The sequence below is a fragment of the Scyliorhinus canicula genome, chromosome 12, assembly GCF_902713615.1.
Source record: "Scyliorhinus canicula chromosome 12, sScyCan1.1, whole genome shotgun sequence".
Taxonomy (NCBI): domain Eukaryota; kingdom Metazoa; phylum Chordata; class Chondrichthyes; order Carcharhiniformes; family Scyliorhinidae; genus Scyliorhinus; species Scyliorhinus canicula.
The window spans coordinates 158,493,627-158,565,715 of NC_052157.1; the positions used below are offsets into that span (position 1 = coordinate 158,493,627).

General features: G+C 45.0%; 1 protein-coding gene across 2 annotated transcripts; it reads right to left on the bottom strand.

The window, feature by feature from the left end:
• Nucleotides 1–35,021: 35,021 nt before the first annotated feature.
• Nucleotides 35,022–48,429, bottom strand: tbx2b (T-box transcription factor 2b). 2 transcript variants are annotated; one of them, XM_038814682.1, is made up of 7 exons: nucleotides 47,761–48,429; nucleotides 46,474–46,753; nucleotides 43,912–44,058; nucleotides 41,978–42,054; nucleotides 41,377–41,546; nucleotides 39,401–40,026; nucleotides 35,022–36,779 (listed from the first exon to the last, which is right to left on the bottom strand). In XM_038814682.1, exons 1-7 carry the CDS (start codon nucleotides 48,132–48,134, stop codon nucleotides 36,318–36,320), a joined length of 2,136 nt encoding a protein of 711 aa, XP_038670610.1. In that variant the 5' UTR covers nucleotides 48,135–48,429; the 3' UTR covers nucleotides 35,022–36,317. The 2 variants fall into 2 exon arrangements, with proteins under 2 accessions (XP_038670610.1, XP_038670611.1); XM_038814683.1 differs by having other exon boundaries at nucleotides 46,486–46,753; nucleotides 47,761–48,134.
• Between the last annotated feature and the right edge of the window lie 23,660 nt (nucleotides 48,430–72,089).

Here is a 72,089-nt window from a genome sequence, read left to right on the forward strand (position 1 = left end):
CACCGCCAATGGCATCAAGCCCCACCCCCAATGATCTCACTCAGGTGGCCAAGCTTCTCAGGTTTCAACCTTCTAGGACCTCACAAGCTCCTGGCTGCTGCTATTGGCCATCTGGCTTGGCCTCTACTCTCCCACTCTCGCTGCCCATTCCGGTTGCTGCCCAGCCCAGTCCCCTCACTCTCAGTCCAGCTGCCTGGTTGGCCTCTGGCTCTGTGCGAGTCGCCCCCCCCCCCCCCACACCCCCCCACACCCCCCCCTCCCCCCCCTCCCCTCGCTGGCCACTGCTCCTTGATTCCCCGAGACACAAAACCGACCTTCTTCACACCTCCCAACTGCTGCGCTGCTCACCGCTCTGCTCAATGGCCGCAAGTGCTCCTGGCTGGCTGCCTGGCTGCTGCTGGCTATCTAGCCTGGCTGCTGCTCTCTCTCGCCCTCACTACCCGGTCCTTTTGCTGCCCAGCACAGCCCTCACAGTCTCAGCCCTGCCTGGCTGGCCTCTTGCTCTGTTTGAGTCATAGAATCATAGAATTTACAGTGCAGAAGGAGGCCATTTGGCCCATCGAGTATACACCGGCCCTTGGAAAGAGCACCCTACCTAAGCCCACCCCTCCACCCTATCCCAGTAACCCAACCTAACCTTTTTGGACATAAAGGGCAATTTATCATGGCCAATCTACCAAACCACATCTTTGGACTGTGGGAGGAAACCGGAGCACCCGGAGGAAACCCACGCACACACGGGGAGGATGTGCAGACTCCGCACAGACAGTCACCCAAGCGGGAATTGAACCTGGGACCCTGGAGCTGTGAAGCAAATGTGCTAACCACTGTGCTACCATGTTGCCCTGCTCCCACTAGCCACTGCTCCCTGATTACCCGAGACACAACACCAGTGCCTGCCTGGCCTTCTTCGTACCTCCCGACTGCTGCTCCTCTCAGCTCCTGGCTCTCACTCAAGTGTAGGTTAGGTGGGGTTACGGGGCGAGGGCATAGGAGTGGGCCGAAGTAGGATACTCTTTGAGGGTTGATGCAGACTTGATGGGCCAAATGGTCTTTTTCTGCGCTATAGGAATTCTATGGTTCTATGGTCAGGCTTGGGCCTTGGCGACCTCGTGTGCTCCTGGCTGGCTGCTGCCTTTCCGATTGGGTGGCCTATGTTCTGGTTGGTTGGTTGCCTCCCTCCTCAGTCCTGCCCTGGAGGTCGAGAGTCACCCCGCTGCCAGTGCTTCCTCCTTGCTTCACTGAAGGCTTGACAGGCTCCGATGTTAGTTCAGTCACCTCACTGCTGCCTCAGGCTGCCCCCCCCCCCCTCCCCCCCCGACACAATGCACGAAACCTGGCTGCTGTGTTTTTTTTTAATTTAGAGTATCCAATTCTTTTTTTTTCCAATTAAGGGGCAATTTAGCGTGGCCAGTCCACCTAACCTGCACATCTTTGGGTTGTGGGGGTGAGACTCCGCACGGACCGTGACCCAGGGCCGGGATCGAACCTGGGACCTCGGCACCGTGAGGCAGCAGTGCTAACCACTGTGCCACCGTGCTGCCCTTCCTGTCTGCTGTGTTGACACCACTGTGCGGGAACCACAGGTTTAAGCCGGGGAAATGTATGGGATGTTTGGGAAGTGGAGGGAGACGGGACTGGTGAGGGTGAGGGATTTGTATCTGAAAGGGCCGTTTGCAGGTCTGGATGAGTTGTGGGAGAGGTTTGAGTTGCCGAGGGGGAGCGAATTCAGATACATGCAGACAAGGGACTTTGCACGAAAGGAGTGCGGGCGTTTCCCAAGTTGCTGGGGTATACCCTATTGGAGCAACTGCTGCTCCCGGATGAGTCGGGACAGGGTAGGATTGGGGCTATATACGAATGGTTTGGGGAGTGGGGGGGTGGGGTCCAAGTGGTGAGCATGAAGAACAAATGGGAGAAGTTGGGTAAAATAGGCTGGGGACTGTGGTGCGAGGCGATGCGTAGAGTGAATTCAACTCCCTCCTGCACGAGGCTGAGCTTGGTTCAGTTCAAGGTGGTGCACAGGGTGCACATGACCCGGGCGAGGATGAGTGAGTTCTTCCAGGGGGTTGCTGCTGAGTGTGAGAAGTGTGGGTGAGGGTCGACGAATCATGCACACATTCTGGGGTTGAGAGAAGCTGGAGAGTTACTGGTGTTCGGGACGTTATCTAAAATTGCGAGGTTGGCAGTCAGGGCGGGTCCAATGGTGGCGATCTTTGGGGTACCAGAAATGCCGAAGCTGTTGTTCAGGAAGTGGGCTGATGTGATGGCCTTCAGTGACCTTGTGTATAAAATGTGGACAGTGAGGTTGTGGAGTGTGTTGTTGTATATCTTACTGTTTTTCTTACACATGCTTGGAATAAAATATATTTAAGAAAGAAAGGAAAACTGTCTGCTGCTTTGCACTTTTAGTCAATGAAAGTTTAGATCACAGTGATTCGGGAGCTCCGTGTCTGAACTGCTCGAAGTTCCCACCACCGCTCAGCGCCATTTTTGAGCCTGTCAGCAAGTTTAGAGCTGCCAAGGCTCTGATTGGTGGTCCCACCACGACAGTCACCTCTCCGTATGGGCCCCCCCAAACATTGGCCAGGGCCCCGCACTGCAGCGCTGTGTGTTTCACAGAAAGTCTGTCTCTGCCGCGGGCCCAGGAGGGGACTGTCTCTTTCCACAGAGCTTCATCGAAAATGTAACTTTTTCAGGAAGTATTTGAAAGCCATCGTGGAACCTGAAAGAAAGACTTGCACCTTTAGAGCACCATTCATGACCACGGGAAGTCTCAAAGGGTTTTACAGCCAATGAGGTTTATTCATGCAGGAATGACAATTGATCTGGTAGGAGGTGGAATTGGTGACAAACTTGTCTGGATATTTTGGGCGGTGTCTTGAGGAAAATGGCTTCAGTCTTCCCAATGTTAGGGGTCATAGCTGGGGGGTGATGGCCGGGTCAGGGTATTTAAATTTATGATCAGCCATGACCATAATGAATGACGGAGCAGCTAGAAGGGCTGAATGGCCTCCTCCTGCTTCTATTTTCTATGTTTCTATGATCCAAAATGCACACAGCAAGATCCCAAAAATCACGAGTGATAATGACCTGATGATCTGTTTTTAGTGATGTTTTAGGCTGGAATCGAACCCGGGTCCCTGGCACTGTGAGGCAGCAGTGCTACCACTGTGCCACCGTGCCTGTTTTCTCTTTTCAAATTCCCTTGTGAGGGATACATGTTGGACTAGACACCAGGGCAATTCCCCCCTTACTCTTCTACCAAATAGTGAAATCAGATTGAGAGGGCAGATAGGACCTTGCTTTACTGTCACATTCATCTCTCCCTCAGTGCTGCCCTGTGTGTGTCAGCTTCAATGTTTGTGCTCAAATCCAGGAGTCAATAGTCCACATTACAGAGGGAGGGCAGTGAGTGCCTGGAAAGCGTTGCCATGGGAGGCTGTGGAAGCAGATACATTAACAGCGTTCAAAAGGCATCTTGACAAATACATGGATAGGATGGGTATAGAGGGATACGGCACAAGGAAGTGCTGATGGATTTGACCAAGGGTGGTATCATGACCGGTACAGGCTTGATGGGCCGAAGGGCCTGTTCCTGTGCTGTATTGTTCTTTATTCTTTGAGGCCATTTGGCCCATTGTGACTGTCCATACTCTTTAAAAGAGTTTTCAATTAGGCCACCTTACTCCGACCGTGCTTTCTTTTTGGCATGACATGGAATCCTAAAACCCTCTACAGTGCCGAGTGAGGCCATTTGGCCCATCGAGTCAGCACAGACCCTCCCAAAGAGCTTCTCGCCCAATCCCCATAACCCCACCTAACCTTTTGGAGACTAAAGGGCACATTAGCATGGCCAAACTAATTAAACCTGCACATCTTTGGACTGTGGGAGGAAACTGGAGCACCCGGAGGAAACCCACGCAGACACGGGGAGAACGTGCAGACTCCGCACAGACAGTGACCCGAGACCAGCATCGAACCCGGGTCCCTGGCACTGTGAGCTAGCAGTGCTAACCACTGTGCCTGTTTTCTCTTTTCAAATATATATCCAATTCCCTTTTAAAAATTGAATTTTGAAAGGGCTAGATGGTCAAGTTTACAAAACTCCCCAAGAGTCAAAACCGGAGCGCAGTTGAAGCTGTGAGCTTTCAGCTTAACTGGGAATTATTCTGGACAAATCCAATTCCGCAGAATAAACAACAAAATATCTAACCACATTTATAACGATTGGTTTCTAAACTGACAGTAACCACAAAATCGTATCTTTGTCACCCTCCTGTCCCACGTGTCCCTTCGCCCCCCCCCCCAGCACCACCTCCCCCCCCCCCCCCCCCCCCCCCACACTTCCCCACCCCCAAAGCCCGGTCCTTGATCTATAGATACATACATGTGGGTAGCATATGACACACAAATCAGTTACTGGAATTTACAGTCGGCCTCTTTGTGATTGTAAACAACTCTGTTGCTAAGGTTTGTGGTGGAAATCTCACTTAATCAGCCAGTTCATCTCTATCCATGGGTGCTGCAATCAGACTTTGTAGTTAATTAAAAATCTGTTCCTCCATTTCACTGTTAACTCCCCATTGTTTGGGTTAGTGTGTCACAAGGAGCAGATATTCCTGCATTTAATCCCTTTGCTATCTGTGACCTTCCCTCTTCCTACCTCTGTGTATTCCTTCAGCCCTAAAATCCGATGAGATTGAGGATTCTGGACTCAGACCTCACTTTATTTTAATCTCGTCATTATTGGCAGCCACACTTTCAGTTTGCCAAACCCTATGTTTTGGAATTTCCTCCCTAAACCTCTCTGCCTCTGTCTCACATGTCCCGATATCTCGTATGGAGCTGGGACTCAAATTCTGCTCTATAGTTCTCCTGCAAAATCCTTTGGGACATTGTATTGTGCTAAAGGTGCTATATAAATGCAAGTTGTTCCTGTGTGCTGTTCACAAGCAGATGACAAACTAACATTGTGATAAGCAAGGCTTTTCCATCTCCTGACTATTTTATACTGTGACTTCTGCTGTAAACTGCATAGTATCAGAATTAGATTGTTCTGTGCCCTTCACAGTCCATTAGCCTGCTGACATTCAATGTCCAGATTCACACATGGTAATCTTTATTATTGTCACAAGTAGTCTTACATTAACATTGCAATGAAGTTACTGTGAAAATCCCCTAGTCGCCACATTCCGGCACCTGTTTGGGTACACAGAGGGAGAGGGGTTACGGGGATAGGGTGGAAGTGAGGGCTTAAGTGGGTCGGTGCAGACTCGATGGGCCAAATGGTCTCCTTCTGCACTGTATGTTCTATGAAACTGGAGCACCCGGAGGAAACCCACGCAGACACGGGGAGAATGTGCAGATTCCGCACAGACAGTGACCCAAGCCGGGAATTGAACCTGGGACCCTGGCGCTGTGAGGCAATAGTGCTAACCACTGTGCTACTGTGTCGCCCATTGAGGAATGATTCTTTTTCATACCCCAGCATGAGACAATGCCTCCACATGAAGGGGTGAAACTGATCAAATGTTTGGCAGGAATGGATATAGCTAACTCACCCAATACTTACCTTGCAGCCGACACCACTTAAACAAATTATCTGGGCGTTATCTCATTGTTGATTCTGGGTCTTGATATAGTGACAGTCAGGACATTGAAATATGCATGAAGGTACTGTGTAAATGCAATTTCTCGCCTTCATTTCTTTCAATACCCAGTAAGTGGAGCTAAAGGGGCACCTTGATCACAAGAGGCTCCAATTAACAAGGGTACAAATGACAAAAAAAACCCAACTGATACATTACTGCCTTTTGGGACTGTCCTCGATGTGACTCCAGTCCCACACTAACTATAGAATTCTCGGGCCTGATATTCTGTGCAAGTGAATGGGTTTTGTGTAAGTTAAAGTCTCCACCCCAGGTTCAGAGAAGGAGGCCATTCAGTCCATCAAACCTGCACCAGGTCCTTGAAAGAGCCCCACTACCTGACCCTGTCGCTGTAGTCCTGTAAAGAGTGTCCCATTCTGGCATTTAAATCTGGTTGAATCACTGAAGTGACATAGACAGGCACTCTTGTAGTAGGCATGGGAAAGAAATGTTAGCGTTGCCAACAGCCTCCACATCCCAAGAATATAGTTTTTCGAAAGCTTAGCAGCGAGACACTGGGGGACACGGGAGGAAATGAGATATGGTGACAGAAAAACTGATGTTTCAAAGGGGAAGCATTGAGCTGGAAAAAGAAACACTGAGCAAACATGCACTGAGCATTTTAAGACAATAAATTGGATTTATTTTATCACCACTTTGCCTAGAAAGTCTCTCTCTGCTGCTGCAGGATAAGATGCCAGCAAATGCCTTCTTTTATCTCGCGCCACGTCAAGCATGAACTACCGCCATTGGGCTGCTTTCTAAGTACCTCCTAGCATCGCTTTCACATTGGCCTGCATAATAGCAATTCACTCTAGCTTGCAGTTAGGTGCCTTGCTGCCTCTCGTGTGGACTGAAAGATATTATTATGGAGGCCACTTTACAGATCTTTGCGGCATCTTCATTTATTGTTGACCTCTTGCAAATACTCTCCTTGTTTGTGATATTGGAAACAATGACTTGGTTTCTTGTCCAGTAGCAGAAATTTCCTTCATCTTCAGATCCAAAAACAAAGTAAAAACCCAGAGAACCCTGAAGGCAGCAGGACAGGGAGAAATGGTGGTTCAGAAGGTGTACGGGATATATTCCTTCATTAGCAAGGTATATAAGAGCAGGGACATTATGCTGGAACAAAATGAAACAATATTTTGTCCACAGCTAGCGTCCTGCATACAGTACTGGTCAGCGTGTTACAGGAAGGATGTGACTGCACCTGAGAAGGTAGAAAAGAGGTTTACCACGGTGTTGCCATGACGGAGAGATTTAGCGATGTGGAAATGTTGGATAGGCTGGGATTGCTTTCTTTTGAGTTGGGAAGAGATATAACGGGCGTACGAAATTATGAGGGACCTCGAAAGAGTGGATGGAAGAACGTTCGTCCCTTAGCAAAGTGGTCATTAAACCCAGGGACACAGGTTTAAAATAAGTGACAGAAGGACTGAAGGGGAGTTGAGGAGAAATCTTTTCGCCAAGAGTCTGGTGAGGATTTAGTACTCACTCCCTGATAAGGTGGCAGAGTCAGAAATCCTCATCGCATTTGAAAAATACTTGGAATAATAATTGCTTATTGTCACAAGTCGGCTTCAATGAAGTTACTGTGAAAAGCCCCTAGTCGCCACATTCGGCGCCTGTTCGGGGAGGCTGGTACAGGAATTGAACCCGCGCTGCTGGCATTCTTCTGCATTGCAAGCCAGCTATTTAGCCCACTGTACTAAACCAGCCCCTTGCCCTTGAAATGCAGTAACCAACAAGACCTAGAACTGGAAGGTGGAATACGGCTGGATAACTCCTTCAGCCAACACAGACATGATCGGCCAAACAGTCTACCATATATTTTCCATGCTTCTATGTTTCTCTGTTGGATCGAGTCTGAACTAAAATAAAGCCTGTGTTGCTTTAACAGCTGCAGCCAAAGCAGTCACATTTTATTACATTTAAGCAGAGGGCATTACTTCTGTCTGATACCTGAGGACTGTTGTGGAGACACCAAATATTCCTTGCTTGCGTGCAACATGCAGAATACACAGGACATGAAACCTGATTGGAAAGTTGGGTGTGGGGCAATGGTGTAGGGACATTATTCTTAGACATCAAATTTCCTGGTTCCCTCATACATACACAGAAACATAGAAAGTAAAAGCAGGAGGAATCCATTCAGCCCTTCGAGCGTGCTCTATCATTCATTATGATCATAGCTGATCATCAAGTTCAATACCCTGATCCCACCCCCTCCCCCCATATCCCTTGAACCCCAAGAGCTGTATCTAATCCCTTCTTGAAATTACACAACGTTTTGACCTCAACTACTTTCTGCGGATTCCACAGATTCACCACTCTCTGGGTGAAGAAATTTCCCCTCACCTCAGTCCTGAAAGGTTTATCCCTCATCATCAAACTATGACCCTTAGTTCTGGACTCCACCACCACCTGGAACATTCTTTCTGAATCTTTCTGAATCTACCCTGTCTAATCCTGTTAGAATGTTATAAGTTTCTATGAAATCCCCTCTCGCTCTTCTAAACTCCAATGAATATAATCCTAACCAATTTAGTTTCTCCTCATCTGACAGTCCTGCCATCCCAGGAATCAGCCTGGTAAACCTTTGCTGCACTCCCTCCATAGCAAGAACATCCTTCCTCAGATAAGGACACCAAAACTGCTCACAATACTCCAGGTGTGGCCTGACCAATGCCCTATACAATTGCAGTAAAACATCCCTGTACATATATTCAAATCCTCTAGCTAAGAAGGCCAACATACCATTTGCCTTCTTTACTGCCTGCTTTACCTGCGCGCTTACTTTAAGCAACTGGTGCACCAGGACACCAAGGTCTCGCTGAGTATCCACCTCTCTCATTTACACCCATTCAAATAATAATCTGCCTTCCTATTTTGCTACCAAAGTGGATAACCTCACATTTACCCACACTATACTGCATCTCACTGAAGCATTTCTGCATCCTCCTCACAGCTCACCCTCCCACCCAACTTTGTATCATCTGCAAATCTGGAGATAATATATTTAGTTCCCTCGTCCAAATCACTAATATATAATGTGAACAGTTGGGGTTCCAGCACAGATCCCTGCGGTACCCCACTAGTCATTACCTGCCAATTGGAAAAAGATCCATTTATTCCAACTCTTTGCTTCCTGTCTTCTAACCAGCTTTCTGTTCAGCTCAAGACACTACCCGGAATCCCATATGCTTTAACCTTACACAGTAATCTGCTCTGTGAGACCTTGTCGAAAGCCTTCCAAAAGTCTAAATAAACCACATCCACCGGTTCTCCCTGGTCAACTCTAATAGTTACATCTTCAAAGAATTCAAGTAGATTTATCAAACATGATTTCCCTTTCGTAAATTCATGCTGACTTTGTCTGATTAGGCCACTGCTTTCCAAATGCTGTGCTATGAAATCCTTGATAATGGGCTCTAGCAACTTCCCTTCCACCAATGTTAGGCTCACCGGTCTATAGTTCCCTGTTTTCTCTCTATCTCTCTTTTTGAATAGCGTGGTTATATTAGCTACCCTCCAATCTGTAGGAACCATTCCAGGGTCCAAAGAATTCTGGAATTCTTGCCCAAATTTGTCACTGAAAATGATCTTACCCAGTTACAAATCTTCTTCCTGTCTGAGGAGGCACAGGAGAAGTAAGGAAGCAACTTTGGATGGGAACAACAAATACCCCATGAGCTGAGAGAACCCTTCCAAAATGACAGAATGCCTTCACCAGCTCAATGGTGAGACAAACCTTCCAGATAAAGCTCCCTTGCAGAAAAACTAAAGATGGAGCTGCTAGAGGAAGATTCAGGGGGGATTTATGAGGATGACACCACAGGTATAGGACCTCAGTTCTCTGAGGAACCTACAGAAGCCGGGATTGTTATCCCGAGTGCAGAGGAGATTTCCGGAGATTTAATAGAGCTGCTTTAAAATGATGAGAGGCTTTGGTAGAGTAAATCAGGAATAATTTCTTCCACTGTCTCTAAACTACCATGAGTGAGGGGTAATCTCCAATTTAGTGTGAATGTGTGAAGGTGATCTCCAAACTAATGCGAGTGGTTAGGTGATTGGGGAAAGGGGAATTTCTTGACTAAACTGTGTGGTTGAGAGTCACCTCCTGATTAGTGATTGAGAAGGACAGGTTGATCTGTGGATAAATGTAAGTATTAATCAGCTGATGATATTTGCACGAGGCTCTCTATGCAAACATTGCCATTTTGGTTTCTTCCCCCCCCCCCCCCCCCCCCCCCCCCCGACAAAAAGTTGTCTCCTACTATTTTGTAGCAGCTTGTAGTGAGAGAACGTGAAATGTTCATGAAAATGAAAATCGCTTATTGGCACGAGTAGGCTTCAATTAAGTTACTGTGAAAAGCCCCTAGTCATCACATTCCGGCGCCTGTCCGGGGAGGCTGGTACGGGAATCGAACCGTGCTGCTGGCCTGCTTGGTCTGCTTTAAAAGCCAGCGATTTAGCTGAGTGAGCTAAACAAGCCATATCACGAGGATATAGGAGATTAAAAGTCATTTTTTTTCTCGGGAAGGAAGGGGCTGAATATAAATTTAGCCCAAGTGTGTAAATGCTTAACTTCTATTATTGATTTCATGCCAGTGATTGTTAATATACTGCTGTTGCCAAGAGGCTGAGAGTTTAGTACTTAATGTTATTTATTCTATAAGAGGCAGAATGTCATACACCAACACTAATCCTGGGTGACACGGCGTCAGTGTGGCTACACACCTTCAGTTGTTTGTACCCACTTGGGACACATGTCTGGGAACATGGCCTAGTGTGACAGTAACAAGGATAACTTGCAGTAAAGATAAAATCTGATTAGTCACTAGACACTAAATGGCAGCCATTTCCATTTGCTGTGTTCAAATCCAGCACATTCTGTTCATTTTCAATATTAATGGAGCAGGATTGCCAATCTGCAGTCGCCCACTCTTCCAAAGTTTTGAATTCAATTTAGTCGCAGGTTTTAATGATCTCAGGGATTCTATAAGGAAACATTTTTAATCCTTGTGTTATCTCACATTAGGTGCTCATCTGGTTAACCCAGGAACTAATGTTTTTTTGTTTTATAAATTTTGAGTATCCAATTTGTTTTTTCCAATTAAGGGATAATTTAGCATGGCCAATCCACCTACCCTACACATCTTTTTGGGTTGTGGGGGTGAGACCCATGCAGACACGGGGAGAATGTGACCCGGGGCCGGGATTGAACCTGGGACCTCATCGCCATGGATGCTAACCACTGCGCCACCGTGTCGCCCTCCCCAGGAACTAATTCAATATATTTTTTAATAGAATCAAAGAGCGCAGAAGGCTCTTTGTCCTGCTGTACCCATGCTGGCTTTTTGAAAAGCTATAGAATGAATCCCACTTCTCCATAACATTACACTTTTTTCCTTTCAATTATATATCCAATTGCATTTTGCTATTTAATCAGCTTCCAGGATTCTGAAGTGATACTGTATCTCTTTTGCATCTGTTTATCTGGAAGCATATTACTACTGGATTTATTGATTTGAACAGAGCCCTGTAAAATATACAGCAGATACATTAAGTATTTTTATTGTAATTATTATAAACTGTCGGTCAGAACATACAGTTTTAATCTCAGTTTGATAAATTTCACTTACCTAGAATATGTTATGATTTTGCTCCTGAAATATATTCCACGTGAAAGAGGATTATATTTGGAAAAACAATTACTTTGTTACACAGACTAAGGTGTGATACCTAGAGAACAATGATAGTATTGCACGGGGTAAGGCACTGTACGTGGAATGACAGTTATTGCATATTGCAAGATCCTAACAATTAACGGCTACTTTTAGTAATCTGTTTAATTGGATTAAATGCAGTTTGCACTTGACTGATCACTTTTTCATAAATGTCACTGAGTTTACACAGAGGTATCTGCGGTATTTATTTTCAATTTAGAAATGTTAAAGAAAAGGGTGGCACGATGGTTGGCGCAGCTGCCTCACGGTGCCGAGGACCCAGGTGCGATCTCCGGTCACTGTCCGTGTGGAGTTTGCACATTCTCCCGTGCCTACATGGGTCTCACCCCACAACTCAAAAGATGTGCAGAGTAGGTAGATTGGACATGCTAAATTGCCCCTTAATTGGGAAAAAAGATTGGGCGATTTAACAAAAAAAGAAATACAAAGGAATTCAGCAAATGTCACGCTATGTATATTAAATACAAATACTTTCAGCTTCTCCCATTTTACTTGGGGTCACAATGCTGGTTCATCACCCACCTCCATCAATTATAAATTTGTAACGCATTGGCTATCTATTTTGTAATAAATGTCTTTGAATTAACAAACTATGACTCTCATTTATCCTCTCAGTCTTCATATTACGATCTCAATTAAATTGAACGTTAGCCTCATTTTACAGGGTCCTCCTCTCTGACTAAATCTTAGAATTCCCAATAAACTGCTGAACTGGAATTTTTAGCCAATTCTGCCTATCGAGGTGTCAGGCGTCAGCCCGGAAACTCTCAGACATTCCTCACTTTTGCTGCCTGTTACCGCCCTTCCCTCACCTTCACATGGTCCATCTCTGACACTGCCCTTCCTTGACATCTCTGTCTCCACTTCTGGGGATAGAATGGCTAACATTACTTATTAAAAGCCCACCAACTCTCACAGCTACCTCGTCTACAGCTCCTCATAGACTGGTTCCTGTAAGGTTTCTATTTCATTCTCACAGTTTCTCCCCCTCTGTCACAATAGCTCTCATGATGCTACCTTCCACAACAGTGCCCTTTGGTTTCCCTCTATAAGACCATAAGACACAGGAGCAGAATTAGGCCACTCGGCTCCGCCATTCAATCATGGCTGATACATTTCTCATCCCCATTCTCCTGCCTTCTCCCCATAACCCCTGATCCCCTTATTAATCAAGAACCTATCTATCTCTGTCTTAAAGACACTCAGTGATTTGGCCTCCACTGCCTTCTGCGGCAAGGGTTCCACAGATTCACCACCCTCTGGCTGAAGAAATTCCTCCTCATCTCTGTTTTAAAGGATCGTCCCTTTAGTCTGAGATGGTGTCCTCTGGTTCTAGTTTTCCTACAAGTGGAAGCATCCTCTCCACGTCCACTCTATCCAGGCCTCACAGTTTCCTGTAAGTTACAATATGATCCCCCCTCATCCTTCTAAACTCCAACGAGTTCACACCCAGAGTCCTCAACCGCTCCTCATATGACAAGCTCTTCATTCCAGGGATCATTCTTGTGAACCTCCTCTGGACCCTTTCCAAGGCCAGCACATCCTTAGATATGGAGCCCAAAACTGCTCACAATACTCCAAATGGGGTCTGACCAGAGCCTTATATAGACTCAGATTCCCTACCGAGGATTCCCCCTCACTGCAATTTGCAGAGTTCTCAACCCCTGTCTGAATCATTTCCACCCTCACCCCTTCCCCTTCTGTATCCACCCGGGTTGGCCACTTCCTGATTCCAAAATGGATGCCCGCAAAGAATACAGGGAAAATTGGCCAGCCACAGGAAAACAAGCAGGTGCAAGGTTTCCTGTGTATTAAGATTTGCAGAACCCAGACAGAACCGAAACCAATAGCCATCTACATACTAATGAGCGATCCCCTGGAACAATTAGAAACATTGAATCAATCGGGACCAAGATAGACTCCCCGGCGCCAGTGGGAGCAACACTTCCTGCAGAAGTAGGAGGGCTTTGCTTGTCGTCACCTTCCACTTCACCAGCCTTTGCATTCAAAGGATCATCTTCCACCAACTCCAGCATGATGCCACCAACAAACACATCTTTCCCTCCCCTGTCGTGTCAGCATTCCAAAGGGACCGTTCCCTCCGCGACACCCTGGTCCATTCCTCCAGCACCCTCAAACATCTCATCCCCTTCCCACAGCACATTCCCATGTAATCCTTCCTCTACACCTTCTCCTTCCTCGGTGTCCAAGGTGACAAACGCTCCATCCAGATGAAGCGCTAATTTATTTGTACTTCTTTCACTTTAGTCTATGGTATTTGCTACTCACAATACAATCTCCTCTACAGTGGGGTGACCAAATGCAGACTGAGTGACCCCTTTGCAGAAGACCTCAGTTCCATCTGGTATTGGGACCCTCACCTTCCGGGTTGCTTGCCACTCACTATCTTACTCTCCCACTCAGGCTGCTCTCAGCCTGTAACCACGTTCCAGTGAAGCCCAACACCAGCTTGAAGAACGGCACCTCATCTTCCGATTCGGCACTTTACAGCCTTCTGGACACAACAGTGAGTTTAAAAACTCTATTTTGTACCGTTTTCCCCTCGTGCCAATCTGCATCTTGTTCTCATGTTTTTTCTTTCAGACAGTGCTGACTTTTATTCTGCTATTAACACCTCCTCTGTCCCAATGCATTGTTCCTTTACCTCTATTGCCACTCCCTTTGCCTTTTGTTCCAATACATTTTTGTCATTTAATCTTCCCCTCCCACTCCTCAACCTATTACTGATCTTGCTTTTTGCTCCACCTGTCCCTCCTTTTTCAACAGCATGAAACCCATCACATTTCTACCTTTTATATAAAAGCAAAATACTGCGGATGCTGGGATCGGAAACCATCTGCTTCCCGTTTCCCTCTTGGTTTTTCCAACATTTCGACCTTTCTTCAGCTCTGAGGGAGAATCATACTGGACAGAAATGTTAGCTGTTTCTCTCTCCACACTGCTGAGATTTTCCAACACTTTCTGTTTTTAGTTCAGATCTCCAGCATGCGCAGTATTTTGCTTATTTCACTCAAACATTTGTTTCCTGGCAAGACTGAATAATGACTCATGCTACACAATTCGCATATATGAGATTGCTTTTTGCAGGCTTGCAGGCGCGTTTGCCGGCAAACAGACAGTGCCTAATGATATTAGACTTCACAAATACAAATAGCTTCCAACCACATTCAATTAGAACATATACAGAGAGCCATTGTAAAGAAAGGCATTGAATTAATACAGCATCTTTCACATCCTGAATACAACCCCAATATGTTTCACAATTAATTACTTCTGAAGTGTCATCACTATTAGGGAAACATAACAGTAAATTTGTACACAGCAAGGCTCCATAAACAGAATAAAATAAATAACTGGAACATTTGTTTGAGCAGCTTTGTTTGAAGAATGAATACTGGCCAGGATATTGGTTGAAAATTCTGAAATTCCCTCCCGAATACCATTGTGGGTGCACCAACATCAGAAGACAACTCAACATCACCTTTTGAAAGGCAATTAGGGATTACCAATCAATGTTGATATAATAATGATCTTTAATAGTGCAACACGTAGGCTTACATTAACACTGCAATTACGTTACTGTGAAAATCCCACAGTTGCCACTCCGGCGCCTGTTTGGGTACACAGAGGGAGAATTCAGAATGTCCAATTCACCTAACAGCACGTCTTTCGGGACTTGTGGGAGGAAACTGGAGCACCCGGAGGAAACCCACGCAGACATGGGGAGAACGTGCAGACTCCGCCGGGAATCAAACCCGGGCCCCTGGGGCTGTGAAGCAACAGTGCTAACCACTGTGCTACCGTGCTGTATGTATTGCCAGTGCTGTCCATATCTCACAAATACATTTTAAAATGGCACCAGCGAGAACTCCCTCGCTTGGCTTCAAGTGCTGCCTCTGTTCACATTGACTAGAGGAGGCAGGCAGTGTCCAATTTTAATGTCTTACTTGAAGAAGGCACCTCTGGTCTGACAATCAAACACTTCTCATAGTCCTGCATTGAGGTCTCGGCCTAGATAGTGTTACATGGAGTGACATGATCTTCTTACTCCGAGACAAGAGAGGTTTCACTGTTTAGGGGCTAACACAGTATAGACGACAATAAAGAACATTCTTATCTACACCACGTTAGTTCATAGAATCACAGAATATTTACAGCGCAGAAGGAGGTCATTTGGGTCATTGGGTCTGAGCCAGCTCTCCAAAAGAACACCGTGACTTAGTGCTAGTCCCCTGCCTTTCCCCAAATCCCTGAACATATTTCATCTGCAATCTGCCTGGCAAGGAGCGTTCATTCAAGAAACAACAAATTCTATTTCACTAGGAACTCATTAGCAATTTAAAATAATTTGTATTTTAAATTGAATGATATTTTAAACTAGCATATTTGTTACGCAGAGCTAAGGAGGAACTATTTCATTAGAATAACAATCACCATGATATACACCTTTTTAAAGTATTTTTATTCAACAGAATTTCAACATTTTCATAATACAAAACGCAAACAAGCCCAAACAAACAACCCCCCCCCCCCCCCCCCCCCCGCCTCCGTATGCCGCAAACCCCTGAAAGTTTTTGATGAACAAATTCCAACTATTGTAGAACTCCTCCTTCGCCCCCCCAGCTCAAACCTCATCTTCCCCAGGGTCAGAAACTCCAGCAGGTCCTCCCGCCAAACCGAGACACAGGGGTGGAGAAGCTGACCTCCACCCAGCAAGACCTACCTTCGAGTGATCAACGAGGCGAGGGCTAAGACATCTACCCCCGCAGCCGACTGCAGCTTGTGCCGGTCCGACACCCCGAAGATGGCTTCTAGGGGACCAGGCTTCACATCCACTTGCAGATTGTACGGAATACCATCCTCCAAAACCTTTCCAGCTTCTGGCAGGACCAAAATATATGAGCATGTTTTGTGGGGCCCCTCCCACATCGCTCACAGGCATCCGCCACCTCCTCGAACAGCTGGCCCATCCTTGATTTTGTGAGATGCGTCTCGTACACGACCTTCAGCTGTATCAGCCCTAACCTCACACATGAAGTCGAGGCATTCGCTCTCTGCAGCACCTCACACCACAGTCCGTCTTCCAGCACCACACCCAACTCTTCTTCCCACTTCGCCTCAATCCTCTCCATGGACACCTTATTCTCCTTAGAATCCTCCCACAGGTCGCCAAGACGACACCCCGCTGACAGCTCCGCTTCAAACAACGAGACGGCCAGCGCCACTGGTAAGGTCGGAAAAAGCTTCCTTGCAAAGTCCCACACCTGTACGTCCAAAACCCTTCCCCCTGCACCAACCCATACTTCTCTCCCAACCCCTCTAAACTCGCGAATCGCCTCTGTAGGAGCAAATCCTTCATTTCCTTAATGTCCTTCTCCTCCCATCCCCAAAACTTCCTCACCATCCTTCCTGGCTCAAACCCATGATTCCCCCTAATCGGCATCCCCTGTAACCTGGTCCCCAGCCTAAAGTGCTGTCTAAACTGCTACCATCACCGGACTCACCAGGTACTTTCCTGGGGCCATCGGGAGCGACGGCGTTGCCAGCACCCGTAACCTCGACCCCCTGCAAGAGCCCACCTCCATCTTTACCCGCAGAGCCCCCCACCCCCACTCCTTGCTCCATCCCTGCACATTCTCCGGCCAATAATAATACAGCAGGTTTGTGAGGCGCAGCCCCCCTGCCTGCCACCCCCTCTGCAATACCACCCTCCTAATCCTGCCCCCCCCCACCCCCAAATGAACGAGGTGTCCACCACCCTGAAGAAGGACTTAGGTAAAAAAAATGGCAGACATTGAATTAAAAACAAGAATCGTGGCAAAACATTCATTGTAACGGCCTGCACCCGGCCAGCCAATGACAAAGGGAGATTGTCCCAACTCAACAAATCGACCTTTACCCTCCCCACCAATCGAATGAAATTAAACTTCTGGCTGGATCAGCGTTTGTTGCCCATCCCTGAGGGTATTTAAGAGTTAACCACACTGCTGTGGGTCTGGAGTCACCTCTGGGCCAGGCCAGGTAAGGACGGCAGATTTCCCTCCCTAAAGGACATTAATGAACCGGATTGGTTTTGAACGACAATTGACAATGATTTTTTTTTGTTTATTTTTTTAAAAATAAATTTAGAGTACCCAATTATTTTTTCCAATTAAGGGGCAATTTAGGGTGGCCAATCCACCTATCAGATTTTAGGGAGTTAGGAGGTAAGTTGAAAAGTAGGACCTCAAAGGTAGTAATCTCAGGATTGCTACCAGTGCCACGGGACAGTCAGAGTAGAAACTCAAGAATAGTCAGAATGAGTACGTGGCTTAAGAGATGGTGCAGGAGGGAGGGGTTCAGATTTTTGGGACATTGGAACCGGTTCTGGGGGCGGTGGGACCATTACAAACCTGATGGTCTACACCTGGGCAGGACTGGGACCAATGTCCTAGGGGGTGCTTTTGCTAACACTGTTGGGGAGGTTTTAAACTAATGTGGCAGGGGGATGGGAACCAGATTAGGAAGTTAGAGGTCAGTAAAGAAGCAGCAACTAACGCCAGTAAGGTACGAGATAATAAACTCAATGTGACTAGGGGGAAGAGTAAACAGGGAAGAGTTGATGAACGCAAAGGGACAGGTGGTCTGAGGTGCATTTGTTTTAATGCGAGAAGTGTAGCAGGTAAGGCAGATGAACTTAGGGCTTGGATCAGTACCTGGGAATATGATGTTATTGGTATTACTGAGACTTGGTTGAGGGAAGGGCAGGACTGGCAACTGAATATTCCAGGGTATAGATGCTTCAGGAGGGATAGACAGGGAGGTAGAAGGGGGGGGGAGTTACATTACTTGTCAGAGATGATATCACAGCTGTGATTAAGGAGGGCACGATGGAGGATTCGAGCACTGAGGCAATATGGGTGGAGCTGAGAAATAGGAAGGGTGCAGTAACATTGTTGGGACTTTACTACAGGCCTCCCAAAAGTGAGCATGAAGTAGAGGTACAAATATGCAGACAGATTATAGAAAAATGTCGGAGCAATAGGGTGGTTGTGATGGGAGATTTTAACTTCCCCAACATTGAATGGGATTCGTGTAGTGTTGGAGGCGTAGATGGAGCAGAGTTTGTAAGGAGCATCCAGGAGAGTTTTTTAGAGCAGTATGTAAATAGTCCAACTCGGGAAGGGGCCATACTGGACCTGGTATTGGGGAATGATCCCGGCCAGGTGGTTGATGTTTCAGTCTGTGATTACTTTGGGAATAGCGATCACAATTCCGTAAGTTTTGGAATACTCATGGAGAAGGACAAGAGGGGTCCGAAAGGAAGAGTGCTAAATTAGGGAAAGGCAGAGTATAACAAAATTCGGCAGGAGCTAGGGAATGTGGATTGGGACCAGCTGTTTAAGGGTAAATCCACATTTGAAATGTGGGAGTCTTTTAAGGAAAGGTTGATTCGAGTGCAGGACAGACATGTCCCTGTGAAAATGAGAGATAGAAATGGCAAGATTAGGGAACCATGGATGACGGGTGAAATTGTGAGACTAGCTAAAATGAAAAAGGAAGCATTCATAAGATCGAGGCAACTCAAAACTGATGAAGCTTTGGAGGAATATCGGGAAAGTATGACGAATCTCAAACGCGCAATAAAGAGGGCTAAAAGGGGTCATGAAATATCTTTGGCTAACAGGGTTAAGGAAAATCCCAAAGCCTTTTATTCGTATGTAAGGAGCAAGAGGGTAACTAGAGAAAGGATTGGCCCACTCAAAGACAAAAGAGGGAATTTATGCATGGACTCAGAGGAAATGGGTGAGATTCTTAATGAGTACTTTGCATCGGTATTCACAAAGGAGAGGGACAAGACGGATGTTGAGGCTAGGGATGGATGTTTAAATACTCTAGGTCAAGTTGTCATACGGATGGGGGAAATTTTGGATATTCTAAAAGACATTAAGGTGGACAAGTCCCCAGGACCGGATGGGATCTATCCCAGGTTACTGAGGGAAGCGAGGGTCGAAATAGCTGGGGCCTTAACAGATATCTTTACAGCATCCTTGAGCATGGGTGAGGTCCCGGAGGATGGAGAATTGCTAATGTTGTCCCTTTGTTTAAGAAGGGTAGCAGGGGAAATCCAGGGAATTATAGACCTGTGAGCTTGTGTCAGTGGTAGGCAAACTGTTGGAGAAGATACTGAGGGATAGGATCTATTCACATTTGGAAGAAAATAGACTTATCAACCTCTGTCTTTCCAATGAAAACAATCCTAATCTACTCAACCTTTCTTCATAGCTAGCCCCCTCATTGGAAAGACAGAAGTTGAAGGGGGACCTGATTGAGGTCTACAAAATTATGAGAGGTATGGACAGGGTGGATAGCAACAAGCTTTTTCCAAGAGTGGGGGTGTCAGTTACAAGGGGCCATGATTTCAAAGTGAGAGGGGGAAAGTTTAAGGGAGATGTACGTGGAAAGTGTTTTACGCAGAGGGTGGTGGGTGCCTGGAACGCTTTACCAGCGGAGGTGGTAGAGACGGTCACGATAGCATCATTTAAGAGGCATCTAGACGGGTATATGAACGGGCGGGAACAGAGGGAAGTAGACCTTGGAAAATAGGAGACAGGTTTAGATAAAGGATCTGGATCGGCACAGGCTGGGAGGGCCGAACGGCCTGTTCCTGTGCTGTAATTTTCGTTGTTCTTTGTTCTATCCTGCACATCTTTTGGGTTGTGGGGATGAAACCCACGCAAGCATGGGGAGAATGTGCAAACTCCACACGGACCGAGACCCAGGGCCGGGATTCGAACCCGGGTCCTCAGCGCCGCAGGCAACAATGCTAACCACTGTGCCACTGTGCTGCCCGACAATGATTTTTAATGGTTACCTTTAGACTTTTAATTCCAGAGTTTTATTGAATTCAAATTTCACCATTTGCCATGGCGGGATTCGAACAGGAGACCCCAGAGCATGTCTCTGGGTCACCAGTCCAGTGATAATACTACTACGCCACTGCTTCCCCAGCAGCTATGAAATGGAAGACGGTCTCCTCCATGATTTGACACCAAAAGCACATACACTTGACATCAAGCACCCTGTCTGTATTTGCAGGGCGTGTGACCTGCTCACTGCTGCCTCTTGTGGTTGGGAAACTGCACACAGCCTAATTTCCTTCTCATTTAAACAAAAGCAGCAGCTGCCATTCTCAATAAAAACGCCAGTAGTGGCAGTTGGCCGCTTCTCCCACAATCAGGGCCATGGTGGGAACGCCGTGACCAATTGCTCCGCGACGCTTCCGACACCCACACACGACCCAGTTCTAAACAATCTTTGGGAAAGAGGTTACCCCTGAATTCCTTACTGAATTTATTAATGACTATCTTATATCTTTGGCCTCTTGTACAGGTCTGACCCACATTTCCTTTACGTCTAGCCTAACCAACCTTTCCATAATCATGAAGACGTCTATCATGTCACCTCTCAATCCTCTCTTTTCTAGAATAAGAAACAATACATATTATAAATACAGTAACCAGCCACTGAGTATATTCCACAAACACAATGAGAGGATTCAGCATATCCTAGCTACCGAGGCTGTTGGTTCCCAGTCCATCAGCTCGGGATTTTGTTTTTAGCTCTGAAGTTTTGTTGAAATAATGTAAGCTTGTCTTCACTTTGTGCAAACCACAATTGAAAGCCAGAAAACCAGGCCACCAGCATTGGGTAATTAAATATCTCCCGTCTGGAGATGAACTGCGGGATTGTTGAAAGGAAGAATAATTTAAGCTGCAGAAAATGAGGTATTATATCTGCATGATTTTCCGCATGGTGGAGGATCATAAGGACCTTGTTCCTTTCTCATTGATCTAACAGCAACCAATCAGATTTGAAAACCAAAGACAGAAAGCAGCCATGAAACAACGAAACAGATGAACTGTTTTTCATGCCGTTGATTGAGTCATAAATATTATCAAAGACTTCAGGAAAACTTTGAATTGTGAGAGGGCCTAGGTGGGATGCTTATTCAGAGGGATGTTGCAGACTTGATGGGCCAAATGGCCTCCTTCTGTACTGCAGGATTTCAAACGATGAACTACACAGAATGTCATCCAGGGAGATTTGTTCAAGATTAAACAGTCAGGCGGACAGTGCATTCATTGAAACTAACGTGCTGAAAATGAATAACTATAGAACAGTGTTTGCCAGTGTAATAAACTGCAAACAGCGTGGAAGAAGTAGAATTGAATTTGAATGTTTTGTCAGTGTACAGTAAGAAATGACTCCGTCTCATTGAGAATGAGTGAGATTCAGAGTGAGTTGCACCTCCAAATGTCAGCAAATACGATCCATACCGTAACCATTGGCGCTGTTGCCTTTCATTCTATCAGCTGGAGGTTTTGTCATTTTGTCTTTAGTTCTGAAGGTTTGTTTAGGGACCAGGATGTGACCCAGGAAGTGGAAACGACAACTGGTATTTATGGAACACTTTTAATGCAGTAACATTTCCCAAGGCACTTCCCAAGAGCATTATCTATCAGATTTGACACTGAGATACATAAGGAGATATTAAGGGAGATGACCAAAAGATTGTTCAAAGGAACAAGCTTTAAGATACATCTTAAAACAGAGGAGGGATCTTTGGAGAGGCTGAGAGGGACTTTCAGAGCTTAGGGCCTTGGCAGTTGAAGTGACCAACATTTGGGAGGCCAGAATTGGAGGGATACAGAGATCTTAGATAATTTTAGGACTGATAGAGATTGCAGAGATGATGGGGGGATGCACAAATGGAGAGATTTGAAAACAAGGGTCAAAATTTTAAATGGACACCTTATCCAACTAGGAACTCATGTAGGTCCACGAGCATGGGGTGGTAGGTGAAAGTGATTTGGTGTGAGTTAGGAAACACACAGTACAGTTTTGAATGTGCTGGAGTTTATCTAGTGACCAAGTTGAAGAGTGGGCTCCTAGTTGAAAGCATGGCAGCAGGAGGTTCATTATTGGCAATATTCAATGTGAATGTTTATGCAGAACCTCAATGTCCCAGGACCCAGGAGCAACTTCACTAGAAACATTATTTATGATGTATTTAGAATATCCCTTATACTTTAACATAAGTTAGAAAATGTTTCATACAAAGCAGTATTCAGAATGGAACTATTTCCAAAGCATTGTTACTGCTGCAATGTGGGGAAACATAGTTGCCAGTTTCACACAGCAAGATCCCACAAAGTCATACTCATACATTTTTACAACACAGAAATAGGCCCTTCAGCCCACCGTCTGTGTGTCAGCCATCAAGCACCTATCTATTCTAGTTCCATTTTCTTGCACGATCCGTAGACTTGTATGCTATGGTGTTTCAAGTACTCGTCAAAATGCTTCTTAAATGTTGTGAGGGTTCCTAACTTTATCACCCTTTCAAGCTGTGAGTTCCAGATTCCCACCTACCTCCAGATGAAAAGGTTTTTCCTGAAATCCCCTCTAATTCTCCTGTTCCTTGCCATCAATCTAAGCTCCCTGGTTATTGACCCCTTTGCAAAAGGAAATGTTTCTTCCAATCTGCCCTATCTCTACCCCTCATAATTTTGTACACTTGGTGTGGTCCCCCTTCAGCCTTTTCTGTTCCAAGGAAAACAACCCCAGCCAAACTAGCCTCTCTTCATAGCTGAAACACTCCAGCCCAGGCAATATCCTGGTGAATCTCCTCTGCACCCATCCCAGTGCAACCACATCCTTCCTATAGTGTGGAGACCAGAACTACACACTTCACCCAAGCTTACTCTCTGCCCTATCCCAATAGCCCCATAACCTAACCTACACATCTTTTTTGGACACTGACGGACAATTTATCATGGCCAATCTATCTAACCAGGGTGGCTTGGTAGCACAGTAGTTAGCACAATTGCTTCACAGCTCCAGGGTCCCAGGTTCAATTTCTGGCTTGGGTCACTGTCTGTGCAGAGTCTGCACGTTCTCCCTGTGTCTGCGTGGGTTTCCTCCGGGTGATCTGGTTTCCTCCCACAGTCCAAAGATGTGCAGGTTAGGTGGATTGGCCATGCTAAATTGCCCTTAGTGTCCAAAAAAGGTTAGGTGGGGCTACTGGGTAACAGGGATAATGTGGAGGTGTGGGTTAAAGTAGTGTGCTCTTTACAGGGGTCAGTGCAGACTTGATGGGCCGAATGGCCTCCTTTTGCACTGTAAATTCTATAACCTGCACATCTTTGGACACTAAGTGGCAATCCTATTGTGGCCAAGTTACCTAACCTGCACATGTTTGGACTGTGGGAGGAAATCGGAGCACCCGGAGGAAACCCACGACCCACGTAGACATGGGGAGAATGTGCAAACTCCACACACTGACCCAAGGCTGGAATTGAACCCAGGTCTCTGGTGCTGTGAGGCAGCAGTGCTAACCACTGTGCCACCATGCCGCCCCCTCCAGTCGCAAAAACAACCTTCGGCGACCCTCTGACTCCTGCCACCAAACCAATTTTAGATCCAAATTGCCCTGGATCCCATGGGCTCTTACCTTCTTCACCAGCCTCGCATGTGGAACCTTGTCAAAAGCCTTACTAACGTCCATGTAGGCTGCATCAACCACACTACCCTTATCTACACACCTAATCACCTCCTAAAAAAATTCAATCAAATTAGGATCTCTTTTTGACAAAACCATGCTATCCTTGATTAATCCTCGTCTCTCCAAGTGGAGATTAATTCTGTCCCTCAGGGTTGTTTCCAATAATTTCCCTTCCACTGATGACAGTAATGGCCAGATATCCTGTTGGTGGTTGAGGGATAATTGTCAGAGAGAATGTCGAGAAAACTGACCTTTTTCTTCATCTTATAATATTCCCCAGGACAGGGGCAGCGCCTCCGACACTGTAGCACCAACCATGGCTGTCATCACTAAATGGTCTGAATTCCCTGTTCTGCCTGACCAGCCAATGCTCTCGACCAACCTCTCAGTTATTATTAATAAATTCAAACGGATTGTTGCTGCTTAATTGGAGCTTGTTTGGACACAGAATCAATAACCATTTCCAGTTCATTGATCTGTGATTGATGGTCATTGGTTTGAGTCGCCGCCAGCAGATTCTGGGAGGGAACAATGACCAGGAGACGGGGTGAGGCTGTGAGGTTCCAATTAGGAAACTGAGCTCCCCGGGGAGGCCAAGCTTCCCTATTGTCCACAGCTCTGCACAGACCCACACTGCGGCAGCCAGCCAGGCGTCAGGTCCCGTACAAAAGCACTGCCTTGCTGCCGGCGTCCAAATCCGCTCACTTCCCAGCCCAGCCCTCAAGATAAGGACCTGACTCAGAGGCAGACTGGAGCTCAGTCTCAGCACTCTAACCTCAAACTCCACCCAGAAAGAGAATCGTGTCCCTCTGCACATCACCTCAATCCCACCGGATCATACTACACCAATCACACACACACAGTCTGCATCACCGACACATCTTCCCTCTTTCTAATTACACTGGGTGACCTCCACACCATTTACTCGGATCTCACTATCACCCTCCTATCATTAACTCACTGTCTTGTTAATGTAGATTCGCAGCATATAAACTATTTAATATTGCGCCTTTACAGACACTGCAACACGTCTGCATTAGTTTGACAATGTCTATTATTTAAACTCCGCATGATACAGACACTGCATTGTTTACATACCGTGACCACTATTTACACTCACTGACTAGATTATTTACATCGGCACTGCCTGTTCACATGTTCACACACAGCTTGTAGTCACATTCTGTCTGCACCATTCATTCACTGGACAGTGTGTACACTAACATTCTACCCCCAGAAATTCACTTGTATTCACACTAACGCGCAGTCTGGACTGTCTAACTTATTTGAGCACGATAGACCTCACGAATGGAAGGCAAAAAACTACCCAGGAAACGGTTCAGGGCGAAACATTAGCAGAGAATGAGCCAATGACCTGCCTTCAGGCAGAACCCACGTGAATGAGTGAATTACATCTTACATTCATTATAAAATATGTCCAGACTCACAGACTCTCTCCTATCAGGGCACACTCTTATTCTATCACATCAACTCCAAAACATTTTGCACAAGCCTGGCCTTGCCTGAATTTAGTTTTTTTTATGCTTCTTCCATGCACAGGTCAGTTCCATCCCTTTTCTTTTATCTCTTTCTTTTCTACCTTCTCTGGCTGCCTGCTGTTTATTATTTCTAGTTGTGTGGACAGTTTCTGCCGGGATTCTGCTGTGTGCAATTGTGTTTTTGTTGCCTTTACCAACACCGCAATCTGCCAGTGCACTCCACTGCAATCTGCCAGTGCACTCCACCGCAATGTGCCAGTGCACTCCACCTCAATCTGCCAGTACACTCCACCGCAATATGCCAGTGCACTCCACCGCAATCTGCCAGTGCACTCCACCGCAATCTGCCAGTGCACTCCATCGCAATCTGCCAGTGCACTCCACCTCAATCTGCCAGTACACTCCACCGCAATCTGCCAGTGCACTCCACCGCAATATGCCAGTGCACTCCACCGCAATCTGCCAGTGCACTCCACCGCAATCTGCCAGTGCACTCCACCGCAATCTGCCAGTGCACTCCACCGCAATCTGCCAGTGCACTCCACCACAATGTGCCAGTGCACTCCACCGCAATCTGCCAGTGCACTCCACCGCAATCTGCCAGTGCACTCCACCGCAATGTGCCAGTGCACTCCACCGCAATCTGCCAGTGCACTCCACCGCAATCTGCCAGTGCACTCCACCGCAATCTGCCAGTGCACTCCACCGCAATATGCCAGTGCACTCCACCGCAATGTGCCAGTGCACTCCACCGCAATCTGCCAGTGCACTCCACCGCAATGTGCCAGTGCACTCCACCGCAATCTGCCAGTGCACTCCACCGCAATGTGCCAGTGCACTCCACCGCAATGTGCCAGTGCACTCCACCGTAATCTGCCAGTGCCCTCCACCGCAATCTGCCAGTGCACTCCGCCGCAATGTGCCAGTGCACTCCACTGCAATCTGCCAGTGCCCTCTACCGCAATGTGCCAGTGCACTCCACCGCAACGTGCCAGTGCACTCCACCGCAATCTGCCAGTGCACTCCACTGCAATCTGCCAGTGCACTCCACAGCAATCTGCCAGTGCACTCCACCGCAATCTGCCAGTGCACTCCACCGCAATCTGCCAGTGCACTCCACCGCAATGTGCCAGTGCACTCCACCGCAATCTGCCAGTGCACTCCACCGCAATCTGCCAGTGCACTCCACCACAATCTGCCAGTGCACTCCACCGCAATCTGCCAGTGCACTCCACCGCAATCTGCCAGTGCACTCCACCACAATGTGCCAGTGCACTCCACCGCAATCTGCCAGTGCACTCCACCGCAATCTGCCAGTGCACTCCACCGCAATGTGCCAGTGCACTCCACCGCAATCTGCCAGTGCACTCCACCGCAATGTGCCAGTGCACTCCACCGCAATCTGCCAGTGCACTCCACCGCAATCTGCCAGTGCACTCCACCGTAATCTGCCAGTGCCCTCCACCGCAATCTGCCAGTGCACTCCACCGCAATGTGCCAGTGCACTCCACCGCAATGTGCCAGTGCACTCCACTGCAATCTGCCAGTGCCCTCTACCGCAATGTGCCAGTGCACTCCACCGCAACGTGCCAGTGCACTCCACCGCAATCTGCCAGTGCACTCCACTGCAATCTGCCAGTGCACTCCACAGCAATCTGCCAGTGCACTCCACCGCAATCTGCCAGTGCACTCCACCGCAATCTGCCAGTGCACTCCACCGCAATGTGCCAGTGCACTCCACCGCAATCTGCCAGTGCACTCCACCGCAATGTGCCAGTGCACTCCACCGCAATGTGCCAGTGCACTCCACCGCAATCTGCCAGTGCACTCCACCACAATGTGCCAGTGCACTCCACCGCAATGTGCCAGTGCACTCCACCGCAATGTGCCAGTGCACTCCACCGCAATGTGCCAGTGCACTCCACCACAATGTGCCAGTGCACTCCACCGCAATGTACCAGTGCACTCCACCACAATGTGCCAGTGCACTCCACCGCAATGTACCAGTGCACTCCACCACAATGTGCCAGTGCACTCCACCGCAATGTGCCAGTGCACTCCACCACAATGTGCCAGTGCACTCCACCGCAATGTGCAAGTGCACTCCACCGCATTGTGCCAGTGCACTCCACCTCAATGTGCTGTCCGGAAAGTATTGACTCTGTACCTCGGGATGTGTATGTGAGCTTTTGCTGGGTGGAGGGGGGGGGGGGGGGGGGGGGGGTGAGTATGTGTGTGTTTGTTTGCGCTACTGTGTAACAGTGTCTGTCTTTGTCTGCATTGGTGCATTTGCGTCTGTGTGTGTTGTATATTTGCTGTGCATTTTTTTTTACAAAATCAGTCTTGGAATGTGAGTGTTGCTCGCAGGCCTGGTGTGTATTACCCATTGCTAGTAGCACTGAGAAGATGAGGGGACTAGGACTTTTAGAAAGTGGCTTGATTTAACGAACTTGTTTGCTTGGCCATGTCAAAGGACACTTAAGGTTCACCCACGTGAAAAATGAAAATAAAAATCGCCTATTGTCACGAGTAGGCTTCAGTGAAGTTACTGTGAAAAACCCCTAGTCGCCACATTCCGGCACCTGTTCGGGGAGGCTGGTATGGGAACTGAACTGTGCTACTGGCCTGCCTTGGTCTGCTTTCAAAGCCAGTGATTTAGCCCAGTGTGTTAAACCAGCCCCTCACCATGTTGGTGTGTTTCTGAAGCCACAGCTGGGCCAGACAAGGTAAAGATGGTAGGTTCCATTCCCTAAATGACATTCATGTTTCAGTTTGTATTTCAGGACAATCTCATCACTTTGCTTATTTTTTGTACTGATTTTAACTGGGATGATGGTGGTATGGTGATCGAATCACTGGACTAGTAATCCCAAGGCAGCAGCTAGTGGAGGTTAAACTCAATTAATACATTTGGAATATAAAGTTGGTTTCAATAATGGTGATTATGATAACTGGTCATCGATTGTCGTAAAAACTCATCTGATTCACTAACGTCCTTTAGGGAAGGAAATCTGCTGTCCTTACCTGGTCTGGCCTACATGTGACTCCAGACCCACAGCAATGTGGTTGATTCTTAACTGTCTTCATGCATGATCGAGCAAGTCATTCTGTTCAACGGGCCCCCAGGGTTGTGCAACAATTGCTGGCCCAGCTGACCATGCCCACACCACATGGAAGAATAAAAAACTTTTTTTTGATAAATTTAGAGTACCAATTCTTGTTTTCCAATTAAGGGACTATTTAGCTTGGCCAATCCACCCACCCTTCAGATCTTTGAGTTGTGGGGGTGAAACGCACGCAGACACAGGGAAGATGTGCAAACTCCACTCGGACAGTCACCCGGGGCCGGAATTGAACTCAATCCTCGACGCCGTGAGGAAGCAGTGCTAACCACTGCACCACCGTGCTGCCTTAAATAAAAAACTTCTCAGGCAGCACGGCAGCGCAATGATTTGCACAGCTGCCTCACAGCGCTGAGGTCCCAGGTTCGAACCCGGCTCTGGGTCACTGTCCGTGTGGATTTTCACATTCTCCCCGTGTTTGCGTGGGTTTCACCCCCACAACACAAAGATGTGCAGGGGAGGTGGATTGGACACACTAAGTTGCCCCTTAATTGGAAACAATTATTTGGGCACTCTAAATTTATTTTTTAAAAAGCTTCTCATGGAGTGTGGCGATTAGGGGATTTTCACAGTAACTTCATTGCAGTGTTAATGTAAACCTACTTACGAAAATAATAAAGATTATTATTATCAGAGCTTTTAAAAAAATATTTTGAACTCCCACAGATAGAAAGACATATTACAGAGATTCAGTGATCAGATTCTGACCAACTCATCTCAGCCCACACTACTGGTACATTTATAAAGAAAGGAGCTGCATTTATTCCCCATCAGAGGGGTAGCCTGATAGGAAAGTGAACCAGTTTAAATTGACCCGAAACATATTGTCCAGAATTCTCCGGACATTGCGATTCAATTTTCCCAGTGGTTGTGCAGCCCGCCAATGGGTTTGCCGATGGTGTGGGGTGGTTCCAATGGGAAATCCCATTAACAATCGGGATTTGACACCAAGAAACACGCAGCTGGGAATAGACAAATCCAGCCCATCATCTCTGTTTCTTTCTCCAGAATATTTCTAGCATTTTATGTTTGTATTAAAGATAAATGGAATTTGTTTTAAAATATGTGAAGAAGGATCTTAAATACACATGCATTCATGAATAGGGCTTGGGAATCAATGAATAAATATCAACATTGGCTGACGTTAGGAGAGTCATAGGGTTTTCATGGAATCATAGAATCCCTGTGGTGCAGAAGGAGGCCATTCAACCCATCGAGGAGTCTGCGCCGACCCTCTGAAAGAGTACCCTACCTGGGCTCACTCCCTTACCCTATCCCGGTAACCCCACCCAACCTGCACATCCTTGGACACTAAGGGACAATTTATCATGGCCAATTCACCTAACCTGCACATCTTTGGACTGTGGGAGGAAACCGGAGCATCCAGAGGAATTCCACACAAATACGAGGAGAATGTGCAAACTCCACACAGTCACCCAAGCCTGGAATTGAACCCAGGTCCTTGGCGCCGTGAGGCAGCAGTGCTAACCACTGAGCCACCGTGCTGCCCAGTAACAGTAAAAAAACAGCTATATAGTTCTGAGTCAGAATGGTGTGTGACTTGGTGGGGAACTTGGAGGTGGAGATGCTCCCATATCTCTGCAGCCTTTGTGCATCTAGATGGTAGAGGTCACAGGTTTGGAAGGTGCTGTTGAAAGAGGTTTGGCAGGTTGCTGCAGTGCATCTTGTATATGGTACACATTGCTGCCACTTGTGCAGTAATGGAGGGAGTGACTGTTTAAGGTGGTGGATGGGGTGCAGATCAAGTTGGCAGCTTTGTCCTGGATGGGCCGAGCTTCTTGAGTGTTGTTGGAGCTGCACCATCAGTTAAGTGGAGAGTATGCCAGCACACCCTGACCTGTGTGTTATAGATGGTGGACGGACTTTGACAAGGCAGGAAGTGAGTTACTCACCATCGGATTCCAAGCCTCTGATCTGTTCTTGTTGCCAAACTATTTATAAGGCTGGTCCAGTTCAGTATCAGGTCAATGGTAACCCCAGAAATGTTAATGGTGGGAAATTCAGCAATGGCATTGCCATTGGATGTCAAGCAGCAATGGTTAGATTCTCTTTTGTTGGAGATGGTTATTTCCTGGCACTTGTGCGACATACAATTTACTTGCCAGTTATCAGCCGTAGCCAGAATGTTGTCCAGATCTTGCTGCATATGGACACAAATTACTTCAGTATCTGAGGAACTGTGAATGGTACAGAATACTATGGAATCACCATCACTTCTGACCTTATGACAGAGAAGGTAATTGTCGAAATGGATGATGATGGTTGGACCCTGTGGTATTCCTGCAGTGATGTCCCTGGAATTGAGATGATTGACCTCCAAACAGCACAACTATCTTCCTTTGTATTAGATATGAGTCAACCAGTGGGGACTTTCCCCCTGATTCCCACTGTCTCCAGTTTTGCCAGGTCTCCTCGATGTGACAACACTCAGTCAAATGCTGCATTGATGTCAAGGACAGTCAGAATAATCTCATCTCTGAGTTCAGCTCTTTTGTCCATGACTGCATCAAGGCTATAATAAAGTCTGGAGCCTAGTGACCCAGGTGGAACCTAAACTGTCAACAACACCTTCCATCAGTAAGCTGATTACTGAGTAATTGGGGCAGTAATTGACTGAGTTAAATATGTCTTGCTTTTCATGGGCAGGATATCCTTGGGCAACATTCCACTGTGAGGTAGACAAAATTTTGTAGCTGTATGAGAAGAGCTTGGCTGGGAATACGGCTAGTTCTGAAGCACAAGTCTCAGGGCACGTAGTCTTTGTTATGTTCAATGCATTGATATCATGTGGAGTAAATTGATTTAGTTGAAGAAGGGCATCTGTGATTCTGGGAACGTCCAAATGGACCTTTCACCACTGATGCACAGTGAACGCCATGTGTACCATCTACAAGATGCACCACAGAACCTCACCAAGGTTCCTTAGGCAGCACCAACCAAACCCACCACCGCTGCCATCTAGAAGGGCAAGAGTAGCAGATACCTGGGAACCCCGCCACCTGCAGGTTCCCCTCCAACTCACTCACCACCCTGACTTGGAAATATATCGCTGGGCGTTTAGTAACGCTGGGGTAAAATCCTGGAACTCCTTCCCTAACAGCACGGTGGGTGTACCCACACCACATGGACTGTGGCAGTTCAAGAAGGCAGCTCACCACCACCTTCTGGAGGGCAACTAGGGATGGACAATAAATGCTGGCCTAACCAGCGACACCCATATCACATAAATTATTATTTTTAAAATTAATTTGGCACTTCTGGCTGAAGATGGTTGAAAACGCCCCAGCTTTGTATTTTGCACAGATGTACTGGGCTTCCCCCTGATTGAGGATGGGGATATTTGTGGAGTCTCCCTTCCTCTGGGTGGTTGATTAATTGTCCACCCCCATTCACCACTAGATGTAGCAGGACTGCAGAGCTTTGATCTGATCTGCTGGGTGTGGGACATTTAGCTCTGTTTAAAGCTTTCTGTTTCCTATTGCTCTCACTCTCATTCTCTATAATTCGGTCTCTCTCTCTCTCCCTCTCTTTAATTATCCCTCATTCCCTCTATAATTCTCTTCCTGCCTCGCTTTCTAATTCTCCCCATCTCTGTCTCAGTCTCTCTGTGCCTATAATTCCCTGAATAATTATCTCTCATTCTCTCTCTGCCTCTATTATTCCCTCCAACGTTGTCACTCAGTCTCGCTCACTGCTGTCCATGGCAACACGCACCACTCGCGGCAACATTTAACGTTCATTTTAATTACTGCCGGAATTTTGAGGATGTGGCCTTAATCATTCATGGATCCGATGTGGTAACTAGAATCTTGGTGCAGATCGCACGCACTGGGGCCAGCTGTGTGTCCACATTTCCGCCTTTGGGACATAAATATCTTCGTTTAAAGCCGGGATTTCTCTGGGCCGTGTGGCCAAGCAGCACAGTGGACACTCCGGCAATGTCCACCCCCACTCAGCCCCGTGAGCCGAGAGTAAAGGCTGGAGACAGCCATTCAAATCCCGGCGCTGTGTCTGCCCACAGAGAGCCAACAGGCTCAATGTTTACTGAGCATGCTGGAGTTCAAGATCGATAATAAATCAACCAGTATAAAAGAAACAGAAAACAAGCGCCCACGTTCAGCAACAACAAATCAAGAAGGATCCAGGACGTGAAGCGAACATGGAAACTAATTAAAAACTAACATCACAACTTTGCTCCTCGTATTTTCTTGCTGTACAAACTTGAGAGCTGCCCTTTTGCGGGCAGTTCAACCACTTTTTGTGGGAATTAATTGGGCATTTGGCGAAACGGAAGCAACTGCATGTTGGCTTTAAGACGGGAGCTGTAACCCAGTCCGTGGCTCTGGCCAGCAGCCCTGGTTTGTCCGCCTTGGGACAGCGCCGCCCCGCAATGTGGCGGCCGCCCAGGAGGTGGCGCTCAAACAGCGTCAATCGCCCCCGCCCCCAGGCAGGGAGCTGATAATGAAGCCATCAGCTTGTGACACAGCGTCGTAAATCTCGCCCGTGCGGAGCAATCGGTAATTGGCGAGGAAAAGACTGTTTATGTCGTACATTACTGGTCTGAACTTAAAGCCACCAGGTTGAATTTGAAGTACTTAAGCACGACCTTGCGTCACTCCAGACATCAAAGTGATATTTTGTTTCTGTTTTAATTCCTTGGTGCATAGTGGGTATTCTATTAGACAGGAACAAGGCGGAATTCTCAAGGTCACTTTTCAAACCAGCTTTTTGGGGCACTTTCGAAAAAAATACCTGATAGGAGCCGCTGGATAAATCGGGGGGGAAACTGTTTATAATTCTTTATGTCTCCATTTCCCAGTTGGGGAAATAATGAATCAATCTCGTTTAAATTCATTGGTGGAAATGCTGGAGAGTACCAGAAGGAAATGTTCAAATAACCGGGCTGGATAGATGTAAAAATGCGTCAGGCTAATGGATTTGTGAAGATCTGGGTGCCCTGCGAGCCTGTATTAGTACATGTGTGTCCCCGCTTGTACCTCCTGCCTGTGAGCAGCTCAAACCCTGTATGTGTCGGTTTATATCTGTGTGCCTGAGTAGGTATCTGTGTGAGCACCTGTCTGGGTTTGTGGGTGCATCCCCAGGCGTGGGCGAGTCTCTGCGCCTGGGTATTTGTGTTTTGAGTGGATCTGCCTATTCCTTTCACCTGAAAACATCTGTATCTGTATATATTCAGCTGTAAACATTTGTGCCTGGTACATCTCTGAGTAATGTATGTGTGTTTGAGAGTGTGCCTGTGAATATGGATGTGTGTCCCTCTTGTGAGTGTGTGTGATACCCGGAGAGATGGGATATTGATACAATCATTGAATCTCTATTTTACAACGAATTTGCGTTCGGTTCCTTCCCCAACTTTTCTACAGCACAAATAATCCTCCATTGTCCCAATGCCCCCGTTCTTTCGGGAATATGCCCTCTTTCACTCTTTCAAACTCAGCGAGTGGGTATCCATATAAGCGGGTCGTGGGTTCGGCTACCTGAATTCTCCGTGTGTACCCGAACAGGCGGCGGAGTGTGGCGACAGGGCGTTTCACAGTAACACCATTACAGTATTAATGTAAACCTACTTGTGACAATAAAGATTATTATTATTACCTTGCGATCGGCTTCCTCACAACGGATTCTATGAAATGGACTGCATATTCTGTATTTTGAATGGTTGCACGGTATAATTTAACACAGGGAGCGCCAGTCATGTTCCCCAAGTCGACGCCTAACTGATTAAAAAATCATTTGGCGACTTCTAAAGAAACGTTTGAAAAATTTGAAATAGTTTCCTTGTATCGATCAGTTGAGTGAACTCACTTCCTCAGGAGGATGCTTTCCAGATGACCTCGCGTATTGAAGAGATATTTTGTGCGTTTGCGGCATTTTTCAATATAAAAGGTGAACTCCTTTGATGTTATATGGCGTCTTAGTGTTCCCTCCCCGAATCAAAGTGACTTAATAGGGACTTAATAGGGAGCATGTCGATCCGCCCGAACTATTAGATCCTTAAACTCTGCCCTTTTATTTCTTTTTAAAGTACTTAAATTTCGATTCCAAACCAAATGTGAGGAGCCTTCACATCCTCCCAGAGGGGTGCAGTTATAGATCTATATTGTGTAATAATTAGGAGGAACATCTTGCAAAAACTCGTGAAATATTCTCCCATATATGTTCAGGCCGCAGTGCATCTTGCCTAAGATGCGAATGGCGAATTCTCGGTTGGAAAAGGCTGTGGTGTGGAAAATACCGCCTTGAAGTTCGCGTGTAATTCAAATCTAACACAACAGGTCGGAACCGGTGCAATTGGGCAACTGGATCCAGAAAGAACGGATCCCAAAGCACAAAATAAATTCTAAAGTTGCAATAAACCCACTGCTGCTCAGACAAAACTTTCCACACACTTTGCCCTTCAAAATATTTGCAATAATTAATTTATTTTCTGAGGGATGGGGATGCCACGTGTGAGCTGTTCCGTGTTGTATATACATAGAATATACCTGACCGAAAACAAGGATTTCCCGCCATAAATCACACCGCATTCAATCCTTTGATTCAATTCATCTTCAGTCTTATATCTTTACCATCGTCGACCACAAGGATTGGGGACAATTGTCCTTTAATGTGACACATTCCTTAATAGCTATGCGTACAATTTCAAATTATTTTTGCAAAGTCAAATACACACTAGTGAAAGCTTACATACAGTGACACATGTACACACCTAGTCATACACACACACAGACACACACGCTGTTTAGTCTTTCATATCCCACGCGTTCAACTCATACATTACAAGCAAATATTTCACTTCAAAAGGTTTATTGAAAGTTGTGAGAGAACTATTACCCGAATAACCAACACAGTCTGAGATATTTTTTCTCTCTCTCTTAATGTGTTATTTTTGTGTTGAGCCCGGTGAGATAACCACCCAGAACCCACACCAAAGAGGTGGGTCAAGCTGAGGTGTCAAGAGTTGCATTCGTTATATACCCCACCAACACAGGACATTGGATAAGTTTCTTCTCCATTCCTTTAAAATCTGTAGCATTGTACAGTACAGAGCGCGGTTATTTAAAACAAAAAACAGGTAGGTAACACTGGAATAGCATTGATGTAATGGATGGCACATTTTGGTTTCAAAACCGTTTTAAGGGAAGCAGGAAGGTGTATAAAACTCATTCATTCTCTCACACACACTTCCCAATGCGCTATATATTTCATTTACAATATATTGTGACGTTCGTGTGTAAAACAAAAGACATTAAAATGCAAAGAATTAAACTCTAATATATATATACACGCGAATTTACAACTGGTGAATAAATTAATACCGATTTGCATATTCTGTCATCCACAGCTTATTTACACAAAATTACTAATTAATTACATAAATAGCAAAAGATCCTTGTTTTTTTTTCTTGTGTGAAGGTACATTTATCTTCCGCGGTATTTTTTTGATAGCGAAGTGGTCGTTCCTTTACCCTCAAGCTGCACCACATTTAACAGCGGCCTCTCTCCATCTCTCTCTAACTCCAGGTGCGGTTCCTGGGGTTGTCAGGTCTGAAGCCCCGCTTCCTTTGGCCACCATCCGACCACCTCTCTCTCTCTCCCCCCCCTCGGTCGGATGTTGAAGGTATCTGCACTGTGAGGTTCTCTTTTTGCGAAAGTCGCGATACCCAATGTGGATCAGAGAGTGTTCATTTAGGGCAGTCCCCAGCCAGAGGTACCTCCCGGCTGTTCTCCAGCCCGCTCACCAACCTCTGGATGTTCTGCAGTTCATTGATGGCCTCCTTGGCGTTGGGCTTGGGGGAGAGGGAGCTGGCCCCAGTCCTTAAGCTCCCCCCGCTGCTTTTGTGGCTAATCTCCGAAGCCAGGCTGACTGAGACGGGGCTGGAGGCTCGGCTGCTGCACAGTTTGCTGTCGGAGCCTCCGAGGGCCGAGGGTACCGCCGTGGTCAGGAGGTTGGTGCTGGCCGGAATGGAGACCGGGATTGGGTAGGGGTTGAAGCGAAGCCGGGGCCGTCCGCCGCTCAGGAACGGGTGCCGGTGGAGAGAGGAGGGAGCCCCGGAGGTGTTAGGCAAAGCGGCCGCCGCTGCAGCAGCTGCCATGTAGGTGTACGGGTAAGGGAACAGCCCTCCGAAAGTGGTCATTGGGATCCCCTGTATTGTGAAACAAGAGGGGAGGCAGAGAGGAAGAAAAAACAGAGCTGGTGAGTATCATCAGACAGTGGAGACTACCAACAAGATCAAAAGACATTTCACACCACTTGAAGTAACTGTAAGAAAGCAACCTTATCAACTGTTACACCCATCTGGCCAAGCAGCTCTTTCAGGGTGTCGATAAACAACACAAAATGGATTTGAAAGGAGTGGGGGGGGGGGGGGGGGGGGGGGGGTAATTCAGAACTCCCCCCCAAAAAAATAAAATCTCTTAAGGCCCGGCCGGAAATCAACTGAAAATTACAAATCTGAGTTTTGTTCTTGATTTAGTCTTGATGGAGTCGAGATTAGGTGGATTGGCCATGCTAAATTGCCCGTAGTGTAAGGTTAATGGGGGGATTGTTGGGTTACAGGTATACGGGTTACGTGGGTTTAAGTAGGGTGATCATTGCTCGGCACAACATTGAGGGCCGAAGGGCCTGTTCTGTGCTGTACTGTTCTATCTATCTATCTATTAGTCACAATCTAGCTGCATGATTTGAGGGGCTGAATGGTCTCACTCTATTCCTATACTCCTCAACATTGGATCAAGGACACGGTGAAAAGTAAGCAAATGGGATTTTGTTTTTAATAGAGTTGAATCTTCGATTTGCTGGGGGGGAGGAGGGGGGGGGGGGGGAGGCTGTGACTCGACATGGGACTTTCAGAGACTCCTAACAGGGGCACAAACACTTTGGGCACCCTTCCCCAGTTGCCCATTGAGGACCACAGGGGTTTTTGCTCAGTTACAGCCACCTACTGTCATCCCACAAGTGAGAGCTGGCCCATTCCCCAGATTGGAGCTAATGTGTATTAGTACACAGCATTCTCAGGACTGCACGCCTTGCGTTATCTTTCACCAGACATCAGCACCAATAAAACAGTTCATTAATTTGACAATAAAACTTATAATTGGAATAGGAATTCTTTATTTGGAATGAAAGATTATTAACTTCATGCACTAAACGTACTCTCCTGTGCATGAAGAGATGATGGTGTGTAGAGAAATGGATAAACAAGGGGCACGTGTGCTTATTTTTCTAGGCCTGTAATCATCCCAGTATCTTTCTAAATCCAGTTTAACCAAACACAATTGAATCTGTCAGAATTCTTGATGGCCAACGAAATAAAACTTAATGTACCATTACAAGGCTGATTTATCCAGTAGTTACATCTGAGCATTGTCAAAACAAATTGTATAAATAACCAAATGGACGGTTTGGTTAATTGGCCCCCACACATAAAGACATTTTTAAAATGTACCTGTCACAAACACGTATGTTCAAAATATACACCCCTCCATATTATAAAGAATATGCACAAAATGCATTGAAATACACTTGTCTATATAATAGATCTGTGCACATCACAGAACGTTTTTATGTATCACTTTGCCTCAAAAGATAAAACACCAAAAGTACTTTGAAGGTTTCTACAGCAATCACAGAGGAGAAATTGTTCTTGTCCTTATGAAATTATTATGAAATCATGCATTGGATTGAGGGGGAGGCCTATTTTGTTCCAGAAATACCCCCCACACACACACAAAATCAATCTAAAGCATGAGCTTGGATTGTGAAGCTTGTTGATAATCCCAGGAAGATTCACAGGACAGGATTTGGCAATCACTCAGCCGTGGACCTTTGCTCAGAGTTGTTGGGGCATGGACTATAAGTTATTGATTAGTAGCCACTCAACATGGAACTCGAATTTAATGATTTCATGTTAAAATGCAGCGTGTTAAAGTTAAGTTTCTCCATGGCTCCTCAGCCTGCCTGAAAGGCTGCTGTTTTCACAATAAACGATTGAATCTGGAATACGATTAATCAGGATGTTTGGGATGAATGTTCCAGGTGTTACACTTGGAATCCCAAGTCCCGGGCGTCCATCGTGTCGGGGCTGGTGGTTTTGTTGGAGACTGATTTCGCTTTCCTACCCAATGGCTCATCTGAAAACATTCCCTCCCGTTATCAAAGTCGGACTATTAACCCGTAAATGATAGAATTATCTCTGGACCGACTAGGCAGAGACCATGGCAGCGGTTTGAAACAGTTCCCACACTCCCTTCCTTCCCCCTCCTCCTCAACTCTTTCCATTATGTGATTTCTCGCCCACTTTTCCCAATTCTTCACCTGGCTGTTTCATGCTGCTAGTGTTTTCTCTCTGGTTTTGTTTTTGGAGTCTCTCTCTCTCTGCCCGTTGCTTTCCTGCCCCCCCCCCCCCCCCCCCCGCCGCCCCGCCGCAATATCTGCGTGTCTAGTTCGTTCCCGGGTTAATCTAAACCGGAACCTCCGCAGAGGCAACTTTCTACAGAACCCAAACACAGCCAAAGTGAGAAAATAAAGTTTGACAGGAAGGGGATTTTGTTTTTTTTTAGTTTTAACCGAGTTTCATTTGCAAACGGTGTAATGTTCAAATCCCCAAATGAATGGTTGATTCCATTCTCTGCCAATGGCTCGTGAATTATTCTAAAACTCGATGTTTATATTCAATGGCAACCCCCCCCCCCCCCCCCGCTCCAGGTGGGTCTAAGAAAACAATCCCGGTCAATGCCTGCTTGGGGTAAGAAGGGGAATTCTTACCTGAGAAGCTAAGACGTGTTGGGAGAGGTGGAAAGGGAAGTGGGGTCCCACCCCTGCTGATCCAGGGGCTGAGGTGATGGTCGCGTTCTCCAAACTGCCGGCTCCCGACACTGAGGCCAATAAATGTCCCATTCCGGTGGCCATGGCAGTGAAAGCTCCCGGGGGAACTGCAAACTGGCCCGGGTGAATAAACAGAGGCTGTCCGACGTTTAGAGGGTTAAAAAACTGCTGGCTGTGCATCCCAGAGAAAGCCAAGCTCTGCAAGTGGCTCGCGTTCAGATGAGAGGGACCTTCAGTCTGCACCATGAGCGGGGAGTAAGTGTCTTTTCTCAAACATTCAGAGTCCTTCTTCGCCTCCTCCTTCCTCCCCCTCTCGCCCTTCTCTCTTTCCGAGCTCCTGTGACTGTGACTGAAGCTGGTTTCTGTGTCCCTGCCACCTTCTAGCGATTCCTTCTTTCTCTCCGGGGCAGATCCTGGCCTGGGCCGCTGTGGCGTGTCTCCCGCCGCGTGTTCAGCGGGCGAGGTGTTAATTCGGGACGCCGCTGCCCGGGGACTGCTGGTGATGGCGGCGGAGTGTTCCTCCCGTCTCTCCAGCTCAGGGTCACTGTCAGCTCCAGACTTGTCATCTAGAAACACCCAGAAAAATCGGATAGAAATATGAAAGCGCTTTAAGCTTGCATCAAGAACACACACAATGTAATTCAGTCACCTACAGATCCAGGTTCCAGAGTCGGTGCATATGTAAATGTGTTACAACACTTCATACAGCCAGCTCAATAAATCAAATACATTAAAAGTTCAATCCAGAATGTAACAACATACATTAATCCCCCCCTCCATAGATCACATGATAAATACCCCTCTAGACTTAACGTTGCTCATGTTAATATCTAACAAAAAGGTTATCAGATAGATCCAGGGTTTGTTATTTTTTTCCATTATTTCTCAGACTGCATTTATTTCAGGCTGTTATTCCTGGAGAAAGTGACTCCACATTAGCTCCATGATTAAACCCAGAGGGAGCACGCAATGGGAACAGATGTTACTTTTGTACCTGCATTTTATTTGGAAATATTACTTTAAAGGCTGCGCGTTCATTGTCTGTACCCAAATCAGCACAAGGAGACAAACGATTTGAACAAAAGCCACACATGCAAATAATATTCTACTTCATAAAGTCAATGTCTCAGGCAGGGCATTAACTCGGGCTGAAATATGAGCGAAGGTTCTAGAATGATGAGTGCGCAGTGCAAAAGCTAGCGGTCGATTTTCCTAACAGATTGAGTATAATCGTTCGCGTTGTCTTTCGTTTTAAGAACATTCGGGAGATTTTTTTTTTCGAAAAATAAGCCAAAACCACTGATAAAGAAGGTGCTTCACAAAACTGGGGCCGACAATGATTCCCATCAACACCAGCTGAGATTTCCACACATCACGTTCAAACCCAGGTGGGCACATTGCTCAGAACCAGCGCCATAAACTCATGATTCACTCGTCTTGAGTTTAAGAAATGTTTACATCGCTTACCAATGGGTCATTGGTGTTTGAATATAAATAGAACACAGGCACACGGCGCGTTTTATATTTCAGGGATTCCTGTGCCGTTTTCACTGGGAGAAATGACTCATTATTCAAACTGGAACGCTCCTCTCTCATAATGCCTCTGGCGTTGAAAGAGATACTTTTAAATCACCAAAATTCATTAAGTATTGTATTTTACTCTCTCTCTGTACATATGTTATTTCGACACGAACTCCCGTTCATATCCTCAAAGTTTGCTGCGGTTTGCTATCTCCTGGACCCATTTATTAGAATCCACTGAAGCAAATAGTGATACCAAGTTTTAAAGGTTAAGCCACTCGCCCCCTGGTTCACCTGGGGGCGAAATGCGGTCAACAAACCACTCGGCCTTGATCTCTGGACTGGACCAGACTCGAGCGGCCTCGCTCCCTCTCGCAACCCTTCCCACCTCTCACCTTTGGGTGTCTGGTTGAATTGTAGACAGACGGGGTCCCCGGCTGAGGGCGAGCGCCGGGACTCCCTGGCCATTGGTAGATCGCTGGAGGAGGCGTCAGAATCGCCAGCATCTCGGTCACCTTTACACGGATCTTCGTACACCCGCAAGGAGGGGAGGGAGAGCTGCTTCCTGAAAATCCAACATTGCTGACAGTGTTACAATGAGATCCGCAAAGAGCTTAAAGCAACAAGCTTTAATTCCTATTTTTAATATAAATAACATTACGATATAAAGAGATTCAAAATTAAATTAAAACATAACCCCCTCCCTCCCTCCACACAATGCTCCGAACAATCTGTGGTGCTATCCCGTTACTGGCCGCCAGGAGGTGGACACGAGCAGCTTGGAGTAAACCCGCAAATTCGGCAGAGACGGCGGACTATCCATTCCGCCAATCTGTACCGGCGCAACTCCGATTGAGAAGTTATCCAGAGCAGGAGTCGCTGGGGGGGTGACCCCCTCTCTTCCCATTTTCAAGAAATTCTTTCGAAACTCTGAACCAGTTGTTGATATGGGCAAAGACAATACATTCATTGATCGGTCTCTTCTGTTCATTTTACCTTTTCTCTCTCCTCCCGTTGCCAGTATCCCTGAATCCTTTTGCAAAAGGGTTGTTGTCAATTTTAAGTTGCGTGATCTGCCGAATGAAAACAGCGGGGGAACCGCAGTTAACACAAACTGAAACATGACCAGTGGACAAAACCGATTTCCCAGTCGGGGAGCAGTGAATTAAACCCAAACTGCTTCAGAATCGAGGGATGAGCAAAAAAAAAACAGGATGACAATTTCACTTAACTGTGCCCTGGCCAATGTATATTGCTGTCAACATCACGGAGATTATTTGTGTTTCTAACAGCGGCAGTGTACACATTGTCTACTTGCAGTGTATTCCCTACATTACAGGCGCGTTGGGACAATCCCAAATCCCGGAACAGTTGTTGGTTTCATGGGGGGGGGGGGGGTGATTCTATCGAATGCCACACTTGTGAATGAAATCCGATGTAAATCCTAATAAAATTCTCAGCCAATTATTCAATTTGAATATCACGATATGCAAGTATATGAAAAAAAATCACCCGCCCCTCTGTTTACAGGGATTAAGGCGGAGGCAATGGGCGATACTCTTTATTCACTGTCCCCTCCCTGTTAACAAGACAAATTCATGCACAGAGATGCGCTGAGTCAATATTGGGTAAAGCAGGATTTAACCGCGTGGCGTTGAGATATTTAATCTTACTTGCCAATAAGGAGGTTATAGAGCACTCCTAAAAAGGTTTTTAACAGCACAGTTACGTGCTTAGGTTATGAATACTTCATACAAATTATGGTATATGATATCAGCTAACGGACACGCGTACCTCCCCTGCTTTGCCCCGATCCATTATTCATAAGCCACACTTTACAAAAAAAAGCTAACGATTTAAAGGGACAGGACACGAGGGAAGAGATGAATTAAACAGTTGAAATGTCATCAATCGAAGGGGAAGAGAGCCATGCACATTTCCAACAACCTTTGCAACTTCTGGGGAGCCCAGGTGGCCACTTTGTTCATGTGTGTTCTTTCTTGAAATTAACCGGGCAACAGTGTTAAATAAATGTCTGGCCACAATACCTTCCTGCCTGTATCTATCACGGTGTCTGTGGGTGCATCATGAATCCAACAAGTTGGATGTTGTCAGGCAAGATCAACAGAGCAGATCCCAGGCTCTGCGTCGATTAGACAAATAGTCAGTGATGGATTTCTATTCTGGTTGGAAAGTGTGAGATGTTGTTAAACAGACTCGCTCCTGTAGGTTGGAGGAATGCGGTAGCGGAAATCGCTACCTAGCGCCAGATGATCACCGGGCATCTAATTGAAAAATCTGTCACCTTGGCAGAAGCTGCTGCAATTTGGATATTGTCCCTGCACCTTTAACACAACAGTGCAAAATCCCTGTGTCCTAATTCTCAATCGCCCTGTTGTCCCAGCAAACCCCCCCCCCCCCCCCCCCCCCCAGCTTCCCGAGGCAACTAACTTCCCCGCGATGTCCAGGTCTGGAGCAAAGATTTTATTATTTACCCAAGTATTACATGTGAAAAATGTCATAAAAGCCACTGTCTTCATTGCCCTTGACCTGTTAGAAATGATTCCATTCGCCCCAAATATCATTTTATGAAGAAAACGTTTTTTGAAGTTGTTATCGCTTTACAAAAAAAGTGCCGAGTGCGATTCTCAGGAATGTGAAGCTTCAATTCTTCCTTTTGTATTTGGGGACACCCAGGCCCCGTCCCATTATATTGTTTGTCATTCAGTTCAGTATTTAACTGCATTAAAAAGCATGATTTAAAATGCGGCCATACCCCAGGCATCAAAAGTTGGACAAAAACGGTCGCCAAACATTTTGAATGAATGAAGTAAGTCATTAATATGCTGAGGTGGTTATGGATAGTCAGTCCTTCCAACTCGCTGCAGGAAGGTCCCGGGATAATGGGGACAGAAGTGTGCCGAGCTCACCTTGTCGTTCTGGTAAGCTGTGACCGCGATGAACTCCGTCTCCGGGAACACATACGTTCGGAAAGTGCTGTAGGGCAGTTTGAGAATATCGTTGGCGCGGACCACGTGGAACCTGGGCTGGTATTTGTGCATAGAATTCAGAATGGTCTAAGAAAGGCGACAGAGAATAACTCAGGTTAATTGGATAGAAGGGCAGCAGCCTGGGCTTTGTGTCCCTTACCTGGCACCAGTAATCAGTCAGAAGCAGATCATTTCTGGTGATTGTCACCCCCCCCCCCCCTCCCCCAACACACACACACTCTCAGGAGAGGGTCAGGGGACTGCACCTTGTCCTGATGCAGTTTAATAATTCAGTAAACAAGCAACAAAAAAAATCCAACGTTAATCTGCCCTGCTGGTTTGGAGCAAACCTCGTTACGTGTCCTGTAATCAGGGCAACAATCAGCTTTGCATCGAACAGGAATCAGGGCGGGTGCATCGGCAAGGTAAATGGGAATACAGTAGTACTTTCAAACTGGCGAAGGAATACATGTGGTTAATTATACAACACATTTTCGGACACAACCGAATGATATTAAACAATAAAATATTAACTCTATTCATTTTTATTTCACTTTAAAAATGGCAATTGCAAACTGCCTATTCTGGGATGGAGGTGGTTGGGGAAATGTTTGATCTTGACCCGGTTTACAGACTTGGAATGTTGAGGTCACAGGCTTGCTGCTGTAAGGTAACTTCGATCGCCCTCCTGCACCTCTCCCAGTTATATTCTTTTTAAAGATGATTGTTACAATTAAAACAGATCCAGGACCAGGTTCGTAGATGGGAATCTGTTTGAAAAGAACGCCGAGGGGAAGGAAAAACATCCTGACTTTTTTTTAATATGTCCTGGGATGCATTGAAAGCGAAACTGAGCCATTGTCCTCTTGACACATAAAAGACAGACACTGGATCTGGGCATTGGTGCGTCATCTGAACTCTGTCCCGGGTTTATATAATATAAAATGTTACAGTGAGTCCTCGCTCAGGCGTGTAGATCATCCACTCAAAGCCTGGATCAGCAGGACAAGCCTCTGAATCTCTGAGCTCTCAAAATCCCTCTGAACTGTTCCCAGCGACAATTCCTTTAACGTTACACAAGGCCCTACAGCCTCGAGATATCCCGAGATATGCCTTTCCAAAATGAATATCAGTTCCTATTATTTATTAATAATGCCAATGGCGTTTGCAATTCAGTCGCACAGTAGAGATTGTAAACAATCCATTGAACCTTTTGCATTTTTTCTTGTTCTCTCTGGATGGATTTACAGTCCCCACTCTGACTGAAACCCGTGTTTTCATTTATACTTTTAATTTTGAATATGTTACTGGTGAAAGCGAGCAGCATTTTTTTTTCACGCTTGCTGATCTAGGTCGAATTGTCTTGTGCTTCAGGGCGCTTTCTGCAAAGCTCTGCTTCATAATGGCTGCTTTTACCTCCAGTCCTATTGCTACAACCTTCAATCATGTTTCCCAGACACTGCATTAAGAAAACACTCATTCCCCTCGCAAATAAATGGTCACAAATTGTTTCCCCACTGGCCCCACGTCCAGCTCTGCAGCATCACCGCAGTGATTCTTCGCAGACCCAGAGGCCGGCTGGATTAGAGATGACCCTTTCAGTAGTCCAGCAGCTCTTCCGCAGTAGCGAGCGCCACTCTCTGCTCCCTCGCTCTCTTTCTCTGACTCTTCCCCCCCCCCCCCCCCCCACGCCACGAATCCTGACCCGCTTTTCACAGCCCATAGTACACTTCAGCCTGACCCCCGCCATAGAAAATAGCAACAACAGCAAGCAAAGCCCTCTATCAGTAATATTTAACGGCATAATTATAAAATCCTTCACCTCGGCCCAGTCCCTACCGTAGCTCAGTAAATTCCCTCAGCCTTGAATACATTTGCGCTCAAACCTTACTCCTGAATCGAGGCGTGCGGGATAATGAACACATCTGACAGGCCGGATTCATTGTTCTAAATGGCCCCATAACAGCGGTACATACATTCGAACCCCGCTGGAATTCAGACGTTAAGGTGCATTCAGCAGAATTTTGACCAGTTCTGAGTTTATTTTAACCCTAAACCATTAGATTTAAACGCAAAATGGTTACTGTACTGTTTTGAGGTGTGTGTGGCTTTTAACATGTTCTGTAAATATTCGCTTCTTGGAAACGTATCAATGTTGTGTCAGGCAGATCGCCCTGTTCCAGTCCTCAGGCTCGAGTTGTGGAGTAAAAGGTGGCCTAGCATTTCTGAAGCCTTTCATTCATTTAATGTTCCCAGAGACTTACTCGCCAATTGGCCACTCAATTTCCCAAATCCATAGCAAATCTCTCACACAGGGGGAGTTATATCTGTGTGTGTGTGAAAGTTTTAAAGTCTATTCCAGCAAGGTGGTGGTGGTGGAGGGGGATTTTGCAAATCAACTTTGCAAAATGACAAATCACGACTGTAGCAGAATCTCACCCGAATACTTACTATTTAAAACAAAAAGGACAGTCAAAATGGAAAGTATATAAATCGACCTACAGCAACACTTACGAATCCATGCTTATCGGAAATGTTGTTGGTGAGTTTGAGTTTGTGAAAGGTGACTGCTTTAGCCATCCACTGTTCCCCGGTAGCCGGGCTGTCGGGGTGAATGTACATCCTCTTGGGCATCTCCGGGTCGGCTTTCCCGGCCACCATCCAGCGTGAATTGTGGAATTTGTAACGACAGTCGTCGGCTGCAACGATGTCCATCAATAAAATATATTTCGCCTTTTTATCCAGACCGTTGACTCTCACTTTGAAGGGCGGAAACATTCTCCTAAGAGAGCAATGGGACAATGAAGCAGCGCGTTTTAATATTTAATTTAACACGGGGCACACATGAGTGGTGTGAGATACAATTCAGCATGGAAGGAACAATCAATATAAACCTTGCAACTCCAAACTGATCCCAGCTCAGTTATGTGCTAAACTCTTTAATAGCTTCTCCAACACATTTTTTATTCCCGAATCTGAGAATCCTATCATTTTATTCCTCCATTCCTATTTTAACTAAGGTTCCTAATTTCCCAGTAATTCACATCACGGATCAACATTTAAATTGTCCCGGATTGGCTGTAAACAATGCGCAGGACAGATACATTCTCTTCTAATGAGGAACCGGGGCATGGTTTTTTTTGGGAGGGGGGGAGAAGAGAGACAGCTGGCGTAAAGTTCGACCACTTTTTAAAAGTTGTGCAATCTCGGTTTTTATTTTGCATTTCGGGAAGCGGCGTCGGCCGATTACCATCAAAGGTTATAATTAGCAACAGACTTATCGCTTCCAACTTCTGTAATGAGAGAGAGAGCCTGGGAGGGAGCGGAGGGACATTCGCTGAGGAGGAACAATTATATTTTAAGAAGATAAAAATGTATTACAAAAAATAAATAAACTCATGTGGAAATGAACACGTTTCACATTTGAAACTGACTCGATTGCACTGAATCTTTGGCCGCCCTCTTGTCTTTGCGTTTGAGATAAACGTGAATTCGGAGCAGAATTTAGGAGTTACTATCCAGCGCTTCAATAAGCGGGCTGCACAATAAAGCTCTCCCATTTCACAGGCAGATCCGATTCTGCCTTTGGCACCTTGTCAACTGGCTTCTCCGGAGGACTTCGCAAATTCACTAGAAATCATTTAACAGATGACTGATTCTCAATTGCAGTTTTTTTTTAAACAACCAAAAACCAATAACATACAAGCGAGTTGGAAAAAGTTAAGCGACAGTGAGAATGTGAGCCGGGACGCTGCTTTAACTTGGGCACTGTCCTCGCCATATTCGTACCTCCCAGACTTTGTAATAACCATTTCAGTGCCGACTTTGTGGAACTGGTCCCAGAGATCTTTAGCTTCCAGGTTGACTTTGGGATCGTCCTCGACCTCATCCTCCGGTTCCAGGCTCTTGAGGGGCCGCAGGTGCGCCGACTGGTGCCCCAGAGCGGAGACGCGGATGGCGGCCTCAGCCATGTTCTGCTCGGTTAGGGGTTTGCCCAGAGCTCCGGGCAGCGACAGAGCCGCCGCCCCGCTCGGCGGCAGCGCCAGGGCCGGGAAGAAGGAGGGTTGAGCGGCCAGGAATGTGCTCATGGGGAAATCCGCGGCCCGGTGAGCGTGAAAAGGGTGATAAGCCATGGTGATCGCCGCTAAAACTGGTTCTCTCATCAGTGCATTCGGTAACAGGAAGGGAGGGTGGGGGTGGGGGAGAAATTCCTGTTGGAAAAGCCTTCTCCGGATCTTCTACACCATCTCCTTGAACAGCAAGTGTGGATGTGCAATCTCTGTGTGTGTGAGTCTGTCTCCCTCCCTCTCTCACACACACACACAGATCCTTCCCACAATGATCTCCACTCGGCTCCGTCCCGCTAATGAGCCGCCCCGTTGATTGGTGAATTTACGCGTCCTGACCAATTGTGAGGCTGCAAAGGCGGAGTTTTGACAAGTAAATCCAGGATGGATGAGTGAGGAGACAGGGGAGGGCTGGGGAGGGGAAGGAGAGCAGGAGAGGGGGGGGGGGGGAAGGTGTCGGGAGCTTCAACGTACAGTTAGCATCACTGGCATCGCTCCTTGAAAACATGTCAACCAAATTAAATATTAACCAATGACAGAAGGCACCCCCCCTCCTCCTCTCTCTGCACCCCCCCCCCCCCCCAAAGCGGTCTCCATCCTTCCCGCTTCCCGGATGAGAGCCCGGCCCCGGACAGACTCCACGGAGCACCGTAAAACACCTAGAGCCGCTCCCAACACCAAAACCCGCAGGTAACAACATCCACAATGTGTATCTGTGTGCAATTATGCAAAATCTAATATCAGCAGAGCCTTATGAGAGAGGTGAGCAGTCCCCGACTGTGTCTGTTCCTCCAGAAGGGGGGCCATTTATTTAAAAGACTGAATTTCTACATTTTAGGCATTTTTTGCATGTTGCCCATTCTGGATTGCTTTGATGTTTTTTTTTCTGCCCATGTAGCGGGTGTCAGGCGGATTATTGTAAACATGGGGAGGCTGTTGCAAAGAATTACAAGAGTTAGTTGGTGGAATCCTGAAATTCTGCTTCAAGCACCTATTTTATTTTAACAAAAGATTCACCTTCTTTCGGCTTCAAAGAGGCCGGGGTGGGAGCACAGAACCTCAACACTTTCTAAAAGTTGAAAGGAAGTTTGGATCCGTTTCCAGCTTTTTTTGTCTGTGTCAATACCAAATATTTCAGACAACAATCTAACACGCAGCTTTTCTTTCCAACTCTAAACTTTGTAGGGCCGAACATTTTAACCTTTTGTTTCTTCCGATCTTCCCCCATCCACGACCCCACCCCCCCCCCCCCCCCCCCTCGCCCCCCGCTGGTAAAATCACCAGCTCCCAGGGAAATACTTTAGTTTTATCGCGGTGGGCCCCACCAGATGGCGTCATTAGGAATTGGAATCCAGAGATTGGGAAATAAACCTCCATCTGAAATTGGACAGCAGATCGGTGACGGTTTTGTTTGGAGGTGAGTGGGAAGGGGGCTAATGTTCCTCCCTTTTAACTCAACTTTGTCCCGGGTTGTGTGCGGGTCCGCAGAACCAGCTCTGGTAACTCAATAAGGACGTTGCCCTTTTTAATTTTAGAAGCAGCAAAGTTGCCCAAACGCTTCAACGCTTTGCGAGTCGTGGGAAAAACCAAGAGGGAACGCGCCCGTAAAACCCAACATCTGACACTATATTAATGCCTATATATGTATAATATATCTAATCTTTCTGACACTATAATAATGCCTATATATAATTTATATATCATATATATAATCTATCTGACACTATATTGATGCCTATATATATAATCTTTCTGACACTATATTAGTGCCTCTGTATCTATAATATATATAATCTTTCGGACACTATAGTAATGCATATATAATCTTTCGGACACTACTAATGCCTATGTAGAATATAAAACGTATATAATATAGCTGACACCATCTTGGTGTGTATATATCTGACTGCATCTTAGCGTTTGTATATAATTGACATTATATTTAATATCTATATAATATACATAATATATCTGACACTATATTTAATAACTATATATAATATATCTAACTCTATATTAATACCTATATTGTATATATCTGACACTATATCTTAGTGCCTCTATATAATATATCTGACATTGTATCTTAGTGTCTGTATATAATATATCTGACACTATATTTAATGCCTATATAACATATAGGTATAATACAATCCATAACTAACTTTTGAGTTTGAGAGAATTGGGGTAATTGGAGTAACAGAAGGGGCAGCAACATGATTTTGAATTGTACACGGTTCCGATTACTCCTAGTAGATCTGTTTATTAGTTTGAGTGTTTATCTGGGTGATAATCCTCCAAAAAAGTCCATGAGAAAATGTCAAAGTGGGGCTGAGGCGAGGGTTTGAGGGGCGCAATGGAGAGCAGATTCTGGGGGTGGGAAATGTAAGGTTCCTCAAAGCCATCTCCTCCGATTAAGTGGGACACGGCTTGTCGAGAGCGCCTGGCGCCAGTCTGCTGATGTTCAACAATAAGCACCGTCTCCTGTCACTTTGCATTAAGCAAAGAAATGTTAACAGCGCCCCTCCTCTTCCCAACCCCCCCCCCCCCCCCCCCCCCCAACAACACCACATCCTCCAGTGGAAACATGGAAAGCAGAGATCATCGGCTGCTTTCTCGCAGGGGAGGGAGGCTGAGATTCCCAGTTATTCGGCTAGGTTTAGATATTTTACAATCTCAGGGGTCTGAGGGAAGGGAGAGAGATCCGCTTCGCTTATCGCTTCCATCTCAGCAACACTCGCCCCGACCAATCCCAGTGTGCACCGACCTAGCAGAACAGCAAAGGAAGACATACACCCACACTATCTACCATTTGGCAAAAAAGGAAAAGTTCTTAAATTGTTATTTTTTATTATTTCCCGAGATTCTGCCCCTTTTCAACTGGAGACCACACAACTGACCCGGGCTGAAAGATGGAATATTTTAACCCCCTCCCCGCCCCAGTTCATTAACCTGACCATACAATTCTAAGAACGTGCAGTCTTTCTGTAAAGCCGTTAGTTTAATGTTTCCTCCTGAATCTGATTTTTCCCAGTCGAATATCAGAAACTGAACAGAGAGACAGTGGCGAGGTGTAATGTCCCACTCTGGTTTATTCGCGCGCTGTGCTGCATTATTCCCAGTGTTTCATTATTCGATCTGAGGAAATTAACTGTGTGACTCCTGGATAAATAAATCCCCTCCCCGGGTTTAGAATCTGTGATCTGCTAAAAAAAACAAGCGCGCCGTCAATGGGTATGACCGCCGCCAGTGCGAGCGGGAGATAGTCATCTAGGTCTCTATCGAACAAGGTGCGATATTGCCTTTTGTCTTCAGCCTCTCTATCTGTCGGCGAGATAGTGTCACTGGCGCCACGAGCAGCCCCAATACCTGCAACAATAAAATGACAATCTCTCTCCATTTATCCTGGGCCATTGTCTCTGAAGACTGCTCTTTATTCACTTCTCCAGTTTAAACCAAAACGTTTAATCTAAACGTCTGCAGGTACTTTTTCATGATTACTTTTCTGGCCCGGTTCTGTGAGATAACTAGGGTTTAAAGATATCCACACACTTGTACCGCTAACTCACACCCATCGCTTACCCAACTAGTCAAGGGAAAGACCAATTCCCATTTCTAGGAGTTCTTGCTGAGGGTAAAATCCCATCCTCACCTAAAAGTGATCATCGTGCACTAGTTGTGGCCAGAGAGCCCGCTAAAGGGCCCTGGCTCTGGCACACAGTACAGGATGTTATTCACCCGGGCATGTGCTTCCTTCAATGTTCAAGTTTGCTTCAGAGTTTCGCCTGAACCGCAGGAAGATTGTGCAAAAAAAAATAGGTGTGTCTTTTCTGGAAACAAGCAATAAACAAAATGTTCAACAGGCAGATGAAAGGTTTTGCAAAATGCGACCCTGCATCAATAGGAAGTAAAGCTATTGATGGAAAGTTGAAATATTTCGTATCGAATGAATAATTCCTCAGGATATTAATTTGGGGATTATTTTTTTCGTAAATCCTTCAGCCTTTAAATGGAGAATTCTTTCTAAACAAAGCGCCATTCAGAGAGTTGCTGGGCCTGTTCTAGTTAAAGACATCAACTCGATGGTTATACAGGTTGGTTTGGAAGTGACTTTCATTTGAAACTAAATAAGAACAGATACAGAAATGTTTCGGCGTTAAACTGACAATGAAAACCGCTGATGAATAAAACGCAATTTTGTTGTCTTTCCAAGAACCAAACAAACACAAAACGCCGTTATAAATTTCTGAAAACAGATTCTGGGACGAGATTAAGCGGCTGCAGATCAGAGAGGGTGGATCACACTGACGGATTGGGGGCGATTACCGTCCTCATTCAACCGCCAACTTCCCATGGTTTCGTTGTTAACCGCCCGAGCAGATGATTCAGGCGCCGTGTTCCCAGTATTTAACCTTTGTGGACGGTGCAACTTCCAGGCATCAAGTCCATTATACACCAGATGGTCAGGCTTGTATGATATATACCGTGTTGTCTGGGTCAGCTGCAGTATTTGGAGGTGACTCTTTGGTTACTGTAGGTCCATTAAAGCGTGCGGAGTAGTTTCCCTTTTTGATACGATTCTCAGAAGGTTCTCTATCTATATAGATATAAACACATGCACCTTTTAAACAGCCGTGTATCCGAGAAATCAAGTTAGCAGATTGTGTTGCATGGCAGTTAACACTCCGATGGGAGTTTATTGCACAGACCTCTGCATTTTTGAATTATGAATGTACTTATTTAATTTCACAAGGTTTATTTATTTGAAAAGCACACCCCGACCTTTAAACACAACCGTCTATCAATTAACCTTTCCTCTATCTACCTCTTTTTTCCGTTTCCTCAATGTTCCAGCACATTGTCAAATTATACAATCATTTCTGCTTCCATACCCTCATCACAAATAGTCCCATAACATTCCAACCATGCCATCTTAATGCACCCACTGTAACCAATATACATGGTGAATGTATACAGCTATCATTACATTGCAAGCTCAAATATGCACTGGCATATTACATCGATTTATGAATATACATTCACATTTATGGCAGAAATTACATCTTCTCTGGACCAGCCTTATTATTTCCAGGTCTCTGGCTCCTGTGGGTCTATTAAGCTGACGTGTGCAGCGCTCATTTGCAGACATAACCTTTCTGAATTTCCGTAGAGAATAGGTACTATCAGTCTATCATCAATGGGAAATGTGATTTTTTTTTAAAAATCAACACTATTTGTATTTTCCTCTACAAGTGACAATATCAAAGTTTGCAGGTATTTTATTGTTTTGCAAAGTAACTATAGGGTACGCATGGTGGTGCTGAATTGCATTCAAACCGCTATTTAATAACATATCTGTGATTAAAACCCCAGTGGCATTGTTTTAACTGAGAATTTAAGTCACTGAAATAGATGGATAAGAGCTATAAAAATCTTTAGATTTCCCACCATAGTTACTTCAGCGCAACGTTTTATTATGTATTATCATTGTATATTGTCATCTGAATTTAAATTTCGACTAGAATTAAAATAGTTAGAAAGCTGGATAAATTAAAATGCATGTGTGTTATGCACACGTGTGAGTTTGTGTGTCTGTTATATGCGTAGGTGCTGTTATGAGTGACTGAGTGTATGGGAGGAGAGTCTGTGTGATGTGTGTTTTTGTATGTGTTGCGTGAATATGGTTGTGTTGTATGAGATTGAGTATGTATCGATGAAAATATGTTGTGTGCGAATATGTGTTGTGCCTGAGAATAGGTGTATGTTATGTATGCTGTATGAATGTGGGTGGGTTGGGTGAAATTGAGTATGGTGCGTGTGAATGTATGTTTGTGTGTCTGTGTGTTTGTGTGAGAGTGAATTTATGTTTGTGTGTATCTAAGTGTGTGTCTGTAGCTATGAAAGAATATGATGTTTGTGTGTATATATGTGTGTCTGTCAAAGTGATTGTGTGAAAGTTTGTGTATTCGAGTGTGTGTATACAAGAATATGTCTTATATGTGTATTTGCATAGGAAAGTGTTTCTGTGTATGTGCGCATGCCACTCAAAGTGAATGTGTACTTGTGTGATATTGTGTGGTGTTCTGTATGTAGTTTGTGTATATGAGTATGTCTCTGTTTATATTACTGTGTTTGTATGAGAGTATGTGCATATGAGTGTGTTTGTGTTAATGAGTGTGGTGTAGGCAGCACGGTGGCTCAGTGGTTAACACTGTAGCCTCACGGCGCTGAGGACCCATGTTCAATCTCGGTCCCGGGTCACTGTCCATGTAGAGTTTGCCCATTCTCCCCCTGTGTACGTGGGTCTCACCCCCACATCCCGAATATGTGCAGGGTAGGTGGATTGGCCATGCTAAATTGCCCCTTAATTAGAATGTTTTTTTAAAAATCAGTGTTTGTGTGTATACAAATGTGTGTGAGTGTGTGTGTTTGTGTGAGTGTGTATATAAGTGTGTTTGTGTTGTATGACTGTTTGTGTGCGTGTAAATAAGTGTGTTTCTGTGCTGATGTGTATATGAGTGTGTTTGTGTGCACCTGAATGCTTTTATGTGTAAGAGTTTGTGTATATGAGTGTTTGCGTGAGAGTGTGTGTATATGAGTGTGTTTGCATGTTGCTGTATGTGTATAAGTATATTTGTGGGGGAATGTGTGTATTAATGTGTCTGTGCATATATGAGTGTTTGTGTGTAGCTGAGTGTGTTTGTGTGAGAGTGCATATATGTGTTTGTGTGAGTGTGTATTTGTGTGTGTTTGTGTGTATAGGATGGTGCTTGTGTGTATAAGAGTGTATTTATGTGAGTGTGTTTGTATGAGAGTGTGTGTACAAGTGTGTTTATGTGTGTTGCATGTGAGTGTTTGTATGTATGTTTGTATGTATGTGAGTGCTTGTGTGTGTGTATGAGTACGTTTGTGTGAGGGTTTGTGTACATGAGTGTTTGTGTGATAGTGTGTGTATATGAGCGTGGTAGTGTGCTGTATGTGTATAAGTGTGTTTGTGTGACAGTGTGTGTATTAGTGTGCCTGTGTGTTTGTGTATAAGTGAGTGTTTGTGTGTATGCAAGTGTGTATATTAGTATATTTGTGTGTATGTGCTTATGAGTGTGTTTGTGTTTATATGCAAGTATTTGTGTGTAGATGAGTGTTTGTGTGTATACAAGTGTATTTGTGTGTGTACGCGTATATGAGTATGTGTGTATATTGCATGTGTTTGTGTGTACATGAGTGTGTTTGTGTATATATGAGTATATTTGTGTGTGTGTATATGAATGTGTTTGCGTGTATGAGTGTGTTTATGGTTATATTAGTGTCTTTGTGTGCATAAACATGCGTGCATACATGCGTTTGTATGTACATGGGTGTGTTTGTATGTATATGAATGTTTGTGTGTACACAAGTGTGTTTGTATATTTGAGTGTGTTTATGTGTATATGAGTGTGTTTGTGTGTGTATGAGTGTGTTTTATTTCTGTGTATATGAGTGTGTTTGTGTGTGTATATCTTTGTGTGATATTGTGTGTGCAACGGATGAGGAGCCACAAAACCAATCCAATCATTAACCGCCAACTCACAAAGTGTAACAGACTGTGTAACAGACTGTTACACTTTGTGTTAACAACTGGGGTCCAATTTAGCAGCGATAGGGATCCTGAGCAGATCACCTCCACACCGGGAGCTGCCTGTTCGCCAACATGTTTGATTGCTTGTTGATGTAATTGTATATTGTTTGGTGAATCCTTCATCCACGCGCTTGTTTTTCTCAGCTCGGCAGATTCTGTACTTTCCTGTTCACTCCATTGCTCATTTCAGTTGTTCCAAATTGTGGATGTTTTTTTCAGCACCCCCCCCCCCCCCCCATCCCTTCCCCACCGCCACCAGATTCGCGCGTTTCGAAGACAAGTCCGAATTAAAACCGATCCTTTCTCCATCGCACTCCTTCCTCCCCTCTCTGTCTCCACGCCTTCCTCATGCCCCACTTTGCTCTTCTCATCCCAGCTTATTTTTAGCAAAGACACTATTCCTGGCGCCAGGCACTTTGAGACCTGTCAAAATCCTTCATATTCTTGCATGTGACATGAGCACCATCAATGCAAAACCAGCAATTTAGCTGGCCGTCCCCCTGTGTTCTGGGAAGGCCATGGCTGCGATTTGTTCCTCAGTGTCTGTACCTTGAGTCAGCAATGGTGTCCTCTCCACTTAGAACATTGTCCTGATCGATAGAGAATCAGGAGCCGCGGTTCAATGCTCAGTCTGTTCTGCCTCTCTATCTATCCCCCGTTCCCTGGGTCTCTATTTTATAGCGTCTACCTTTTTTGTTCTTCTCTCTCCCCAGTTTTCGATCCTTCTCTCTCATTATCTGTCTTTCTATCTCCTCCTCACCGTGCCTCCCAACCTGACTCCCACTTTCCACTCTCCGCATTCTTCTCTCCCTTCTTTGGCTCCCGACTCCCTTCCTCTCTTTACACGCGTCTCCCTCCCTATCTGTCCTTATCTCTTCCCCCTCCCTTTCTCTGTCCCTCTTTCTCGCTCCTCCCCGTTTTAATTTCTGCCCACGGTGAATCTGTCTGTAATTTGAATTCCCGGATTCCCGGCTCACACTCACATCCTCCGTGCCCCAAAGTTCACTCTGACGGTCACCTCACTCTCATTCCTATCACCCAGTCAGAGCCCATTGACATGCTGTCCTTCCGCCTCTTGCTCAGGAGCGCTTCGCTGAAACGTTCAAAATTGCGACCTTGATATGAAATAAAACTGTAATATTATTAACATTCAACAAAACCATGACCTTTTTTTCTAAATGAACGAACGAAAGGTCATTTCAGGAGGCCTAGATTAAAGTCAAAGTGAGAACAGAGCGTTTGTTTAAAATGACAGATGGCGCAGTGTTTATGTATAAAGACAGTGATAGTGCAGTGTTTGTGTATACTGACAGTGATAGTGCAGTGTTTGTGTATACTGACAGTGATAGTGCAGTGTTTGTGTATAATGACAGATATAGTGCAGTGTTTGTGTATAATGACAGATATAGTGCAGTGTTTATGTATACTGACAGATATAGTGCAGTGTTTGTGTATAAAGACAGTGATAGTGCAGTTTTTGTGTATACTGACAGTGATAGTGCAGTGTTTGTGTATACTGACAGTGATAGTGCAGTGTTTGTGTATAATGACAGATATAGTGCAGTGTTTGTGTATAATGACAGATATAGTGCAGTGTTTGTGTATAATGACAGATATAGTGCAGTGTTTATGTATACTGACAGTGATAGTGCAGTGTTTGTGTATACTGACAGTGATAGTGCAGTGTTTGTGTATACTTACAGATATAGTGCAGTGTTTATGTATACTGACAGTGATAGGGCAGTGTTTATGTATACTGACAGTGATAGTGCAGTGTTTGTGTATACTGACAGTGATAGTGCAGTGTTTATGTATACTGACAGTGATAGTGCAGTGTTTGTGTATACTTACAGATATAGTGCAGTGTTTGTGTATACTGACCGTGATAGTGCAGTGTTTGTGTATACTGACAGTGATAGTGCAGTGTTTATGTATACTGACAGATATAGTGCAGTGTTTGTGTATACTGACAGTGATAGTGCAGTGTTTATGTATACTGACAGTGATTGTGCAGTGTTTGTGTATACTGACAGTGATAGTGCAGTGTTTATGTATACTGACAGTGATAGTGCAGTGTTTATGTATACTGACAGTGATAGTGCAGTGTTTATGTATACTGACAGATATAGTGCAGTGTTTGTGTATACTGACAGATATAGTGCAGTGTATGTATACTGACAGTGATAGTGCAGTGTTTGTGTATACTGACAGTGATAGTGCAGTGTTTGTGTATACTGACAGTGATAGTGCAGTGTTTGTGTATACTGACAGTGATAGTGCAGTGTTTATGTATACTGACAGTGATAGTGCAGTGTTTATGTATACTGACAGATATAGTGCAGTGTTTGTGTATACTGACAGATATAGTGCAGTGTATGTATACTGACAGTGATAGTGCAGTGTTTGTGTATACTGACAGTGATAGTGCAGTGTTTGTGTATACTGACAGTGATAGTGCAGTGTTTGTGTATACTGACAGTGATAGTGCAGTGTTTGTGTATACTGACAGTGATAGTGCAGTGTTTGTGTATACTGACAGATATAGTGCAGTGTTTGTGTATACTGACAGTGATTGTGCAGTGTTTATGTATACTGACAGATATAGTGCAGTGTTTGTGTATACTGACAGTTATAGTGCAGTGTTTGTGTATACTGACAGTGATAGTGCAGAGTTTATGTATACCGACAGATATAGTGCAGTGTTTATGTATACTGACAGTGACAGTGCAGTGTTTGTGTATACTGACAGTGATAGTGCAGTGTTTATGTATACTGACAGTGATAGTGCAGTGTTTATGTATACTGACAGACATAGTGCAGTGTTTATGTGTACTGACAGATATAGTGCAGTGTTTGTGTATACTGACAGTGATAGTGCAGTGTTTGTGTATACTGACAGTGATAGTGCAGTGTTTATGTATACTGACAGTGATAGTGCAGTGTTTATGTATACTGACAGTGATAGTGCAGTGTTTCTGTATAAAGACAGTGATAGTGCAGTGTTTGTGTATAATGACAGATATAGTGCAGTGTTTATGTATACTGACAGTGATCGTGCAAAGTTTGTGTATACTGACAGATATAGTACAGTGTTTTTGTATACTAACAGTGATAGTGCAGTGTTTGTGTATACTGACAGATATAGTGCAGTGTTTGTGTATACTGACAGTGATAGTGCAGTGTTTATGTATACTGACAGTGATAGTGCAGTGTTTATGTATCCTGACAGTGATAGTGCAGTGTTTATGTATACTGACAGTGATAGTGCAGTGTTTATGTATCCTGACAGCGATAGTGCAGTGTTTATGTATACTGACAGTGATAGTGCAATGTTTGTGTATAATGACAGATATAGTGCAGTGTTTGTGTATACTGACAGTGATAGTGCAGTATTTGTGTATACTGACAGTGATAGTGCAGTGTTTGTGTATACTGACAGTGATAGTGCTGTGTTTATGTATACTGACAGATATAGTGCAGTGTTTGTGTATACTGGCAGTGATAGTGCAGTGTTTGTGTATACTGACAGTGATAGTGCAGTGTTTATGTATACTGACAGTGATAGTGCAGTGTTTATGTATCCTAACAGTGATAGTGCAGTGTTTATGTATACTGACAGTGATAGTGCAGTGTTTGTGTATACTGACAGTGATTGTGCAGTGTTTATGTATACTGACAGATATAGTGCAGTGTTTGTGTATACTGACAGTGATAGTGCAGTATTTGTGTATACTGACAGTGATAGTGCAGTGTTTGTGTATACTGACAGTGATAGTGCAGTGTTTATGTATAATGACAGATATAGTGCAGTGTTTATGTATACTGACAGTGATAGTGCAGTGTTTGTGTATACTGACAGATATAGTGCAGTGTTTGTGTATACTGACAGATATAGTGCAGTGTTTGTGTATACTGACAGTGATAGTGCAGTGTTTATGTATACTGACAGTGATAGTGCAGTGTTTATGTATACTGACAGTGATAGTGCAGTGTTTATGTATACTGACAGTGATAGTGCAGTGTTTATGTATCCTGACAGTGATAGTGCTGTGTTTATCTATACAGACAGTGATAGTACAGTGTTTGTGTATACTGACAGTGATAGTGCAGTGTTTATGTATACTGACAGTGATAGTGCAGTGTCTATGTATACTGACAGTGATAGTGCAGTGTATGTATACTGACAGTGATAGTGCAGTGTTTGTGTATACTGACAGTGATAGTGCAGTGTTTATGTATAGTGATAGTGCAGTGTTTGTGTATGCTGACAGATATAGTGCAGTGTTTATGTATACTGACAGTGATAGTGCAGTGTTTGTGTATACTGACAGCTATAGTGCAGTGTTTGTGTATGCTGACAGTGATAGTGCAATTTGTGTGTATAATGACAGATATAGTGCAGTGTTTGTGTATACTGACAGTGATAGTGCAGTGTTTATGTATACTGACAGACATAGTGCAGTGTTTGTGTATACTGGCAGTGATAGTGCAGTGTTTGTGTATACTGACAGTGATAATGCAATATGTGTGTATAATGACAGATATTGTGCAGTGTTTGTGTATAAAGGCAGTGATAGTGCAGTGTTTCTGTATAATGACAGATAGTGCAGTGTTTCTATATAAGTACAGTGACAGTGCAGTGTTTCTGTATAAAAACAGTGATAGTGCAGTGTTTGTGTATAATGACAGATAGTGCAGTGTTTCTGTATAACCACAGTGATAGTGCAGTGTTTGTGTCTACTGACAGTGATAGTGCAGTGTTTATGTATACTGACAGTGATAGTGCAGTGTTTGTGTCTAAAGACAGTGATAGTGCAGTGTTTGTGTATGAAGACAGTGATAGTGCAGTGTTTGTGTATAAAGACAGTGATAGTGCAGTGTTTGCGTACAGTGACAGAGTTGGAACAGTGTTTGTGTATGAAGACAGTGATCGTGCAGTGTTTCTGTATAAAGACAGTAATGGTGCAGTGTTTGTGTATAGTGACAGAGATAGTACAGTGTTTGTGTATTTTGACAGTGATAGTACAGTTTGTATATAATGATAGTGTTGTGTTTCTCTTTTTAAAAATAAATTTAGACTCCCAATTCATTTTTTACAATTAAGGGGCAATTTAGCACGGCCAATTCTACCCTGCACATATTTGGTGAGTGGGGGCGAAACCCACGAACACAGGGGGAGAATGTGCAAACTCCACATGGTCAGTGACCCAGAGTCGGGATCGAACCTGAGATCTCGGCGGCGTGAGGCTGGTGTGCTAACCACGGCGCCACCGTACTGCCCTGTGTTTCTCTTTAATTACAATGATAGTGTCATGTTTATCTATAAAGACAATTATAGTACAGTGTTGTGTATACAGACAGTTATAGTGCAGTGTTTGTGTATAATGACAATTACAGCACAATGTTTCTGTATCATGACAGTGATACAACAACATTTGTATTTCGTGGTAGTGATAATACAGCTTTTATATATAATGAAAATGATAATACGGTGATAGTACAGTGTTTCTGTATAAAGACAGTGATGGCACAATGTGTATAATGGCAGTTATAGTACAGTGTTTGTATAATGACAATGATAGTGCAGTGTTTCTGTATGAAGATAGTAATAGTGCAGTGTTTGTGTATAATGACAGTGTATAGTGGCAGTGATAGTACAATGTTTTTATATAATGACAGAGATACTACAGTGTGTGTTTATAGTGGCAGTGATAGAACAACATATAACCGTATAATAATATATTATAATCTTTATTGTCACAAGTAGGCTTATATTAATACTGCAATGAAGTTACTGTGAAAAGCCCCTAGTTGCCACATTCTGGCACTTGTTCAGGCACGCAGAGGGAGAATTCAGAATGTCCAAATTACCGAACAACACATCTTTTGGGACTTGTGGGAGGAAGCTGGGGCACCTGGAGAAAACCTACGCAGACACAGAATCATCACATTTAGCTAATTGAGTCTGCACCAGCCCTCGGAAAGAGCACCCCACTTAAGCTCATGCCTCCACACCATCCCTGTAACTCAGTAATCCCACCTAACCTTTTTTGGGCACAAAGGGCAATTTAGCTTGGCCAATCCACCTAACCTGCACATCTTTGGGCTGTGGGAGGAAACCGGAGCACCTGGGGGAAACCCATGCAGACACGGGGAGAACGTGCAGACTCCGAACAGGCAGTTACCCAAGCCTGGAATCGAACCTGGGACCCTGCCGCTGTGATGCAAGAGTGCTAACCACTGTGTTACTGTGTGTATAGTGACAGTGATAGTACAGTGCTTTTTTAATAATAACAGCACTAGTACAGTGATTGTGTATAGTGACAGTGATGGTGCAATGTTCGTGTATAAAGACCGTGATGGTACAGTGTTTTGTATTATAGCAGTGATAGAACAATGTGCATAATGACAGTGATAGCGCAATGTTTGCATATGATAGTATATTGTAATAGCGATACAACAGAATTTGTGTGTAATGACAGTGATAGTAAGGGCAGCACGGTGGCGCAGTGAGTAGCACTGCTGCCTCACGGCGCCGAGGTCCCAGGTTCGATCCCGGCTCTGGGTCACTGTCCGTGTGGAGTTTGCACATTCTCCCCGTGTTTGCGTGGGTTTCGCCCCCACAACCCAAAAAGGTGCAAGCTAGGTGGATTGGCCACTCTAAATTGCCCCTTAATTGGAAAAATGATTGGGTACACTAAATTTATAAAAAAAAAAAAAAAAAAAAAAAAATGACAGTGATAGTATAAGGATTTGTGTATAATGGTAATGATAGTATTGCATTTGTCTATGGTGTAATGTTCGTGTATAATGAGTAAAAGTGCAGTGTTTGTATAAATACAGCTATGGTAAAGTATTTGTGTATAGTGATAGTGGTAATACAGTGTTTGTGCATAAAGACAGTGTACAGTGACAGTACAGCATTTGTGTATAATAGTAATGATAGTACCATGTTGTCTATAGTGGCTGTGATCATACAGTGTTTTGTGTGTGGTGGCAGTGATAGCAAAGTATTTGTGTATAATGATGGTGATAGTGCAGTGTTTGTGTATAGTGACAGTGATAGTCGCTTCTCTGTATAAAAACAGTGATGGTCCAGTGCTTGTGTATAATGGTAGTGTATAGCGGCAGTGATAGTACAGCATCTGTGTATAATGTCACTGTACAATGATAGTGGTAGCACACTGTTTCTGTATATTGACCATGTATAGTGACTGATAGTACAGTGTTTGTGTATAATGACAATGTACACTGACAGTGATAGCACAGCGTTTGTGTATAGCAAGAAGTCTTACAACAGCAGGTTAAAGCCCAACAGGTTTGTTTCAAATCACTAGGTTTCAGAGCACTGCTCCTTCCTCAGGTGAATGCATTCACCGAGGAAGGAGCAGTGCTCCGAATGCTAGTGATTTTAAACAAACCTGGTGGACTTTAACCTGCTGTTGTAAGACTTCTCACTGTGCTCACCACAGTCCAACACCGGCATCTCCACATTATGTGTACAGTAGGAGTGATAGTACCATGCTTGTCTATAGTAGTGGTGATTGTACCGTGTTGTGTGTAGTGACAGTGAGAGCACAGTGTTTGTGTAAAATAGCAATAATAGTGCAGTATGTGTGCATAATGGTAGTGATAATGCTATGTTTGTCCATAGCGACAGTGATAGTACAGTCTTTGTGTATAATGACATTGAGAGCACAGCATTTGTCCTTAATGCCTGTGATTGTACTGCATGTATGTATAGTGTCAGTGATAGTACAGCATTTAGGTATAATGGCAATAATAGTACAGTGTTTGAGTGCAATATTTGTGTACATTGAAATGTACAGTGATATTACAGTGTTTTTGTGTAGTGACAGTGATAGTAGTGTTTGTATGCAATGCCAGTGATAGCAATGTTAGTATATAGTATATTGGCTTTGTACACAAGTGCTGTACACAAACACTGCACTATCACTGTGAGAGTAGTGTGTGTGTGTATAACAACAGTGTACAATGACAGATATTACAGTGTTTCCATATAACGACAGTGAAAATATAGTGTTTGTGTGTAGTGACGGTGATAGTAGTGTTTGTGTATAGCATTTGTGTAAAATGACAGTGATAGTACAGCATTTGCTTACAGTATTTGTGTACACTGACTGTGAAAGTTCCCCTCAAAGGGTAAAGCAGCGTATGGTCATCTGGGACTATGGCATCTTTTCATTTACCTTTACAGTATTGTGTACAGTATTTGTGTACAATGGCAGTGATAGTATAGTATTTGTGTACAGTGATAGTGACAATGTTTGTGTGTAGCATGTCTGCACAATGACAGTGATAGTGGTGTTTGTGTACAGTATTTGTGTGCAATGACAGTGATAGTTTGTGTATAGTATTTGTGTATAATGATAGTGAAAGTACAGTGTTTGTATACAGCATTTGTGTACAATGACTGTGATAGCCCACCTCAAAGGGGAAAGCAGCCTATGGTCAGTTGGGACAATGGTGACTTTACCTTTACAGTGTTTGTGTACAGTATGTATGTACAATGACAGTAATAGTACAGTGTTGTGTACAGTATTCATGTACAATGATAATAGTGATTGTGTTTGTGTACAGCCTGTGTACAATGACAATGGTAGTGCAGTACTTGTGTACAGTTTTTGTATACATTGACAGGGGTAGAAGTGTTTGTGTACAGTATTTGTGTACAATAACAGTGATAGTAGTATTTGTGTACAGCATTTGTGTACAATGTCAGTGAAAGTACAGTGTTTGTGTACAATGATAATGATAGTACAGTGATTGTGTACAGTGCCAGTGACAGTACAGTGTTTTTGTACAATGACAGTGATAGTACAGTGTTTGTTTACAGTATTTGTGTATAATGACAGTGATAGTACAGTGTTGTGTACAGTATCTGTGTACGTGACAGTGATAGTGACAGTGTTTGTGTAGAGCATTTGTGTACATGACAGTGATGTCAATGTTTGTGTACAGTTTTTGGGTACACTAACTGATCATGACAGTGTTTGTGTCCAGGATTTGTGTACATGACAGTGATAGTGACAGTGTTTGTGTACAGTATTTGTGTACAGTGACTGTGATCAAGACAGTGTTTGTGTCCAGGATTTGTGTACAGTGACTGTGATAGTGACAGTGCTTGTGTACAGTATTAGTGTACAGTATTTGTGCAACTGACTGTGATAGTGGCAGTGTTTGTGTCCAGGATTTGTGTACAGTGACTGTGATAGTGACAGTGCTTGTATACAGTATTAGTGTACAGTATTTGTGTAACTGACTGTGATAGTGACAGTGTTTGTGTCCAGAATTTGTGGGCATGACAGTGATAGTGAGAGTGTTTGTGTACAGTATTTGTGGACACCGATAGTGACAGTGACAGTGTTTGTGTACAGTATTTGTGTACACTGACTGTGATCAAGACAGTGTTTGTGTACAGTATTTGTGTACACTGACAGTGATGGTGACAGTGTTTGTGTACAGTATTTGTGGGCATGACAGTGATAGTGACAGTGTTTGTGTACACTGACAGTGATAGTGACATTGTTTGTGGACACTGACAGTGATAGTGACAGTGTTTGTTGACACTGACTCTGATAGTGACAGTGTTTGTGTACACTGACAGTGATAGTGACAGTGTTTGTGGACACTGACAGTGATAGTGACAGTGTTTGTTGACACTGACTCTGATAGTGACAGTGTTTGTGTACAGTATTTGTGGACACTAACAGTGATAGTGACAGTATTTTTGTACAGTATTTGTGTACATGACAGTGGTAGTGACAGTGTTTGTGGACAGTGATAGTGACAGTGTTTGTGGTCACTGACAGTGATAGTGACAGTGTTTGTGTAGAGCATTTGTGTACATGACAGTGATGATGTCAATGTTTGTGTTCAGTTTTTGGGTACACTAACTGATCATGACAGTGTTTGTGTCCAGTATTTGTGTGCATGACAGTGATAGTGACAGTGTTTGTGTCCAGTATTTGTGGACACTGACTGTGATCAAGACAGTGTTTGTGTCCAGGATGTGTGTACAGTGACTGTGATAGTGACAGTGCTTGTGTACAGTATTAGTGTCCAGTATTTGTGTAACTGACTGATAGTGACAGTGTTTGTGTCCAGTATTTGTGGGCATGACAGTGATAGTGACAGTGTTTGTGTACAGTATTTGTGGACACCGATAGTGATAGTGACAGTGTTTGTGTACAGTATTTGTGGACACTGACTGTGATCAAGACAGTGTTTGTGTACAGTATTAGTGTACATGACAGTAATAGTGACAGTGTTTGTGTACAGTATTTCTGTACATGATTGTGATAGTGGCAGTGTTAGTGTACAGTATTTGTGTACACTGACAGTGATGGTGACAGTGTTTGTGTACAGTATTTGTGGGCATGACAGTGATAGTGACAGTGTTTGTGAACACTGACAGTGATAGTGACATTGTTTGTGTACAGTATTTGTGTACATGACAGTGATAGTGACAGTATTTGTGTACACTGACAGTCATCGTGACCGTGTTTGTGTACAGTATTTGTGTACACTGACAGTGATGGTGACAGTGTTTGTGTACAGTATTTGTGTACATGACAGTGATAGTGACAGTATTTGTGTACACTGACAGTGATGGTGACCGTGTTTGTGTACAATATTTGTGTACATGCCAGGGATAGTGACCGTGTTTGTGTACACTGACAGTGATAGTGACAGTGTTTGTGGACACTGACTCTGATAGTGACAGTGTTTATGTACACTGACAGTGATAGTGACAGTGTTTGTGGACACTGAAAGTGATAGTGACAGTGTTTGTGGACAGTGATAGTGACAGTGTTTGTGGAGACTGACAGTGATAGTGACAGTGTTTGTGTACACTGACAGTGATAGTGACAGTGTTTGTGGACACTGACAGTGAGAGTGACAGTGTTTGTGTACACTGACAGTGATAGTGACAGTGTTTGTGGACACTCACAGTGATAGTGACAGTGTTTGTGGACACTGACAATAATAGTGACAGTGGTTGTGGACACTGACAGTGATAGTGACAGTGTTTGTGGACACTGACAGTGATAGTGACAGTGTTTGTGTACACTGACAGTGATAGTGACAGTTTTTGTGGACACTGACAGTGATAGTGACAGTGTTTGTGGACACTGACAGTGGTAGTGACAGTGTTTTTGGACACTGACAGTGATAGTGACAGTGTTTGTGTACACTGACAGTGATAGTGACAGTGTTTGTGTACACTGACAGTGATAGTGACAGTGTTTGTGGACACTGACAGTGATAGTGACAGTGTTTGTGTGCACTGACAATAATAGTGACAGTGTTTGTGTGCACTGACAGTGATAGTGACAGTGTTTGTGGACACTGACAATAATAGTGACAGTGTTTGTGTACACTGACAGTGATAGTGACAGTGTTTGTGTACACTGACAGTGATAGTGACAGTGTTTGTGGACACTGACAATAATAGTGACAGTGTTTGTGGACACTGACAGTGTTTGTGTACACTGACAGTGATAGTGACAGTGTTTGTGGACACTGACAGTGATAGTGACAGTGTTTGTGGACACTGACAATAATAGTGACAGTGTTTGTGGACACTGACAGTGATAGTGACAGTGTTTGTGTGCACTGACAGTGATAGTGACAGTGTTTGTGGACACTGACAGTGATAGTGACAGTGTCTGTGGACACTGACAGTGATAGTGACAGTGTTTGTGGACACTGACAGTAATAGTGACAGTGTTTGTGGACACTGACAGTGATAGTGACAGTCCCAGGTCAAGTAATAAAAACCCGGACCGCCTGATGTCTCAAAGTGCTTCAGCGCCAATGAGGTTATTGTTGAACTAAGAGCAGAAAACACTGGAATTGCTCAATAGGATTTGGAACACCTGTGGTGAGTAAAGTCAAGTTAATATTTTGAGTTAACCTCCGGAGATCTCATATTGGACTCGAAACATCCATTTTCCGATCTTCCCAGATGCTGACAGAGCAACTGAGGTTTTCCAACATTGTGTTTCCTTTGTTTCAGATTCCCGTCACCAGCAGCATTTTGCTTGTAGTGGAGGTGGTTTTGATGCAGGATGTGTTGTGAGAAACGCGGCAATTGCCACACAACAAGACTCCACAAACAGCAACGCAGTAAACGCCAACATCTCCTCTTCAAACAAAGCTGTGTGCACAAATTTTGAGAACATAACTTGTGAGATTGGCATTGTAATGTCCCAGACCAGGTTTAAAGTGACAGGAGTGTTCTCCTCAGTGGCGATACGGGGGGGAGCGGAGGAACTGGCGCAGTTTGGGCGCAAGTCCAACATCTGGAGCAGGCAGCTGGCCCCCGGGGCGCAGCCGATTCAACCCAGAGCCCAGACGGTGAATTCAACTCCACCGTCCCCGGGTGGAGAGCTTTCCTCTGGGGTATCACTGTGAGGCAGCAAACCATTAATAATTCATCACAAATATTCACTCTTCTTTAATGAGGGTTTCCAATTGCGGGTCTCATTTCCCGGCGCCCGGTCCGATCCGCTCTAAGAGGAAGTTATGAGTTTCTTAGTCAATCCCACCCGGATTTTAGGAGAAAGCTTTGGTTTGCCGACTCTGTCCGGCGGAAATATCTCGAAATATAATCTGAGAGACTGTGAGGAGATGGAGTGAAGGTGGGAGGGGTGGGGGGGGGGGGGGGTGGGGTGGAGGGTGTCTGTGATGGAGTCATTTTTCCACTCACTCTGCTATCCCATTACAACAGTAGGAAAATCAGTGCAGGAAGATTCCATTTTCCGCTGTTCTCAGAGAAGAGAGGCAGAAATGGGCAAGAGGAAATTTTCCTGAACTAATTGATCAGATTTACACATTCACGCCAGAATAAATACCCCCCCCCCCCCACCCCCACCCCAAACCCTCTGGAAGTCGTGAACATTATATATGAACTATAGATAATATAATGGTATGTGATATATACCATAACTTGTATAACAAAGACTCCGATGTACAGAAATTGTATCAGAAAATTGTTTATTACATATATATAACCCCGATAAAAATGCCAGCAATTAGGTTTTATCTGATTGTTTTGTGTTTACATTCTGCAACATCCTGAGATATTATCTTTCACAATATTCCTATTCTGAGCAACGTTCTGATCATTGAAACTCTCTGGCCTGAAAAGTGTTCAGAGTAAGAATCACACGGGAGCCCTGCCACCTGCCCGCGATCCCTATCTCAACCCCTGTAACTCGCTCAGGGGGGAAGTGAGTGAAGAAAATGACTAATTACAGCGGGTTTGCACAAGAAAGGAAAGAATTTGACATCAACCGCCAATTAGCTGGGGATGCACAGTTAGCGTTGGGAATGACGGTGTGCACAATTCCCCGGGTTATTTACTGGGGATTTTTATATTCATTAATCCACAATTGCAGCAACAGTAATTTGTTACCAGGTTTAAGTATCGAATGCAGCAGATTATCGATCACAGGCACTGATCCGTCGCTGGAGAAAAATGACCCGTTCTGCATTTCTTGTCCCAATGTCGCATTAGCAGCTGCTAAATCCAAATGCAATGTGTAGAATGTATTACATCAAATATAGAATCTGAAATGTGTATACACAGGAGCCCATTGTCAGCCAACATATCTCATTGTTTCTGTCATTTCCCTCGATTTATCAAATAAATTGTTATTTCCAGGCTGTTTAAAGTACGATATTGGGTCGGAATATATGCATGAAAGTAAATAATGAATACCCGCAGTGAGAATTGTGGGGAATCCGGGAGGAATTGGCGCCCGAATCGTTTCTGTTTGTTAAGATACCGCTGCTTTTTCTAACCATCTGGATTAAATTGAGTTTTAACATTAGAATCTGACGCTGTGCTGTCGCGATATAAAAACAATCGCAATATATCGTTGGAAAAAAAAAGTGACTTGTAAAGTTTCAAAATATTGGCAACAGCACATTTTAGTTCCAATGTGGGAATGGTTGTTGATTTTTAGAGGAGATGGGAGAGGAAACGTGTCCTTGAATTGGCCAACTTTCCGCTGCTTCTATTAATAATTTAGATGTATTCGTTTGGAAAGGGACTGCTCTTATCAAACGCCAATCGATCCGGGTGTTCGAATCCTGGAAGCACCGTTGCCTGTGTGTCATTTACCATCATCATTCTCTCCAGCCGGTTTACCTGTGTCGCCTATCCGGTGGGAGGGACTGGAGGGGTCCCGGCGCCTCAAGGACATGTTGTACCACCGACCCCCAGTAACCATTCATTCTGGGAATATGGGAAGATGCTCCATGGAGCCGGGTTTAATAACTATTGGGGGATAATGCGGGATCAGGCGCTCCTAGTCTATCGTTAATTTCCGCCTGAGGCAGGAGCCGTGCTCCGAAAGCTCGTGTTTGAAACAAACTTGTTGGACTTTAACCTGGTGTTGCAAGACTTCTTAATTTCGGCTGGCCACCCTACTGTCCCTATATTAATATTGAGATAGGATTAAATAATGCAGGGACGTCACATCTCACCTGATGTGATCCTAATAAATCCGCTCGGGGCATTCAGATTCCAGGATATCAATTTAATCACTTTTTCTCATTAGCTCCGGATCCAAAGCACTACATTTATTTGAAAGCTAATTATTTATTCATCCTTCAATAACATTACCGGATAATGACACCATTTAGTATCTTTCACGCTTACTTCTTGATCCTGACGACCTGTATAATCGCTGGCAGCAAGTGAGGGACTTTCCTGGGGTAACTTTAGACCGCTTTTATTCACCATTTATTGTATAATCACCCCCCGCTTTTTGCACTTTCCCAGAGCAGATTAAAAAATAGCTTTTGTAAAACTCCATCTGCTCATTCCCCCCCCCCCCCCCCTGTTTAATGAAGTAATTATTCACAATTCAGTAAAGGAGGCCACAGTTTACTGACTATTTTGGTGCCGGTTAGTTTTTGCCCAGTTGTTGACTTTGCCTGACTTTTACACACTTCAATCTAAACCATGAAAGAGATTCGGATCACTGTCAATCCGGAGGTGAATAATCAGCAAACTAAACCCAACGGCGGACTCTCCGCGGTGGATTGGTCCCATTAGATCCTGAAACGGGTCTTTAGAACTGGGTCAGCGGCTGAAACAAATTATGGAAAAGATGAACAGTTCAAGGACTTTATTTGGGATGAAAACGGCAGCAACGTATCCGGGAGACAGAGCTGGGCCAGTGTTTGGCACCAGGAAGATTCAGAGGGATCGTTTGAACGGGTGAAAGAGAACTGGAATTTTAAACACACGAAACGCCAAGCAGATCAGAACCAGGATCTGAACCTTTGCTTCATCTAACATTCCGCGATCGGGAGAAATGTTTCTCCCATCAGTGTTTAAAATGTGGATTGTTTTTGCTTTCTCGCTTTCTGACCCGAGTTTGCGGTGGGATTTCGCTCCGGGATTTCTGCTTAACATGATTCTGGGATGGTTTGTAAGTGACGTGAAATAAAGAAATTGACTCCATTCGCTCGCTCTCCACCTTCTGAGTAATTTGCAACATTTATTTGGAATTGTTCGACCTCTGCGGATGTTTCTACACGCAAAGTTTCACAACCTCTCTCTCTCTCTTTCTCTCTCTCTCTCCCTCCCACTCGCTCCCTCTTTCTCTCTCTCCCTCTCTCTCTCCCTCACCCCCTGTTTCCCTCTCCCTGCTCCTCTCTCTCTCCCTCCCTCCCCCTCTCTCGCTCCCACCTCTCTCTCTCCCTCTCTCTCCCTCACCCCCTCTTTCCCTCTCCCTGCTCCTCTCTCTCCCTCCCCCTCTCTCTCTCCCTCCCTCCCCCTGTCTCGCTCTTACCTCTCTCTCTCCGTCTCTCTCCCTCCCTCTCTCTCCCTCCCCGTCACTCCCTCTCCCTCTGTCTCTCTTCCTCTCTCTCCCCCTCTCTCTCCCTCCCCCTCTGTCTCCCCCCCCCGTCAGTCTCCCCCTCTCCCTCTCTCTATTTCTCTCTCCCTCCCCCTCTCTCTCTCCCTCCCTCCCCCTCTCTCGCTCCCACCTCTCTCTCTCCGTCTCTCTCCCTCCCTCTCTCTCTCCCTCCCCGTCTCTCCCTCTCCCTCTGTCTCTCTTCCTCTCTCTTCCTCCCCACCCCCTCCCTGTCAGTTTCCCCCTCTCCCTCTCTCTATTTCTCTCTCCCTCGTTCTTCCTCCCTCTACCCCTCTCTATTTCTCTCTCTCGGTCTGTCTCCCTCTCTCTCACTCTCCCACCGTCTCTCTCCCCTCTCTCCCCATCCCTCTCTGCTCCCTCCCTCTCCCCCCCCCCCCTCTCTCTCTCCTCCCCCCCTCTCTCTCTCCCCCCCCCCACCCCCCCCCCCTCTCTCCCCCTCCCTGTCTCTCTCACTCCTTCTCCCTTTCTCCCTCTCTCCCTCCCTCCCTCTCCCCTTCTCTCCCCTCCTCTCTCCCT

What these genes read in the sequence shown, in the direction of transcription:
- tbx2b (XM_038814682.1), bottom strand. Translation starts at nt 48,134, where the DNA reads ATGAGAGAACCAGTTTTAGCGGCGATCACCATGGCTTATCACCCTTTT. An exon ending in AACGGGAGGAGAGAGAAAAG is followed by an intron (nt 41,547 to 41,977) that starts GTAAAATGAACA and finishes TTGGATTTTCAG; the next exon opens with GAAGCAGCTCTCCCTCCCCT. An exon ending in AACACGTCTTAGCTTCTCAG is followed by an intron (nt 36,780 to 39,400) that starts GTAAGAATTCCC and finishes TTCACAATACAG; the next exon opens with GGGATCCCAATGACCACTTT.